This window comes from Protopterus annectens, chromosome 8.part0, assembly GCF_019279795.1.
Source record: "Protopterus annectens isolate FY-2018-M chromosome 8.part0, PAN1.0, whole genome shotgun sequence".
Taxonomy (NCBI): Eukaryota; Metazoa; Chordata; order Ceratodontiformes; family Protopteridae; genus Protopterus; species Protopterus annectens.
The window spans coordinates 582,760,386-582,832,474 of NC_056741.1; positions in this window are offsets into that span (position 1 = coordinate 582,760,386).

Sequence of the window (72,089 nt, forward strand, 5' to 3'; positions counted from 1 at the left end):
AGCTCATCCTCTTGTTTAAACAAAACCTCATCAGAAGAACATATCCTGTGAAGCCACATAAATTGGGCCTTGGGAATATTATTAATAATATGTCGAGGATGACAACTGCTGGCATGTAAGAGGGTATTAAACTGTGGGTACTTCTTATAAACCTGGCTAACCAAAGTGCCATCCTTCTGTCAATAAATCTCAACATCCAGGAAAGTGGTTTGTTTAGGATCAAAATTAACTCTAAAATGGATATCCAGTTTATTTTTATTCAGGTAGTCAAGAGATTCCCATAGATATTCTGGATCTTAATGCCAGACTAGTCAACAATCATCTAAGTATATTGGTGTATAATGCAGATTCGTCCAAAGTACACATATACCACCCAGAATCCAATTGCATATCTTTAATGATATTCAAAATTTCAGTAGTCTCTTAAATACATGATTGTATACAACCCAATAATAGTTTCAAATACTGGGTAAGGAATGCAGATAAAGGTTTCATAAGGGAGCCTATGCCAGACACTATTGGTCTACCCAAAGACTGACTCAAATTCTTATGAATTTTGGGTAGTATATAAAAATACTGTTCAGCCGGATCTTGTACAGTCAAATGAAACACCACCTCCCTAGAAATAATACCTTAATCCAACACAAGCTGTAACAACTGATCAATCTCAGATTTAAATATGGGGAATGGGATCCAAAAACTTCCTCTGATAAAACCGTTGATCTAACAACTGTTTATGGGCCTCAGCTAAATACATGGCCCAATCCCAACTACCACCCTTTATCTGCCAAATTAATCAGCAGCTGTTTGTTTTTATGAAGATTAAACATAGCCTGCCTTTGAGCTGCAGACAAATTGTTCGAATGGATATTAATATTCGAATTGTATGCAAAATGTAACTCCCTCAAAACCTGTTGCTGAAATACTGCAAATTCTTGTGAGAAGGTGGTGTGAAAGTAGACTGCCTGAAACAAGATACAGAGGAATCAGGATACTTATTAATATCCTTATCATGAGAAACCACTTCAGGATTTAACAATCTACAAAAAGAAAAAAGAAGTCACATCCTGGGCAAAACACCTCTTCATGTACTAAGTAGCTAGGTATAAAACCTGAACCTTTATTGAGCAAATCCATTTCAGAAGAAGATAAATGGGTGGATGAAATATTGTGGACATTTCTGATAAAATCTACTTGGGAACAATCAGCTGCAGTAGTATTTCCAAAGTGGATACTTCACCTATGGTGCTTTCTTCCACCCCTTCTATAATGCCTAAAGGGGGATTATCATCCTTATTCTTTGCAGTGGGAAAAACATATGGTGTTCCTATATCAGTGTCTACTGCCGAAAAAGATTCTTCAGCAGATGTTTCACAGGTACTGTCCCCTTTCTTCAAAATTGACTTTTTCCTTTTACGTTTAACTGATGATTTGGAACATTCTTTCAGCTCAAAAAATTTTACTGTTTTCTGGATATTAAACTGTTTCCCATATTTATAATCTTTACAGCACCATTGTGCATCCATTCTGTAGGCACATTGGGCATGCTATTTTCATCTTTGATTCATGAAATAATATACTGTATCGGCTTCATTACATATGCATCTATACTAGAAACTTTTTATATCTCATTTCTGCTATGGCATGCTGTGCAGAACTGCTGTGAACTGTTGGAATGGACATGTGTTTCGGAATAACTTTAGGTGCTGGTTTACAGAAATCTACAAGTCAGTTACACATACATATGCAGCAATAGGTACACAATTGGTCATTAGAGTATGATAGCATGCTCTGTGTTGGGGAGCAGGACATGACAGTGAAGAAGTGAAAATTCAGCTTTGCTGAAGAGGAGAATGAGGTTTTGCTTAATGCACATTGAAGATGTGCTCCATGTAGGTAGGCAAGGTAACATGGAGAAGCATGATCAAAGGTTGGAAGAGGTCATAACTAACACTAATGTCGTTGGTGGTTACCTAAGTTAGGGAGAACAGATGTCAGTGACATGAACAACAGAGATAAAAGAATGGCACCGGGTATCTGCCTAGACGATGAGAGCATTTGATTTGTATTTGCTGGATCTGATGCCATGACATTCAATGAGCAGCTGCTCATGAGCCTTGTGCCTGAGTATGCATGGGTATTTTCAGTGGTGATAATGTTGGCATGCCATGAAGGTCAAGTATGTAAGAACACCACAAACTCTATTTATTAAGCGCTTTTCATCCAGCACAGTGGCTGGACTTCTTCAGATAAAAGAATCAACTTCATAGACACTCTTAAATGTTTCAACAATCCAGTCATGTGACCAATGTCTCAATTAAACCTCTTAACAATGTTTAATTAACACATCACTTGATAAAAGTTCTACCATAGTTAAAAATACAGAGTTAAAAGCCCTGACTAAAGAACAATATAATACATTCTCTGCCTAAATAAAAAACCTTCATCCTTCGCTGCTCAATCAACAGTAAATGTATTTATATCTGGTGTATTAAAAATAAAAAAATATAAAGCATGTTAAAATAAAACCATGGTTAATATATAACCATTGTAAAAAATTAAATGCTTTAGGTGTGGGACTAACCCTTAAACTCATCACTTGATTTAAGTAAATTATCTCCACATACTTTTTAATTTTAAGTATGGGAGAATAGTGCATGTTTCATTTATTCCTGGGAACTGATTAACATTTAATCGAAGTTGCCATAGCAACTCAAGTTTTTCTAAAAGTAGTGACGCTGGTCCTTCATGTACAGTTTCACTAATCTGGTCTATAACCTTAAACTTGAATTTATGGTTAGGTGAATTTTCTATGTGCCTAGCTAGTGCATTCTCTGTTTTCCCCCTCCTAATAGCATACAGGTGTTCGTAGATTCTTTCTTTTAACTTTCTATCTGTTTTCCCTATATAGAAAACAGGACAGAGAATGCACTGAGCTAGGTATACCACCAATTTAGTGTTACAGTTGTACCTACCTGTGATGGAATACTTGTGGATACCTATAGAAAAATGTTGTCCAGTTGCAATGGATCCACAGTAGTTACAGCTTTCACATTTGAACATCCCGGGGTCCTTGCAACCTTCACTATAGGGGTTTCTATTAAGTTTTTCAAGTTTTTACCCTTCCTGTAAGTGACAATAGGTCTGTGGCCTATCTTGTTAACTAATTCAATCTCATGTTTTAACAGGTTCCAGTTTTTGTTGATAATTTTTTTTATTTCAACCGTGTCAGTACTAAAAGTTACAGTGAAACTACTATTGTATTGACCACCTTCCCTTGAAAATATGTTTGTATGGGTGGTAGATGTTACTACCCTCTCCTCCATAATTACATCATTTTCTGTATTTGTGGTGCTAGTTCCACATAGACAAAGTATTGGTTTATAAAAACCTGTCTGACGTTTATGTGACACTTCTATTACCACTTCATTAACAAAGATTCATAACTCAGAGGCTTCCCATACTCTGGAACAGAATCCCAGTTCATGTTAGGCAGAGCCCCTCACTGACTCTCTTCAAGAGAAATCTTGACGAGTGGATGGGGATCGTAGGTTTACCTCAGGGTTCATCTCTGTGCCACTACTAGACAGAGGCACAGTAAACTAATTCTGTTATGTAAGGGGGTCTTCACTGGGTCACTACTAGACAGAGGCACAGTATTCTAAATCTATTCTGTACACTTTTGTACCATTACATGGGGTGGCGAAAGCCACATCACTATGGCTAGGCTTATAAATGCCCCAGGGCAGATAGCCTAGTACTAAACTATGAAACTATGAAACTATGAAAACCTGTGGGGTAACCTCTTTGCAAGAACATTTCAGTTAAGTTCTGGCATTCAGTGCAAAAATCTTCATTTGTTGTCACCATTCTGGCTGCTCTTACGAGCTGCCCTTTTACAACTGATTTTTTTGTACTAAATGGGTGTGCACTTTTGTAATGAAAAATGCATTACAGTAAGTTGATTTTCAATATATATATGCTGTATACGCATTTAGTGTAACATCTTTTTTCAACAGTACGTCTAAGTATGCTATAGTTTCCTTACTGTAATTTGATGTAAATTTTAAGAAATTGGTACTGTTGTTCATTGCTTGTAAGATTATAGTAGCTGAAGCTTCATCACCTCTTAGCACTATAAAAATATCATCCAAGAAGCGTGTATAATGTTCTATCAAGTTCATTATACTGGGGTTGTTGAATAAATAAATGTGTTCCCAATGGGCCATCACCATGTTGGTGAAACTCGCACCACATGGTGAGCCCATTGCTACCCCTACTAGTTGTAAATAAATCGTGTCATTAAACACGATGTAGTTGTTGGATAAAATAATACCCAACAGTTCTTCAACTATTCTAAATTCATTATCTGGTGCTGCAAATCTACGCATCGTAGCCAGAACAAATTCTATCCCCTCCTCGTGTGGGATTGAACTGTAAAGATCACAAATGTCTACTGTTAGGAAGTTGTTCTCTTGAGTGAACTTGATTTTATTAATCTCTTCTAGAAAGGACCAAGAATCACAGCATATTTGTGGTTCTTGTTTCACATATTTTTTAAGGATGGAGTCAACAAATTTTGCGCTAGCATAAGTTATAGACTGACATGCATCTACCAAAGCTCGCATAGGGGGGCCTTGCATGTCCTTATGTATTTTTGCCACACCAAACATTTTAGGTATCTTAGGGTATACCATTGTTAAATAGTTTAAAGTACTCATATCTATGTGTGCTTCCAAAAACAAGTCATTTAAGTAAGTGTTTATCCTGCGCCTTGTGCCTGATTATGCATGGGTATTTTCAGTGGTGATAATGTTGGCAAGTATGCATGCTGCAGACTAGCTCTTATTTATTTATTTATTTCCAGTTTGATGACCGGGGAGCCCGTTTTCAGTGGAGGCCCGGGGAGAAAAGCTCTGCATTACATAGTTAAGTTACAAATGCAATCATAGTAAAGTAAACACATTTACAATTACAGTTACATTTCATGTTAGAGAACATGAATAATTCTTTGGTTACATAGCATTTAAATATTTAAGATGGAAATAGTGACTTCATTGAAAGAGAGCGTTGAAGTAGAGAGGAAAGATGGAATGAGCTATTTACAATATGTATATATATGTTAAATTAGCTGCATTCAGAGTTAGTCAGGAGTTTAATAATTCAGGATGGAGACATGGAGTAGGATGATTAGTAGGCTAGGTGGGGAGAGTGCAGTTGCATTTCCAATTAGAGGAAAGGTAAGAATGTAGCTGAGTTTTAAAGTTATCAAAGTTTTCACAAGTCTTTAGTGAGGAAGGAAGAGAATTCCATTTTTGGCTAAGGAAAAGGATAATAGAAGCTCTTGTATGGATGGAGTTGTAATACATTGTTTCCTACTAAATATTTCAATATATCTTTTGCTGGGCAGAGCTGCAGTTGCTGCTCGTGGTATTGGACTGCAGGACTGCAGCCCCTCCAGCTAAATGTAAAGGAAAAATAATAAAAAAAAATATATATATATATATATATATATATATTTAAAAAAATTCTGACTGGCTTAGTGGCTTCACTGGCTTGGCTACAGGGTACCCAGATGCATGCGAGTCCAACTGACTCGCTAAGTCCCAGAGCTCAAACTGCACATGTGTGCTCGGCGAGTTCCGGATTTTAAAAAAAAGAATAGTTTCTCTCAATCCAGACTGCAGTTAAACCGGTCCAGATTAATAAATGTTTTCTGTACACGTGCCCATAAGTCTATGTGGTTTTTAACTGCAGTGAATGGAAGGGGCTCGGACTGCCATGTCCACAGTCACGTATGTGACGAGGCTGGCTGGATGAGTACTGATTGGTTCTCGTTTCTCTTCCCATGCTTTGCATGCTGGGAAAAAGAGAGTGAGCCAAGAAACAGCAACAGTATACTTTTGTTTTTTTGGAGGCCTGAGTGGAGTTCATTTAATTGGAGGAGTGAGGAGTCTCGGAGGACACAGGCAACAGAGCAGTGCACCTTGACCTGACTGGTGTAGAAGAAAGAAGAGGCCAGCACTTAAAAGAACAAAAGGAGGAAAGGAACTGAAATAGCAGGTTAGTGAAGGGGGATGTAACATGTAATTTGTAGAATAAGAATTTTTTTTTTTGGCTTTATTATTTCTTTGTTGTTGTAAAGTATTTGGTAAATAGCAGGTTAATGAAGGTGAAGGGGATACAAAAAAAGTTGTAACTTGTAGAATAAGCTTTTTTTTTTGGCTTTATTAATTCTTAGTAGTTGTACTTAGTAAATAGCAGGTTAGTGAAGGTGAAGGGGGATACAAAAAAGTAACTTGTAGAATAAGCTTTTTTTTATTATTGCTGGCTTTATTAATTCTTAGTTGTTGTACTTGGTAAATAGCAGCTTAATAAAGGTGAAGAGGGATACAAAAAAGTTGTAACGTAGAATAAGATTTTGTTTTATTGTTAGCTTTATTAATTCTTAGTTCTTGTACTTGTTAAATAGCAGGTTAATGAAGATAAAGGGGATACAAAAGCTGTAGAATATTTTTTTTTATTGTTGGCTTTGTTGCAATAATTATTAGTTGTACTTGGTAAATACCTGGTTAGTGATGGTGAAGGGGGATACAAAAAAGTTGTATAATAAGATTTTTTTTATTGTTGGCTTTGTTGCAATAATATAATTCTTAGTTGTACTTGGTGGCTTGCTTACATTATTATAGAAATTAATAGATTAAAACTGTCTTGAGTCTTAAGATGGCAAAGCAAAGTTCTAAATTAGTGATGTTCAGACTTCTCTCTCTGTGTGAGTGCATATGCGTGCATGTGTGTGTGCGCACATGAGTGTGCATGTGCATGTGTGTGTGTGTGTGTGTGTGTGTGTGTGTGTGTGTGTGTGTGTGTGTGTATGTGTGTGCGTGTGTGTAAATATTGGTTCACAAAAAACAGAAAACCTGTAGTTCAGTTCTATCAGACGTTGTAACCGTAACTCAGCAAAAGAAACAAATGAGTAGAAAATGCTCACTTAATTAATAGAAATAATAAAGCTTTTGGGAGATAACCCTTCTTCAGTATTCAAACATTACACTAAAATCCACCATTTTTTATATAAAATATCACATGACACAGCCACCAATGAAATTACAAAAATAATTAACATTAAAATATTAAAATTCAGGTTTATATACATTGCTGTTTAGTTTCATAAAACATTTAAATGTTCATCATAAGCTTACAAATCATCACTTATACTGTTTTTGTCTGGCAATTAAAACAGGTTTAATAGTTATCATATTGTTTAGTCCAGGTGCCCTATCCACTTCATGTCTAACAATCCATTTATACTCAGACATCTCTAACTTATTATTTATATCACCCTGTCTTAAACTTTTATATACTACCTCTAAAACCTTGAATTTAAAGTTATGGGACATCCCTTTGTCAAATTTATGTTTAGTTAAGGCATTAGACATGGCACCTCTCCTTATCTCAGACTTGTGTTTAATTATACAATCTTTAAGTTGCCTTGAACACTTTCCCACATAAAATCCATCCCATTGGGTACATGTTGCTAAATATACAACTGTTGTTGTGTTACATGTAGCTTGATATTTCATCTCATATTTTATTTTATTTACTGGATGTTTAAAAAACTGCTTGTCACAAACAACATTACAACAGCTATAGTTGAAACAAGGAGTAGTACCAGAATTAAACATCACTGGATTCATTAAGTTCAATTCAAAACCTTTATAGCACAATTGTCTTTTAAGATTATTTTTATTTTTATAGGCAAATCGTGGTGCCCTACCCAATATTATACCTAATTTGGGCACTGATGTTAGTATTCGCCAATTCTTTTGAATTATTGTCTCCACATATTTCATCATATAACTTTAAGTTGTAATATATCTCAGGGTAGAGGTGGAATCAGTCGCCACATCCTCATCCAAAGAAATTTCACCAAAATATGGGGGTGCCATAAAGTTTCTATCCCTTAATATTATTCTTAATCCTTAGGACATATTCCACATCATAACCTCTATTTTCAAAATCCTTACATAAAACCTCCATCTGTTCTTCACATTTTATCAAATCAGTGTTGAGTCTGCTCACCCTTAATAGTTGACTTTTAACAATTCCACTGAACACATTTAGCATGCATGCCTTTTGCATGTGTATATGTATTTACCTGTACATCCTTTCTATGTACACAGGCAAGGTTTAAGTCTTTAGAATAGGTAATTCTGGTGCTGTTTGTTTTGCAGATATGCAGAAGTTACATCAGGGTGGGGTCTGACAGTGCCTTGTATGGGAGGCATAGATTTTCTCACAACAGCCAGTAGAAGTCAGAAGACAGGGATAGGGCCTTGAGGTGGTCTGCATAGGATGTGTTACTTATGTCCTGTATTATTTTAGTAAGGAACCTGTATGGACATGTCAATTGTTGGATGTGTCTTGTACTCAATAATAGGTCTGTTGAATGCCAAATCCAGTGGAACAATGAACTGCTTAGACCTAGATGCCATACATTTGTTTATAAGTTGTAGAACATAGAACAATTTCCTCACTACTATAGACATGTGATGGTCAAAGGCTAGATTACTGTCTATGTGTTTCCTCAAGTCCCTAACTACTAGGTCAACTCTTAGAGGTGTGTTATCAATATGAAAGTTGCTGGGGCTGCATGACTTCTCAACAGATACTATTATGCATTTCTTGGCATTTGGTTTTAGCCCATGACACTGACACCAGTTATTTGTCTATGTCAGCCCTTGCTGGAAAACATTTTGTCTGCTGGGGATTCTATGACTGCTCCTAAGTTGAAATCATATGCAAATTTAGTCAGCCAGAGGCCATTGGCATTGATTTTAACTTCAGAAAAGTAAATACCAAAAAGGACCAGTCCCAGGACCGATTCCTGAAGGATTCCACTTGTGACTGGCCTCTTTGTAGATGTGGACTCCCAAATTCTAACTTCCTGGGTCCTGTCTGTGAGCTAGCTAGCTATATATCAAGTGACATAAGGGTTTATATCTAACATCTTGAGTTTGTCAACAATACCTGAGTGGGGTATTGTGTCAAATGCCTTGGTCAAGTCAAGGTAGGAAATGTAAACCATTTTGACCTCATCCATGGCTTTAGTGACCTTCTCAAAGAGGTCCACCAGTTTGAGTAAGCATGACCTGCCCTTGACGAAACCAGACTGGTTTGGGTTCGATGTCTTGATGTTTCTTATGTCATTATTGATCTTTTCCATGATAATTATTTCCATGGCTTTGCATATGAGACTAGTAAGTCTTATGGCTCTGTAGTTCCCATAGTCTGTAGATGGCCCACCTTTGTGCAGAGGGATTAATGTTGCTGTTCTCAATTCATGAGGCATGAAGACTGTTTGTAGGCTACAGTTAAATAGCAATATCAGAGGGCCTGCTAGGTCATATTTCTTGCTATTTAGAAAGTATCTTGGGGTATTGTCTGGGCCAACTGATGCATTGTTCTTGCCCTTAGAGAGAGCATTAAGGACCTGTTCCCTAATGATAGTTTCAGGAGTTATATTTGATGGTATTTCTTGAGGGGAGATAGAGGGAGAGAGAGGGGTAAAGTTGGAGCTGAATTTGTTGGCCAGTAGGTTTGCTATATCTTCTGGCTCAGTATAGGTGGCTCCACTAACAATGAGTTCCGCACGCAATAATGCATTTCCTTTGAGGTTGCAGACATAGCTAACAATTGCATTGTGATTGTCCTCGGCCTAGGAGGCCAAACACCTCACAATTGTCTTTAGTAGACTTTATTCATGTTCTGAATTGTTTGTTTAGTTTGATAAAAGTGCTTTTATCCTGCTGGGTACGGCACCTAATTTTTGCCATGATTTTCTTCCTTCTGTTATACAGCCTATTGATGTTGTGATTCCACCAGGGTGTCTTGTTTTTTGAGTTACTTTTGCACTTCTTTTTGGCTCTGTGCAGCTATTGACATGCTTGTATAGGTTTTCTGTGAACAGGTCTACATAGGCAGCAGAGTTCTCAGAGGTTATGGGAGCTTGAAATTTTGCCAGGTTACACTTAATAATAGGAAGTTAGCCTTAAAATATTTCCTGAATATTCCAAGGTTAGCTATGGTTCCAGGTTTTATTTTTACTTCAAACGAGATTGTTGTTGTGGTCTGGCCTTACCAGAGAAGACATTACACTAGGGAGCATGCAGCACTCTTCCACATTAGTGTGTTTGCACCCCTGGTCAGTGCATTGACAATCTGGTCCAGGGAATTTGTGTTTACAAAATCCAGGAATCTTTGTGCCTGCACGTCTGGTGTCATATGATTCCTAGTTAATAGTAGGGTAATTAAAGTTGCCCATAAATATGGTATTGGGTTGGATGATGAGTGTTTCCAACAAAATTAAAAACATGTTATGGGTGTCCTAGGACATACAGAGTGACTTGTAGCTTGCAAGGAAGATGTATTGGATTTTGCCTATGGTAATTTGAACATGGAGAAGCTCAAGTGCATTGCCCTGCTTGACCAGCCTTGATGTATATTTATTTTTGATGTAAGTCAAGACACCTCCTCCTTTAGCCCCTGTCTGTGTAGTAGCTGGTCTAATGTATGGAATGCATATAGCCTTGCACTGCCAATGTGCTCTCTGCAGCTTTAAACCATGTCTGAGTGACTGTACAAATGTCAGCATTCTCTACAGTAAGGAGAGCTTGTAGGGATTGACATTTTTTGTTTAGACTCTTAACATTGAGCAGTAATACCTTTATTTTTTCTTGGTTTGTATTTGCTATGTCAGAAGTGCTTTCAATTTGGCATTGCCTAAAAAGGCACTATGGGGGAGGACAATGCTTTGGATAATATTTGAAAGCCTAAAGGAGAGAGGTGCAAACCATCCCTGCAAAACACCATGATCTGTTGACCATCTTATTCCATGCTGACAATATTGCACCCCCCTAAAATGACACTAGAAGTTTAGCCAGTTGTTAAAGTCAGTCATCTTCTGTTCATATTGTGGCATCATCCTTGGAGAAGATAAAATGCTCATCGCTAGGTTCATATCAGTCTGGGATACATATTCCAAGAGCTCCATAATATTATCTGAATGAGTGAGTGATGTAGCAAATCCTGGCCCCTGATAAGCAACTGACTGTGACTTTTTGCTTAAGTAGCCTGGTGAGAGGGACATCAGTGTGTCTCACCTCACAATAGATTCCAATATTGCAATGAGTGGAATATTGGATTTTGTGGTGGCTTGCCTTATGGGCTTAGAAGTAGTGGCATCATGAGGTGTGGCTGTGTGTGTTGATGTAGGTGTTGTTTTGAAAAAGTGCATATGGGCCTCCTGATGGTATTTGTTAATGTGAATTTCATCTAGGAGTTCTTTAAGGTTTAGAAAATTACATTTAAGTGAGTATATGTGTCTGCTTTGAACTGTATTGGTGCATCATGTGTACTACTGACAAACTGATTGACATTAGGAGTGCTTTTATGTGAGACCTTTGCCTCCAGTGACATTGTGTAAATATATCTCTGACATACCATACCGATTTGTTTGAGAATTGCATAGATGGTTGTCAGTAAACATGAGATGATTTCTACATTGCCTCAGAATGCCCATAGCCACATTGGTGGTAACAGAAATAGAGGGAAAGTTCATATCCATGGCGACAGGCAACATGATCTCCAACTGTTGTCTGATTACCAGGATTTGTGACTGTTTCAACTACAGTCTACTGTTGCCTAGCAATTGTAGAAGCACAATGTACATATATTCTATACTTGTGCCAAAACGAATGTGAACACTCTGATGCCATTTGGGAGCTGATGCAGCAGCAGGCAGACAAATTTGCATTACAACAGCTACTGTAATGTAGCCTACAACATGTTGTCTGTGCACTGGTGCCATGTGGGTTAGCACAAAACAGCATCCTAATCAGAAGTCGCATATCTTTACCACTGTCCCACATGTGGGTTAGCCATCTCAGTGAATCCTGATAGTCACTACTGGGACATTACTCCTGCAGATTATTCACTGCATGATAAGTTTGTGGCATCTTCTTCGGTACATTTGGGGATGTTTCATGGTCATGGCCATGGTGATGGGTCTGGTGTTGAGCAGGAGTCAATATTATATGGATTACTGCCACATGCCGTGGTGAGGGCACATGGTAATAGACCATCCCTATTGTATGTTTTCCTTTGCTGTGGTCAGTTTTGAACTTGTCACCTGCTCCTTAATTTGAGACAGATGACAACCATAGCCATCGGGAAACCTTTTATTTGTTTACAAGAAAATAAGCACAACTTTGACAGACACTTGACTGATATGGTACAGAAAGTAGGGCTACTATCATTTCACCAATGGTCAGTAATATAACACTGAAAATAAAATATGTTATGTGGGAGAGGTACTAGAGCTCAGATCTAGTCTGTTTAAGTTTCATTTAGTAATGGAGAAAAGATTGTTGATCACAAACATGCTGTTGTAGGAACTGAAGAGGCAATACATCCTTGGAGACAAGATGTTCACTTTTCCCTGAGGGTAGATAATATATAAATAAACAGGGTATTGGAGAAGAGAAACCCCTACATAGGGATGTAAGGGACGTGTCTACTGCAAAAAATGTTTTTAAGTTTTTTTAGGTTACAGCTTCACAACTGGTAACCTTTCCTCTGTATCTGTATGAAACACAGTATATGAGTATTGAACTTTAAAACCAGATTTTATTTGACTTCAAGTTTTTGAACATTTGCAGTGAGTCAGCCTGAATGTTGTGAGTACGTGTGTGTATGTGAGTATATGTAATATATTTTTGTATATACACTATCCTGGAACTGTTATGTTTTGCTAACATTTTCCTAATCAGATTTAATTTTGATTTTAACATTTTATTTAGGGGCATTGTCTAACTTGAGAGTTATGAATAAACTAGTCTTCCTGGTTATTTCCTTAAATATCTGGAACAGAACATTAAGAAACTCCAGCATGACTCACTGTTTTCGAATAATATAGATGACAAATTACCAGGCTGCTTCTTAATATGCACTATATGACAGCTTTCTTCTGATCTTTTACCCTGTTAGTTTGTGCAACATTTTAAGAGATGAATTCTTCAGAGAAATGTCCTGCCTCAGCCTGTCAAAAGTAAATAATTCCTCTGTTGCATTTATGATCATATGATAAAATTAACATGAATGATTGAAATAAAAACATATTTTTATTACTGCAAACAACAGTTTTAATGTCCTTGAATCTGATGAAAAAAACATGAATAATAGATCTCAGCAGAGCAGGACATAGCATATGTGTGCAGAATTGGTACATTCCCAGCTTTCCTTATTTGTGTAATGTTTGTAGTGAAATTAATTTTTGTTTTATTTGTTTGTTTGTTTGTTTTTGTATTGTTAAACTACATCAATCTGTGAGCTGCAATTGTTTTTGTCACAGATGACTTAGCAGTGTTGTAGAATGAGAAACGTGCATTTGTGACTGAAAAATGTATAAGATTTGTGCTTATTTTCTAGTACAATTTATAAAAAGTATATAAGGTTTGCAACTCTGCTTGCAGCTGTGTTCATCTGGGAAGTACAGCAACTATACATAAAAAATATAAAATATACAGCAGGCATGTAAAACTGATATGTCTAACAATCTTCTCATAATGATAGCTCCAAAATCTGTTAGCCTTTGGCTCCATTGTTATAAGATTCCAGATCCCCTCCCCCACCTCCTTCAGCTTAACCCCTTATCCTCCTGTACCTTTGGTCCCATCTAGCCCCATTTTTGGGCTTGTTTACAATATTCGGACCTCCTGACACTTTCCTAGTAGCTAAAAGCTAAACTCAATAATGAAAAAAGAGTCTATTTCCAGCCAAGTGATTTATTTTTATTTTTATTGCTATTTTTATTTTATTTTTTTAATACAAGATAAATCGAGCTGTGTTACCCCCCCCCCCCCCATCCTGACGGACACTCCAAGCTCGGTGGTGTACACACCATGATACCCTTTAACTTTGCTTAACCTTCATACCAAAGGTCCTTTTCTACCTAAGTAATAGCAGTTATATTTTTAACACCCATCATCTTGTGACTGAGAATTGATTAAAATTACTAGTGTTGCATTTTTTATTCTGAGCATGTAACAACACCAAGCTTAACTCTCCTTTTACCTATGCCCACATCACGGGCAAACCAGGTCATTCTTTTAAAAAGGTTTACACACAGACTACAAGCTTTACCACTTTATAGGCACCCAATTTTTAGTATTTGTGGCTGTATCCTCTTTATCAGATAACCTTACTTAAGATCCCCAGTGCCATTCTCTCGTTTTTACAGGACAAAGGTTCAATGTTTATTTCAGCGCAGAGCTGGTCATTAGCCACTCTTACAGCCCCTTCTCCCTCTTCCATTCAGCCAGACTTTAGTTAAACCAGTCACAGATTATAATAGCTAAATGGGTAAAATCATGCCTTTGCACACTCACATCTTAGGCAGATCTGACGAAGCTACTTTACAAAAGCACTTGTGGAAAATTTATCTTTTTTATTTTGTTTTTTGTTACTTCATATTAGCATAACAAATAATAAGGCTTATTCGCATTGGCATAACAGATAATAAGGTTTTTAAGCATGTTTTTCTTCGACACATGGAGATTTTGAAAGGTGGCATTAACCTTGTTTTCTTTCTTTCTTTCTTTTTTTCCTTTCTTTCTTTTTATTTTGGTGCCAAATTGAATTTAAGTGGGTTGCTACAGAAATCAAAGATAAGTTGAGTAATTTTTCAAGAGGGGGGGGGTTTGTCAAAAATCAACCCCCTCAGGCCATTGTACCGTATGGACATGCCTATGGGCCTGGGTCTTTATTCACACATGTCCCCCTCCTGACTATAATAAATAACCACCACTGTGAGAATGGTATTTAGATAGCACTCATCTGCCTTTACTTGAGGAACAATAAAGGAACAGAACTTCTCAAGATCAGCCTCCTGTGTTTTATTGAAACTTTAACCCCCTACATGCAAGGGGGGTACTCGGCACACAAATATCGCCTCAGCCATGGGACTTCATGGAGAATAAAAAAATTAACTTGATCTACAGCCAACTCCAACTGTTCAACTACAACAGGAGTATGACATGCTCAGGGCGAATGTTAGACTCATCACTACAGACGTTAGTGAACCCTTCCAAACCTCCCATTAAATGTAGGGACTTTTACTTGTGGTTTGATATGAAAGAAGACATACATATGTTGATACACTTAGTTACAGGGATTAAACTGAAAAAAACTTTCTGAGTTTCTGTTTGGGGAAGGCCAGCTAGGCTGATAGGCAATTGCTTGCTCTGAATTTGTAAGTAAATGTATCATTTGCTGTTTTATGGGCTTGTTAGCCAGAAGGAGAAAAACAATCCCACTAACTCGAACAGGACTTATTTGGCTTCTTTAAGATATTGCTTCATGGAAAGTTTCTATACAGTACAATAAACTGTGGTTTACTTATTGAAGAGGGATTGAAATAATGATGATCATGGCTTGCCTCCCACTGTGGATGCATTATAAAGCATCCCTCCAAGAGTCAGATGGAGTAATCCTCTCTTCAGAAACTGTTGAACAGACAACTATCATTCTCCTGTTTGCAATGAGTGTTTCACAGGACTTTGCTGCATATGGACTGGCTTCCTACTCTGTAGCAGTTAATTTATTTCTGCTTTCTGTCTCTGCCCATTATTGAATGAAAATTCAGGCAGAGTAAATATGGTCCTGTCATGCTTCTAGCTAGATACAGCTAAGAAATATTTAACTGGTTATGCAACCTATTATTTTAAGTATCCATCTGCTGAAACTGGCTATTCTTCTGTTTTCCCCATGCAACTATTTGTTTCTCTACATATCTAAATTTTAATTGAACAGTTCAACTTCTTTTTTTAAGTACTTTTATTTATTTATCTTAAAAGCTTGTGGCTGATTTATTTACTTATTAATTGGCGGGGTAAAGGGGGGCTTACTTTGAACAGTGACTAGTTGCTGGTATTTGATTCTGATTGGGATACTGCTCTGCTGTGCATTATTATTTGTGTTTATATTTATTTGGTTTAATTCTCAAGAATGTAACAGTAACTGAAGTTCTCCAGTCAGGTAATCTAGAAGTACTGTAGTACTGCAAAATATTACCACCCCTCCCTGAAAAGTGCTGTGTGTGTGTGTGTGTGTGTGTGTGTGTGTGTGTGTGTGTGTGTGTGTGTGTGTGTGTGTGTGTGTGTGTTTTATGCGTAATAGTTTATTAAAAGTACAGTTACAGTAGGAAAGAAAGTAGTGAAAGGTATTGCATCCTGGGGGAAGTGGGAAAGTAGCCTGTTTAACAAGGCCCAAAACCCTGATGAGTGGATGGTCTGTTTAAAGCCTATGTATTGTGTTACCCATAGCCCAGGGCAACACTTCATACTTCCCAAACACTCTTGAAACCAAGTTTTACTTAGTGATTTGTTTAGTGATTAATTTGTGTGCTTATATTTTATTTCAATCTGCTTGGTGCCATTGGTGTGAATTGTGAAATCATTTCCCCTGGTGACCATAAGATTATGTGAATGAGTTGACATATGGATGTCTTGTTGCATAAGGTACTTTGAAAGGGAACATATAGTCTATTAAAATGCCAGCTGTAAAACATCTCTATCCCCACGAAAATTAACAAAACATAGTTAAAGCAATTACATGTCTAAGCTGACAGCAAGCTGTGGTATCTGCCTTAAGATCTAGTTCCATGTTAACTCCAGCACAGAAGAGGTGTAGTAGTTATTTATAGTTATTTACATGTAACATTGTATTGCTGTGGAATCCCATTTCCTGTGAGGTGCTTTATAATGGCAAATTATGCAAGGTTCGAAGTTATTCAGAAAACTGCATGAGTCCTATATGTTTTCATATATTACATGGTAATCAACAGCTGTAAGTTAATATTTTGCTAGTTTTGCTTTCAATATTAATAAAATGAATTAATATACATTTGGTGTTCATGTTACCAAGTTTGTAAGACTGTATGTTTTGGAGTAATAGGATGAAAGTGTTTATACGAATGTTCTTAGTCACCTTTTCACTAACATAGGTAAAATCTTTTGAAGCAAAGGAAGCAGTGATGATGAGGTGTGAATAGCTCATACTGCTTTATCTAGTGAGTCTCTACCTATACCAAGCATGACCTTTACATATAACAGGCCTAAAAATATGGCAAGAGTTCCCTTAAGTATTATGACACATAACTAATGTCAGGGAGTGGTCCTAGAGCTTGTGCATGATCTAGTTGTGCTTCATGTGGTCACAGAGAAAATGTCAGCAGTCACAAACATGCTCTCTCGGCAAATGGCAATGGCACAGCTTTAAGAATGGGGTGTTTACTTCTTCCCTTAGATGTGCTATCTCAGACTTAATATATATATATATATATATATATATATATATATATATATATATATATATATATATATATATATATATATGTGTGTGTGTGTCTGTGTGTCTGTGTGTGTATGTGTATGTCTGTGTATATGAAAGCATTACAGAAGTACTCAAGCCCAAAATCCTGAAAATACACAGGATACCAACACTTACTTTATTCCAGCACAAGTACATACAGAAACAAATAAAACACAAACCATATTACTCTTCTCCAATTATTAGCAGGGGGCATGTGTGTTTGAGACACACACACACACACACACACACACACACACACACACACACACACACACACACACACACACATATATATATATATATATATATATATATATATATATATGTATATGTATGGTTTCATGTCATAATCTCGAAATGCTGAAATCTCGATTTTCAGCATATCGAGACCATTAAGCCGAAACTGTACAAAACCGAAACTTCACAAACCCGAAACCATAAACCCGAACCCACAGCATACACTACACCACACACAAACCACAACACCAACACCACAAAACAAATAAACACAAAAAAGCAAAACACCAAACATGTAAATGCCTACACTACACAAAAGCAGGGGTGCAAGCCCCCTGCACCCGCCACACCCCCTAATTATACATACTAACTCTGAGATCACACAAACAGTAACAGACAGAACACTCACACCCAAACATTCCACAGTCCCTCGCGCACACACACACACACACACACACACACACACACACACACACGCGCGCGTGCGCGCATACGCATGCGCACACACACACACACACACATCACACAAACACCAACACATCCAACAATTACACACTCATACGTTAACCTACCTACCCTAACCCACACATACAACTTAAAAACAATCTAACACACACTCAAACTCCCACCCAAAACCCTTAAAAAACAGTCACTTACCTTACACTGCATGCAAATCCATACACCACATCAAACTACATCCACCGTAAACACCGCATGTAACGTAAAGCCTTAACCGCAAATTAGAGATATTCAAATTCGTGATTATGCACCTTCCACATTTTAAAATTCGGCTTTATAGTCTCAAAATGCTGAAATTCGAGATTTCAGCATTTCAAGGTTATGAAGTGAAACTATATATGTATATATATATATATATATATATATATATATATATATATATATATATATATATATATATTTACTCCATAGTTGAAAATCTGATGTGTATAGATTTAATGGGGCATGAGTGGAGACCAATTAGTTTTCTTCAGTAGGCAGAAGTACTTTCTTTGTGCCTTCGCTTTAACAGCTGAGGCACAAGTTTGTGATCCCAGCACAGGGCACTAGATAACCTAGCTACACCTGTGCCATGTAGTATATACATAGCCTAATTGTAGAGAAAAATATCTTTCACTTTTAAGTCATTGACTTTTCATGTGCTCATTTAATTTTCCCAACATCTCTCTCTCTCTCTCTCTCTCTCTCTTTCTGTCTATCTATTTGTCTTTCTGTCTCTCTGTCATTCTTTGTCTCTCTCCCTGTTTAAGTTTCTCCATCTCGTTCTGTGTCTGTACATCTCTCTCATTTTCTGATTATGGAAGCAAGCCCATTCACTTTATTCATTTTTCTTCTGCTTTTCCCAATGAGGGTTGCAAGAGGAAGCAAAGGTAAAATATTTTTGTTTGCCACTCTGTGTTTGCCTACAAAGGGCACACAGTTACAGATGAATACATTTTAACAAGAATGATGTGGGGTTATGTGAATTAGCATTTTTACTCTCCCCACCCCATTCTTGTTCTCTGAAGTAGTTTTTTTAACAGAGCAGTTAAGGTTTCATTTTCTTTTTCCCCCACCTCCCTCTGCCACTGTACCACTTTTTTATCTTCCCTCTTCGCCCAAACCCTCTGAATCATATTATTGATTAAAAAATGGCAAAGATATTAATAAAAAACATGAAAGTAAAGATGTATACTATAATTTAAAAATGTGATTCCATAGAAGTAGCAACGGCGCATCCTTAACATTTTTGGTATTTTGTTCCTCATCTTATGCTGCACAGGTAGTTGAGGGGTTTAGGATATATAGAACAGTATATAGAACAGTGGAAAGCCCTAAAAGGAGCAGAGCAAGTGTGACATCATGGGCGTCACTATGCATGATGCTGGCTCTCTCATACCATCCCACTGCCAGAGCTACTGAACAAATGATAGCCTGCCTACAAACAAGGACACATGGTCAAGCCTCCATCCAGGTATATCCCATTTGCATGCAGAATCACAGAGTTTCTGCCCTGGGATGCATGAGCAGATGCAAAGTATTCATTCATTCTCAGGCCTCCAGCTCCGCCAGTAATGAAGCTATTTATCGAACTTGGGTTGTCTGAGATGCACTTAGGGTTCCATCTGGGCTGCAACCCACTAGTCCATAGTGCATGGCTATCTTGGAAAATTTTTTGTTTTTTTTTAGTTCCTTATATTTTATTAATTGATACATCCAAAAATGACAAGCCAAATGTATAGATGAGATGCAAAATCACATGACATGCAGCAGCTGAAAAATGTCTCCATATTTATTTACAGGCATGTTCATAGAAGGCTAGATTGAAAATTTGATGTATAGATACTGGAAAGTTATGCATTTATGAAGGAACCTTACAGCCGCTCAAGCCTCAGCTGCTCAAAATCCAGGCACTCACAGCCAAGGGCTTGAGAAGCTGTTTTCCAGTCTGCCCACCTGGCCATGCAGCTGCTTGAACTTGAATATGAGTCCAGGGGCATAGCTGCCCCAATACTCACTGGCAATGAGGGTCTTGTTGTGGAACTGGTAAGTGGGGAAGAGAAATAGGGAGGGGGCCTTTAGATTTAGGGTAGGGAGATTTTGAGTTTAGGAAGCAATAGGGAGTTGGCTCAGTTAGGGTTAGGGAAGAGGAGGGGATTTTAGGTTTAGAGAGTGATCAGGAGTTGGTTCAGAATTAGGGTTAGGGAGGAGAGGGGGATTTTAGGTTTAGGAAGGAAAAGGGAGTTGACACAGAGTTAAAATTAGGGAGATGAGGGGGATTTTAGGTTTAGGGAGTGATTGGGGGTTGTTTTTAGGATTAGGCTCAGGGTGCTGGGAGGGTTGGTTAGATTAGAGTTAATGCACAAGAAATTGGGTTAGTGAGAATTAGGACACTTGCCAACATGAGTAAGTGGTAACAGTGAAGTCTGTCCCATGCTAATGGTAAGTGAGCACTTGTAGTAGAACTCATTTGTGACACATACATGACTATTTGCATATGCAGGGTCACAATGTTAACAGTGTTAACATTGCGTTAACATTTATCCACAGTAGTTCAAAAGTATATCAACTGTCAAGCTTATTTCCATCTTAATTTTTTCAAGTTCCAAATAAAATGCCAGCACAGTGAGTGAAACATCTTTGATCAACTTCTGAATATTTTACCAACTTTTGCTTCACAGAGGATCAAATAAAGGCATGGTGCAAATCTGTAGGACATATACTGGGAAATAAATCTGGGTACATCAAAAGACGTGAGAACACTTTCTACATTTTAAGCCTTTTTAGGTGTTTGATCATCTAAAGAGGAGTGAGAAATTAGGCATAGCACAACATTTAATAAAAGAGAAAACTCTTTATTCAAACAGAAGTATATCTAGACATCTTAACTTCAGGCAGCTAGTAAAGGCAGAATCAGACCACCTCAAAGTACCTACTGAAATATGGGTATTTTGAAGCAACTCAAGCCCAGTGAAAGGAGAAAACACTGCCTTAAACAAACCTCATTTTGTTTCCATATTATATATTACTATCTATTTCTTCTCTTTTCAGACTATAACACTAAACTTATATATGGGAATAATACCTCTAAGCATGAAAATGTAGTATCTATATATCTATTTGTGTATATGTGTGTATACATACATATATATATATATATATATATATATATATATATATATATATATATATATATATATAGGTCCCCTATGAAATCCCAAACGCACAGAATCCCGATGCCCAAAATACCGAGACGAAAAGCCCGAAACCCCACATTACCGAAAGACCAGAAGCGCGAAATTCAAAATCCCGATGTTAAGGGATTTTGAGTTAGCGCTTCTGATGTTGTGGTTCAGGTAAGTATGTGTGTGTAAGTGTGTTTGTGAGTAGCTTTAGTGTGTGTAAGTGTGTATTGTGACTGTGGTGTGTGTGTGTGTGTGTGTGTGTGTGTGTGTGTGTGTGTGTGTGTGTGTGTGTGTGTGTGTGTGTGTGTGTGTGTGTGAGGGACTGTAATGTGTGGGTGTGAGTTTGCCTTGTGTATATGTTTGTGCAATCTCGGAGTTAGAATAATAAAGTGGGGGGTGGGGGGGCACAGCCCCCCACATGGGGGGTGCAAAGGGGCAAAGCCCCCCTGCTTATGTTTAGTGTAGGTTGGTTTGTTTGGTTATGGGGGGAGGGTGTGTGTATGTTTGTGTGTGTGCTGTATGTATGTATTAGTTTCACGATTTTGAATTTCGTGCTTTCAATGTTTCGGTAATGTGGGGTTTCGGGCTTTTCGTCTCGGTATTTTGGGTGTTGGGATTCTGTGCGTTCAGGATTTTGTAGGGACCCATATATATATATATATATATATCTATATATATATATATATATATATATATATATATATATATATATATATATATACACACACACACACACACACACACACACACACACACACACACACACGCACACACACACATATATATATATATATATATATATATATATATATATATATATATATATATATATGGGTCCCCTTTATATGATCGAACGTTCAAAAGTTCGAAATTCATATGGCATTCAAGACCATATGATTGAACTTTTAAAGTTTGAACATTCTTAACGGAGATCTCCATACAGCACGGAAAGGGAAGATTTCCCTTTTCTGCACTGTAGTGCGATCTCAGAGTTGGTATATTTAAATAGCAGGGGGTGTGGGGGGTGCTAAAAACATTCAGTTAATTTTTTTCTTTTCTTTTACTTTTTTTATAAGCTGTTCGAACTTTTAAATGTTCAATCATATGGTCTCAGTAGAACATTTGAAAGTTTGATCATCGGAAGTAGACCCATGTGTATATATATATATATATATATATATATATATATATATATATATATATATATATATATCAATCTTTTTTAATCTCTCCAAATATTTTGCGTTTCTAATACCATGATGGGAATGGACCCCATTCCTAAGTTAAAGTATGATTAAAGTTCATGAAATTAGTATTGTTTCAGTCTTTGATGTCAGCCAAAAGTGCTCTTAACAGCACCCGCAATGTGCCCAGTAATGACTCCTTCTGCAATTTGTATGGGGTTACATGTATTGGTAACATATGTAAATATGACTGTAGATTCTTTTTTATAAGATCTGTTGCTCCTACTACTATTGGAACTGTCTGGGCATCTTTCTTCCACATTCCTCTGGTTTCTGCCTGCAAATCCTGATATTTTATGACTTTGTGTCTCTCTGTATGTAAGACACTGTAGCCACTGGGTGTGGCAATTTTAATGATCAATGCTACTCTTGTTTTCTTTTCTTGGGCCACTATATCCGTTTTTCTAGTATCTATCTTTTGAACTGTTGGTAATGGGTGATCCCATGTGATGTAGACTTCTTAATTTTCTATGATGCTTTGTGGCTCATGTTTCCAGTATTTTTCAGCCATGTCAGTAACATAATGTTTGGACAATCCCCAGTGCAACAGTCTTCCAACATTATTATATCTTTCAGTATACAGTCCTTCTGCCATTAGTATGTCGCAACCAGCAACGAGGTATGAGACTGTTTCCAGTTCAGTTTTACAAAACCTTCATTTGTCTGTTTCTCCCACATGTTCAATGGGCTTTGTAAACATCATGTGCGCAGCCCACTATCTTGGGCCCCCAGTATTAACCTTTCAACTCTTGCTTTGAATTTGCCTCTCCTTAACCATTCCTGCATTTGTTCCTGATCATCATGAGGTTCTTCCAGAAATTTTCTATACTTGCAACTATGTTTATGCTTTTTCCACATTTCCTGCCTTCTCCTCTTGTCCTTCACATTATATCCTTTCTTTTGTTTTTTGGCACATTCAGTTGCTGCCTGATTTTTATCTACTTCTGGTTTAATTTCCATTTCTGCTTGACGCCAATATGCTTCTGCTAAATTATGCAGAGAAGTCATCTTAGATTTATTCTCCTCATGTTTCAAAACTTTCACTACATCTGGTTCTTGTGAGGTCAGCAGATATGTGTGGAGTCCCATGATTGCAGATCTATAGATGTAATCAGTTTCAAGGAGGCCCATCCCTCCTTCAGAATGAGGAATATATAATCATCCTTTTTGTTTTCCTATCTAATCTATCCAACACATTTTGAAGCCAGTCATTCACTCCAAAACTGTAAGTTAGGACAGGAAGAGCAAAGTGGTTTATAGCTTGGAGTTTGTTCCTAGATGTCAACACTGTTTTCAGAATTAATTTGTCTTCTAAAGTATTCTTTACTAAGTTCATTCGCATTTGTTCATGTTTTATTGTTCATCCTTCATCAATTCCCAGATACTTATACACTCCCTCTTGCTCACATTCTTTTATATCACATTCTTGTCCCAAACTGATGCTTTCATGGTGCTGCAGTTTTCCTGCTTTAAAGCTTGCTTTTGTACAATCAAGACCAAATTGCATTCTTATATCCCCTGAAAAAGTTTTGACAACCTGCATCTGTGCTTTCTGTTCCTCATCTGATGACCTATACAGTTGTAAATCAACACAGAGAAGATAAGTCTTTACACTTTGTTCTTTTTAGGAGCCAAATTGTAGCCATGGCCTAAGCTGTTAAGTAAACAGCTTAATGGGTTAATGGCAAGGCAGAATTACAATGGTGACAGAGAGTCACCCTGGAATATCCCCCTTTGAATTTTTATCCCTGGAATAATAACCTGTCCTTTATCATGGTTTAATTCCAAAGTGGTCTGCCACTGTTTCATGGTCAATGTAATGTATTCAATCAGTGTATGGTGTATCTTATACATTTTAAGTACTCTTTTATCCATGAATGTGGAATACTATCAAATGCTATTTTATAGTCCATCTATGCCATACTTAAATTCCACCCCTTTTTATAGTTCTTCATTATGACACTATTTAACAAAAAATGATCCTTTGTTCCATATGACTTTCCTTTTTGCCCTTTTGTTCTCCTGCCGTAATTGAGTTTGCTTCTAAATGGCTATAAACCCTGTCAGCATCAATTCCCATGTATAGTTTATACGTCATCAGAAGGCAAGTTATTGGTCTGTAATTTTTAGGATAGCTATATAGAGATGTAGATGTAGACATAGATATAGATATATAATAGAGCAAAACTATAGGCAAAATTCTGGAAAGTTGAGAGGTAAAGTGGGAACTTTCTTATTCATGTTGAACCTATGTGGTCTCTTAGATATGGGGTTCTGAATGTGTGAGGTTGCAAACTGATGATGCATTAAAAGTAGGTTAAGGGGACTGTAAGGACTAACTACTCCCTTGCTCGCCAAAACAATTTTTTCAGGGTGGCTGTAAATCCATTGAATGGCTATCAGAATGGGTGGTAGAAAAGGCATCCAGAGAGGCATGCAAGAGTTCGTAGGACAGGTAGAAGAAGGTTAAGTTGGAAGGCAAGGATGACAGGTAGGTAAAATGCTAAATGGACACAAAAAGATAGGCTTGATAGGCTTATTGTGGCCCTTTGCCATTAAGCAAATGTGATATAATATAAAGGGACACCCAAGCTGTGAGCTACAAAATAGCTTTGTGGGTTATTTGGCCACCACAAATCAGTAACTTTAAAATCATGTAACTGGAACACACTGAAATGCCTACAAATCAGATGAAGCAACATATCTTTCTAAATATACTCAACAAAATGGCCCCATATGAAAAAAAGAGAATAAAGGTACATCCTGCCCCATGGTTAACACAAAAAAACAAACAGCCAAATAACTAATTCATAGAAATAAAAAGCCTGGACATCTGTAACTTCTCTAAAAGTAAAGTCACTATAGACAAAAATAAATAATGCCTTCCAGTTCAAAACTCAGAAACAGTCCAAATGTTTTTTGGGCCTCTGTGAATAAACTCCTACAGCCTGGCAGAGCAAAACAACCAACCCCTTCCCTTAACCTACCCGTAAAATCTTTTACCACCAACTTCAACACTCATTCACCCAAAACTGTTAGCAAACTCATTAAAAACCAGCAGAGATCCCCTGGCTATCTACACAGTGTTATCCACAATAACCAAACCCCATCTCCACAATCAAAAATGTCCTTCTCAAATGAAAACCCACAACCCTAGCTGTAGATAACCATACAGAAGAACACCTTAAAATCACTGCAGATGTAGTAACCCACCTGGTATCCATTTTAATAAACAGATCAAATACATGAAAACTGGAAAAAAATCTTACACCTGCCCTTACACAAAGGTAGAAATTCTGAAGAGCTGTCAAACTTCAGACCAATTGCTATCCTTCATCCTTTCCCAAAAATCTTATAAAAATGTGTTCAAACCCAACTGTTCTAACACCTCATAGATAATGATATTCTCACTCCTACCTGGGATGGCTTTAGACTGAGTCACAGCACAACAACTTCCCTCCTGCACTTTGTGAATTATTGGATTTGTCAAAAGCTTTTGACACAGCCTCACATTACATGCTGCTCCAGAAATTAAGGTATATAGGCCTTTTTATTCCACCTTCCTGTTGTTTAACAACTTTATACCCAACAGACACCAAGCTGTAAAGTACCAACCAGGATTGTATTCCTTTCTTCCTGTCACTGCTAGGGTACCTCAATCATTTTCTTTAGGATCTCTACTATTTAATATCTTCAAAAATGGCTTCCACAAAGCTTCCATTCATGCAACCCTCATTCAGTCCACAGATGACTCTACTCTCATCTGCCCAGTTAATGACCTGTCTAACATTCAATTACCCAAGAGTCCTTTTCTGCCACTGACGTATAACTAGTCAGCTCTCAACTTCTATTAAATCTAAAAATAACCTGCTTTATCACATAAATCTCTCTTAGGCACAATATGGACATTACAATTAATTCCTTAAACAAAACTTCAAGGGGTTATATACACTAGGTTAAGGGTCACCATAAATGACGACTTAAAATTTGATTTGCATATAAAAGAAGTAGAGAAAAAGACATATCAAAAGCTTGAGATGTTATACCAAATAAGTCTGTAATTCACAGAATATACACAGCATCTTCTTATCTATTACTAACCTACTATATGCTTCTCCTACATTCACAAATCTTCATACTAACTGAACATCCAAGTTACAGTAATGCTACAATAAATTATTTTAGGTTTGCCTATAACTTTCCTTTTAGTGTTCATCATTGCACTGCCTTCAACTACTCACAAACAGTTGTAGTCCACAACCTTGTACACAAACCCAACAAGTGCCCCAGCTTAAAAAAGTATCCTCCAACCCTAACTATCTCACCAGAACCCAAGGCTCAACAAACAAATAATTGTTCTACACTTAGAACACCAATAGCAATGCTAGGGAAGCCCTATAGTCTATTCACATCCTCAAAATATAGAACTTACTACATCTAACACTAAGGCTGTCCACTTTCAGAGGTCAGTTAAAAGATGACCTCAATGACTTATTTCTATGCTCTTGCTCCTTACCAAGCTAACTCCAACACATGCTAGCCTTTTCTTAACCATGAATGTCCTACATTTTCTCTCTCTTTCTCTCGCTCTCTCTCCCAAAAAAAAAGACTCACTTGTAAATAAAAATGTATATATTGTAAATCTACTGTAAATACTGTAGCACCTCTACTCTTTAACTAACACATACTGATACTGTTACTTAGAACTAACATTGTTTTACCTGTACATTTTTACTTATGAGTCTGTTCTTTGTGCGGTATATTACTTTGAAGTAATCTGAATAACTTGTATATCTTTCACTTTAAGATATAAGTTTTACTTCTCTACCAAAACAACATGAATCACTATTATCTCTAAAAAAACACCATGGCAGAGTAAGTAAAGAATACAAAATTAGTGTCTCATCATAGATGACCAGTGGAAATTTGACCACTGTGTATCACATGTGATTAAAAAAATCATCAAAAACCAGGTGTATTATACAGAGTAAAAAACCTATCTCACTAATATAGCTAGAATACATCTAGAATCTACTTTCTTACTGCCATTTCTCCTCTATGCTGTCCCAGTCTTCACTAAACTTAAAGTCTCCCAAATGTCCAAGCTTAAACAGTGCTATAACAAAAGAGCAAATTTTGAGGTAAAATATAACAGTAGAACATATCACTTCCCAGTCCTCAAAGAATTAAACTGATTAGAGCTGCCTATCATTTTTCATCTAACTACAATACATAGACTCCTTATAAGGCAGGGAATTGCATAGCTATTAGCAACTTAATACAATACTATTCCTCAATAGAATTTTATGCTGTAGTGAAACCTCACTAATCACTATGACCAAATCATCTAATACTGCAGGTAAATGTATTCAAATAGTGTACCCAAGCTATGGAACCCCATGCCACTACAACCAAAATATATTCAGAATGCAAATTCATTTAAAACTCAAAAGAAAACTTCTCCTATCAAGTCAATGTATCTGCTCCTATATATCTCCAGGATAAATACCACAGTTATCGTCAGCTTGCCATATCATCAAACCATTTCACATCATTCAAAATCCTATGCCCTAAAACCAGTCTTCACCAATACCTGAATAGTTTTACTTTAATTTCCCAGCCATATACATAGTTTTGTGACAATGCTGCCCCCGCTCTATATTCTAATATAATTCCTATAATATCCATATATCTAATTGTTTCTGAATCTGCTTTATATCCCAACTCCTAACTACAATATTAACATTTCTTGTCTTCACTAGTTCCTTTACTCACCTCATTTTGTCTGAATTTCTAAGCACTAATCACATGATCTATTATCCATTTGACAAGCCCACTAATACACCTCTTCAAATGCTCAGCTTTCAACAGCTACTAATGCTTAAGTATCTTTTATGCTGTAATAATTACCTTTATTTCACATGAATGTTATCTAATTAGCAAATGTAATTGTAATTGTTAATGTATATTACTTAATGTTTGATCATGTTTATTACTGAATGTCTGTTTTAAAATGTTTATAATACCTTGGAGCTTTTCTCCCCAGGGCTGCCAGAAAACAGGCTTTTGACTAATAGGTTCATAGGTTCATAGGTAGGTACTAGGCTATCGGCCCAAGGGCCTACGTAAGCCTAGCCAACAAGGTTCCTTGGCTTATGCCACCCAAGAAAGTTATTTTCCTGTGCCCCTGTCAAGCAGAGACACAGAAGTGATCCCTGGGGTGTATTTCCTATTTCCCATCCACTCATCAAGATTTTTCTTGAAGAGTGCTAATGAAGAACTTTGCTTGACATAGATGGGTAGCCTGTTCCAGAGTATGGGAAGTCTCTGGGACAGGAATCTATCCCTCCAGCATGTCCTGTTTATTGTGGTGACAACGTTTAGGTCCATAGAGCGTGCAGCTCGGAGGGATTGGGATTTCTTTCGGTGTAGCATGTCCAACAGCTCTGGTTTTGATATAGCTTTATATGTTAGGCAGAGATCACCTTGGAGTAGGCGATATGCTACGGAGTAAAGCTGGAGTTTTTTGAGGCGGTCAGTGTGGGGCATTTGTTTGAGGCCAGTAATCCTCTTTGTGGGGTACTTCTGTGGCCTTTCCAGCTGCTGCAGATGTCTTGTGAGGTACATTCCAAAAGCGGCATTGTACACTGTAATGAGTCTAATCAGTGTCCAGTAGAGGTGAACAATGACCTCTTTTTTCCTGGATGAGAACCCTTTTATGATGAGGTGTGCCAGGTAGAAGGACTTCCTGACTACTGTGGCAATGTGACTATCAAAGGAGAGACTACTGTCCACCTGGTTCTCAAGGTCTCTTATCACACATTTGGTGTTAAGTAGATTGCTGCCTATGTGGTAGTTCATGGGTACAGAGTTTTCACCAAAGGGGATGACACTGCACTTTTTGGCATTGAGCTTGAGGCCATGGCTCTGACATCAGGCATCTGTCTCAGCGAGGCCCTTCTGTAGGATGTCCACATCATTTGGGGAATTGACTATGGCTCCTAGTTTGCAGTCATCAGCAAACTTCGTTAGCCAGAGGCCTTCTGTGTTAGCCTATACTTCAGAGAAGTAAATACCAAACAGGAAAGGTCCCAGGACGGAACCCTTTGGTACTCCACTTGTCACTGCTTTGAGGTCAGATTTGGAGTCTGCAACTTTTACAGTGTGGGTTCTGTCAGGGAGCCAGTTGGAAATGAGAAGTGCATAATCTACTGAAGAATAAGAGGAATAAGTTTTGGTTCATAGGTTCATAGGTTAGTACTAGGCTATCAGCCCTAGGGCCTATACAAGCCTAGCCATAACAATTCCCTGGCTATTTCTTCCCACACTATTTACTTCCCTGGACCCTTGTCTAGCAGGGTGACTGACGTGATCCCTGGGGTGAATTTCCTTTCTCCCATCCAATTGTCAAGGTTCCTTTTGAAGAGGGCCAAAGAGGCACTCTGCTTGACATGTATGGGCAATCTATTCCAGAGTCTGGGGAGTCTCTGGGTCAGGAACCTATCCCTCCAGCATGTTTTGTTTATTGTGATGACAAGGTTTAGATCCCTGGATCGTGTGGCTCTGAGGGATTGGGATTTCTTTAAGTGTAGCATGTCCAACAGCTCTGGGTTTGACATGGCCTTGTATGTTAAGCAGAGATCGTCTCCCAGATGGCAAGCCTGGTAAATAAAAGCAAAATAAAACGAAAAATAAAAATAAGAAGTATGAATGTGTATATTTGTTTCACTAAATAAGCTTCTAAAATGTGATCTGTTTCAACATAATATTGTGAATGTGTGATTTTATTCAATATGCATCTTTGTAACATGATCAAATTTAATATGATGTTGTGGTGCAATCTCCAGTACTGCTTTGACAAAGATGATACTAATGTTTAATTTAACTGTTTGAAACTGCAGTATGTCATATTGTACTATATTGTTGGACTTTTTCTCCCTGAACCTTCACTAGAAAAGGGTTCAGTGCCCAGTTCGTCTTCCCGTCAATAAATGTAAATAAATAACTAAATAAATGTTAATTGTTAAAGTACAGACTATTCATGTTTTTGGGTGTTGCTAAATAAATAAAGCTAGCAAAATCAGCACAACTTCAGCAATCTAGTTCAAAGGTTTCACTAACTTGCAGAGAATGCAAGTAAACATACATCATGCTGCAGAAAATCAGACCAGGATATCTGTACACTCCAGCCCAAGTAACTCAGTATCCCCCTCCACCTTATTGGTAAGTTTACCTAAAGTAACCCCTGCATCTTAAAATAAACCTAACTCAAGGTAGTTATGGTCATCCCAGTCCAACTGAATTTTACCTGTTCAAGCCATAGACCAGCATTTCCCTGCAATTTCTACAGCCAACCTGATTGAGATGGGTATCTTGAGATAATAGAGGAATTGCTCATGCTGTCTGACGATCACCTATTACTCAAACAACACAACTCAGTATGGGAGAGACGTTCATATATAATCTCATTGGAAGCAAACGCCTCACACACAGACAACTCCAATATCAGGACTGTCAGTACAAAACACAAAACACCTCACTGAGACCAACATAATATGCATACTACACATAATCCTTCATATGCTGAGGTTCTAAAGATTAACTTGTATAAGCTTCAAAGACCTCCAGGAAGCAACTCAGGCACTAAGCATCTTCAGCAACACTCTTCACATGCAAAACCTACCACTGCACATAGTGCAAAAAACCCCAGTGTCATGGATGCTGAGCCCATGAGGCAGACATATACCCAACCAAACATTCTAGTTAGTGTGGATTCCATTGAAAGATGTACCTCTTACCAGGCTGAGCAAGGAAAAAGTGCCAGTTAGTTGCTTGTCTGCTGCCAGGGTCTACCAGATCACATACACAATCAAGTTCTTGAAAACAGGTACAGGTATGACTCTGTCATACCACATGTGCATGTCAATGATGTCAGGCATACCTCCTTAGATTATATGAAAAGAATATGATGGAGTTCTCGGACTATGTGTTTCAGCCAGGTATGAGCCTGACATTGAGCAGCATTCTACTTCTCCAAGATTGATGCTGCAATATGAGCAAAAAATAATTGACTTTAATAATTGGCTTAATTTTTAGTGTCATTCCAAGGGGGTCCAATATCTGTCAGTCTGGGAGGATATGATTAATAGACCACGCCGTTTTACCAGGAATGGCCTGCACTTGTCCCCTCTAGGTTTTTGAATATTAGTAAAAACATTCTCCCCCCTACAGTGCCTTTTTTAGGCAATGCCAACCAAATAAACCTACCAACTTAACAAAACAAGCAAAGGAAAATATGAATGTGTCAGTAACCAGTGCTAAGAGTCTAAACAAAAAACTCCACTCCCTACAAGCCATTCTCACTTTGGAGGACATAAACATTTGTGTAGCAACTGAGATATGGTTTAAAATGTTAGAGATTACCATAACTATTCAGGACTATAATATCTTCCACACTTTTAAACCAGCTATTGCACAAGAGAGGGGAAAAAAGGTGGAAATGTCTTCAATCAGGAAAGACTCACATCAAGGCTCACAAAGCAGCATGATTAACTGGGGCATTTGCATGTCCAAATCGCTACCAGAAAGGTCCTGCACCATATTTGCTAGCAATGCAACTTTCTCTATGACCCAAGAAAGTCAAAGTGCCTATCTACAAGAACTTAAGTTCTCTATGACCCAAGAAAGTCAAAGTGCATATCTACAAGAACTTAAGTCGCTCAGTATTAAACCAAATACTATTTTCTTAGGTGATTTAAACTACCGGATTATAGACTGGGAAACTTACACCATCACTAGTGCACGAGTATAGAGATTTCTGGACTTTGTTAATACAAATATCCTGGAACAATTAGTTGGAGTATCCAAAAGGGGAAACAACATCTTAGACCTTGTAGTTGCTAATATAGGGGCATCTTGCAACATTGTTTGTATATCACTGTCCCTTGTAAGGTCTGATCATAAAGCCATCTTCTTTGAAATAAAATTGAAACCAAATGTCCCTTTCATCCATGGTTCCTTGAGGAATTTCTATAAGACAAGATATTTACTCTTGAGTGATACTTTGATAAGCTTCATATCACCACCAAAACCAGATAACTCTGTTGAATATGTGCAAATGTACATCATCAGGCTGTCACAGCATTTCAAACAGCTGCATAGATGCAGCTGTCCCCTGCAGAAACTTGTGCGTGGCAAACTCAGAAATAAATCCTCCTGGTGGAAATATAATATCAACAAACTATATGATAAAAGGAAGAGAATTTTAGCCAAAAGTAAGATGAGTAATACCCAAAATGATAAAGCTCTCATCATTAAACAGCTCACATGCCTAATTAAATCCACCAAAGCCAAGTCTGAGGTAAAAAGAGCCACCCAAGCCAAAAGCAATCACATTGCCTTTTTTATTTATGTTCATAATCTAAGGAGCACAATGCAGCAATGCAATGAGCTGGTTGTAAACAAAGCCAAAGATATAGTTATCCTACAGGCCAGTAAATTCAGCTTTATCCTTTTCTACCCTATACTAAAAACCTAACTAACCTATACTTAAAACCAACACTCCCCCAACTGTCACACAAGGCAAAGTCCTAAAAGCATGATCAAAAGAAAAGCAAAACTTACTGCATCAGTGGATCCTGACTATACCCCTGGATGCATCCTAAATAGCATGAAGTACAATTTAGCTACACCCCTAACAACACTGTTCATCCTCAGCCTCCATAAAGGTTTTTTACCAAGTGAATGGAGAACAGCAACAGTCATCTCTTGCACAAGGAAAGACCTTCCACAGATGCAGGCAATTACAGAACCATAAGTCTGACCATCCTCATATGCAAAGCCATAGAAAGACCTATCATGGCATTAATCAATACAAACCTATCATGGAATTAATCAGTAAGGATATAAGGAATCCCCAAACACTGGACCTATCTCAGTTCAGAATCATCAAGGGCAGGTCATGCTTATTCAACCTAACAGACATTTTGACATCACCAAAGCAATGGATGAAGGTAAAACAGTACACACCAACTATCCTGACCTAGTCACAATTTTTGACACAATCCCCCACTCAGGCATAGTAGAAAAGCTAAACAAGCTAGAAATAAACCCCTAAATCACCTGATGGATCACCAGTTGGCTCACAGATAGAATATAGGAGATCAAATAGGTAAAACTACCTTCACAAAATGACCAGTCACCAGTGGAGTCCCACAGGGCTCATGCTGGGACCTCTGCTGTTTGGCATCTACTTTTCTGAAGTAAAAGATAATACCAAAGGGCTTTGGCTGACTAAGTTTGGAAAAGACTACGAGCTAAGAGAAGTTATTGAATTCCCCAAAAAGTTAGCCGTCCTGCAAGAAGGCTTATCCAAAGCAAATAACTGTTGCTAGAATCATGGACTAAAGTTAAATGCCAAAAAATGCATTATTGTATCCTTTGGGAAGTCTTCTACCCCTGGGAACTACAACATTGAAAATACACCCCTAACAATAGACCTACTTGTTCAGAATTTCAGAGCTGATGTAGACAATGTCCTAACCTTCAACTAACATGTATCCACTGTGGTAAAGAAATCCTTCTATATTGCGCAGCTCATAAACAAAGAGTTTTCTTCTAGGTCAAGGGATGTTATTGTACCTCTTTACTCAGCCATCATAAGGCCAGTCATTGAGTATAACTTCCCCCCTTTGGCATGCATTTATCCAGACACATTCAATAAATGGAACACCCACAGAGGTATCTTACAAAAAGGATACAAGGCTTAAACAATGCCCTACACTGACCACCTAAAAGTCTTGTCACCATAAGCAATCTCTTATGGACTATAATAGGTGATCTGTATGTCTTACAAGGCATCCTCTGACATACAATCAGCAAGTCAAATGGCATCAGAAATACTCAGTTCAGGGATATAAACCTTTTCTGCAACATTAACAGCATGATTTAGGGGGACACGTATGTCTTGCAGAAGATACCACTGCTCTAGAACAAACTACCCATCCACATAAAACAAAGCTCATTCCTGTCCATATTCAAGTACAAATTAGATCTATAGATAGAAAATAGGAAATTTAACCCATGTCTTCCCCTGAACTACTAATGGTCACAGGCAACTCCTAAATGCGTTTATCCAGTGCTTAGGCCCCTCTAAAAATCTGTGGTGTGATCCCAGGTATTATCACTAGTTGTAGTATAAATCTAGACCTTGGAAAGGGTAAGGTTAATATAAACACTAAACAGGATAGATTAATCCAAACACCAAAAGGGAAAATTGGCTAAGGTTAAAATGGCCCACAAGGGCAGTTAGCCTTATACTAATCTAAGAGTCTACAAAACTATGAATTATATTATGTAAAAAGTTTGAGAAAGAAGCAGCAAATCCATACTGAAATTCTTCTCAGGGCTTCTTAACAATAGCATCTTAACATAGATTCAACATATGATTTCATGTTGCTGAAAGGAATGTTCTTTTTTTTTTTACAGAACTTATTGCACACAGTCAAGAGACAAAATCATTCAGCAGGAAACTAATATTTTAATTCTGTCCTTTAAGGTTTCAGAAGAATATTCTAGTGTTTTTAATTTTAGATTAATTTGGGTCACCAGGAGTCAGAGGAACTCAGAACAGAAACACAGCACACCGGAAATGGAGTAAAACTAATGTAAATTTAATGAAAGCTTTCATCGTGTAGATATTCTCAAATGCTTAGAATTTAGCACCACAATCTGGTGTCTTCTTATCTATATTAGTTGAACAGAATATGACTAGATCTGCATCTCAGATATGTTTTTTCTCCAAACATGTTTCTGAAATGCAGATCTAGCCACATTCTATTCAACACAGCACACCGGTAGAAACTTAAACTGATTACTTAGGAATAGAGTAAAACTAATGTAAATTTAATGAAAGCTTTCATCGTGGAGATATTCTCAAATGCTTAGAATTTAGCACCACAATCCGGTGTCTTCTTATCTATATTAGTTGAACAGAATATGACTAGATCTGCATCTCAGATATGTTTTTTCTCCATACATGTTTCTGAAATGCAGATCTAGCCACATTCTATTCAACTAGTTAAAATAAAATCACACAGTAAGTGTTTTAAGTATTTATGAATACCCCACTCTGTTGTCTATCTTGTTGTGTAAGAAACTGATAAAAAACTTTAAGGAATTCTAGGAACAAAAGCTATGAGAGCAGTGATGTCCCTTAGAGATGATTAAGAATGTGATACATTGTGTACAACAGTAACCAGGAAACACTACAGCTTTTGTAGCTTGGGAGGCAGAAACAAGATGAGGTGATGGCTATATATTTACAACAACAGTCCTGTTTTTTGTTGTTGCTGCTACTGTCATTTAGTCAGTCAGGTCTGACTGTTTGAGTCCTCAAGGACTGTCAACAATTTATTCTTTAAGTTTTTACAAATTAATATTCTTTACTTGGCGATATTGTAGTTGAGGGCCTCACCAGTTCGTTTCGCGCAGAAGTGGGCATGTTGCAAATTGAGTGACAACCCGGTCTGCATATTACTTGGGGTTTTCGACAACTGGCAATAAATTCTATATTAACATTTTAGGTCAATTAAACTTGCCATCCTGGTAACCGCACCTGGTAATTTCTGTGTTTCTCACAGCATGAGTGCTTAAAGGAGATTTTGTTCTGTGATTCACTATATCCTATGAACATTGTGTTATGCTGCGATTGTCAAGTTTGCGTTGTTGTGCATAAATCACATCTCCTTAAAGGGCTGCATTTATTAGATATTATTACCAAAGATGTAACTGAATCTGCCTTATCAAATGTTTATCATAACATAATGGTTTTTACTATTTCTGGCTCGCACTTTCTGCGACGCTGGTTTATTACCTGGATTAGAGCAGCGTCTTTGCAGTATGCACGTTTCTTTTCCAAAAGGTAATTTCCACCTTGGCGCTATAACAACTACCTTTCTGGCAAATTTTTGACACTTTATTATTAGCATTTGTATAAGTATGTCTCAAGATCTGTGATTTATGTTTTCTACAGAGCTGTATGTTGCTGTGACAGATATTACTTGTCAGATCTAAGGCAAACATATTTCAGATGAGTACTCCGTTGAAAACAGTCACTTTCTGGTCTCCTCCAGACCAGTTGGACCATTCCGGTAAAGAAATACCAAATAAATAATGAGATTTTGGTGACTGTTTGACTATTAAAAGCACTGTGACAACGGAACCACTTTAGTTTAAATAAGAAGCTATTACGTTGTATCAAATCCATAATTTAGCAGTTGGCAGTCTTCTAAGAAACTGAAATACCCAAGGTCGAGAAATTGTTTAAATGTCGTTCACGCATACCGGTAATTTACTTCAGTTTACTGTTATATTTACTGTCATGTTACAATGTCAGTGCACTTTTTCTTCAGTTGTGCATTTGGAGGGAATGCATATTCATGAATGACATATCACGGGGGTGGGTTTTGGGCGTGGCTTGCTACTGCGCATCTGGTGAGGCCCTCAACTACAATATCGCCCATTACTTCAGTCTTAGCCTCTACCAGCCCCTTCTTCTATTGCCTGTTATCTGTCAGCATCAATGTCTTCTACACTAAACCCTGACTTTGCATTATAGAGTCAAAGCATTTCATTTTTTTTGTTTGTTTTACTGTCAGATGTTCCAGAGAACTGTGTAGGTTTTCTTCCTTACATATTTAATGACTTGATTTTGGAGACACAAAATTCTAAAAAAAAATATTTTCTAAACATACACTTCAAAAGCATTGATTTTTTCCATTTCACAGCTATATTTATAACCCAGTTCTTACAGCCATGTTACTACTGGGAAGCACAAAAACTATGTTGACAACGTGATGAATTTGGTCTTTAAAAATATTATCCAGATTTGCCATAGCTTCCAAGAGGCAATCACACTTTAATTTCATGTCTGCAATTATCATCTGCAAAAATCTTTGAACGTAGGAAAATAATACTTCGAATACTTCCTGTTTGTCTCCATCTCTTTGCAAGGATCTGTTAGGGTAAAATATTTTATGTTTTCTTTTGAATTACTTCATGGAACTCCAAAGATTCTCATGAAAATTCCAAAGCTCCGGGTACTATATGGCAAGTCTTCAGTTCTGACTATATTATGCATTTACAGTCCTTATGTCTTAGTAGAAAATCTATCAACAGTATAGACTTTTTGGTATATGGGTATTCTGAATGTCAGAATCCACCTCACTTCAAGCTGAAAAGCAAAACCAGGGTGCAACTAGTTTAATCTTTATTTCCCTCAGTCTTGTTCAAAATGTTGTGCTCAGAGAAGTGCAAAACACAGTATAGCCTTTATTGATATATTGGCATTCTGAATATAATGATCCACTTCACTTCTGGCTGAAAAGCAAAACGTGGGTGCAGTTGGCTTAAGCTTTGTTTTTCTTACAGGCTTGCTCAAAATGTTGTTTTCAGAAGAGTGCAAAATATAATAACATATGAATGCTTGTCAGAAAGCTTTGTAAACAAGAGATCCTGTGTATGAGCTACTACTCTATGAGGTTTTTAATCAAACTGCTTCTAGAAGGAATGGGTATCACAGGACACACAACTCCCTCTATCAAGCGATTAGTATATTTAAAGCTTTGAACACCATATTCTACAAACATTACTGGGGCATCATACCTTTTCTTGGTAGTAATCCCCTCAGTCACAGGCATATCCACAGTCACACACAGAACACTGGCTCCATATGGGAAGCACATCCTTGGTACTGCCAGTGTAGGGACTGTATCCTCACATCAGTGTTACTTTTAGATACTAACTCTAATGGCTCTGCTATACTTCAGAGTAGGGAGAATACTTTAAGGTACTGTGGCCTAGGACTTAGCATATATTCCCTTTTCTCAACTATGCAGTCTCACTGTCCAAAGAATAACAGCTACAGTCCTGGGAATTACAGAAATAATTAAAATATATCCCCCCTCTCTGCAGTCATGGTTACATGGGCTCACCTGGTATAGTGTCACACTAGCCTTCTGTGGATGTAAATACTCACTGTTTTCTTTCCAAAATACGATCAACTGATCTACAATTTCTTTGTAAGGTCTAGCAGTACTAGACAGAAGACCTGGTACATGCATTATTCTTTCAGGTATTCATTTTTGTCCTAAACCTGAATCTTTCGTGGTAGACAAAAGGGCATAAGTATCACAGCAGATCCTTATAGGACCCAGCCAGAGAGATAGACATTAAGAAAGCACAGAAGAATATTGTACAAAGAAACATCTCATCATTACCAAGGCATCGTGGAAGATATGCAATATTCCTCTGAAAAAATAAAAGACTTTCAGCACAATGGCTGTTGAAAGCAGAATATTTGTATAGACATTTTAGTGCTTTGCCAGGATCTCACACCTGCTTTTGAATTTTAGCTCTTCTGTTTACCTTATTTGATGCCTACTCCTATAGAAAATACCTAGCAGGCTTTTAATAAACTGAGTACTTAAGCCCATAACTAGACTTCCTATTGATACTATACTGATGATCCAAAACTTTAAACATGTCTATAGCTACCAAAGTATGGCTTTTTGCCCTATGTGTCATTGTACATTTAAGGGTTTTTATGCTGAAAACGTTATTATTATTTTTTTTGAAGAAATTTACATATCTCACATTTGCCAGGTCAATGTCTCAAAAGCTTGTCATTTCACCATATTATCAGCTATTACATGATGGGTTTTCCACTGACTTTTCCTACAAAATCAAAATTAATCAATCTCAGAGTACATGTATTTTCTGCCCATTAACATCATGTCAAGAAATGAATCCCATTGTTGACTGCAGCATAATTTTGAATAATTTACTAATTAAACAAAGCTCTAGTTATTTTCTTTTTCAGAACTATATCACTCAATTGTCTTATATTGTTTGTCTACACTACTCTTTCTACTAATCTATGCATTAAAGAAGAAGGAGCTGAAGTATTATGATTAATTCGATTTCTCCTAAAAAAATCTGTATAGCTCTCACTTATAAAAGCTGCCACATTCTCCAATACAACCATGTCTGGTACTGCATGGGTTCTGAAACTTGTCCTGAAGTTTTCAGTAGCCCTACATGAATATGATGGCTCACTACTTTTCAGATAAATAATCATAATGACCAGAAGCATTTTCCCAAGAAACAGATCAGCATATGTTCACTTCATCTACTATGTTCTTCATGTAACATTTATTTGCTTCTGATGTTTGTTTATATATATATATATATATATATATATATATATATATATATATATATATTATTTTTTTTACAAATTCACAGATAATGTACTCTCAGGATAAGACTGAAAATAGCCTAACTGCCTCATTGCTCTACCACACTTAACAAAGGATAAATAAAAATTATGACAGGAGGTACTGCCAGCCATGCCAGGAGAAGTAGAGCAGTGGATGTAAAACTTATGCCATCACAGCTAACTGGAATTTTGTAAATAATTATATGTCATTTGTATATCAAACTGGTTTGTACAGATGTTTGTGTTGAAAATGTATTTGTGAAGTTTGCTTGTATTAAAATGTATCAATAGTGTGCCCTGCTGGCAGGAAAAGAAATGTGCATGTATTATTGTAAGTGAATTAAATGTATCTATTGTAACAGCATATACTGGAAGGAAAGAGGTTAATCCACCTGACTTTAAAATATATCCGAAATTAAATTACTTTATGGGTTAAGCCATAAAGATGTTATTCCACAGTTTTGAATGGAGCCAGAGATGCAATGTCTGTGCTAAAGAATAAGCTGTAGCTGCTGTAGGAAGAGTGGAATGGTTTTATGGTTTTATGACTTCCAGCAGCTGCACCACATCGGAGCAATGCTCTTGTGTGTGTGTGTATTATTGACATGTAGGTGCTAATATCCTAGCAGCTTCTAGTGTTGGTGATCACATGGGAAACAGAGTCAGATGACCAGATGCATGTGATGTCATTCTGGACAGAAATAATGTTGTAATATTAGAGGAGACTGAAGTCTCAGCAGCATTCTGTATTCTGTCTTGGATCTGACAAGAAAGGCCACTCATCATCCATCTTACCTTGCTCTATTCAGTGAGTAGAAACAGTAATTATTTTAGTCAGTCAGAAATAGATAGTGAGGCTAGCTAAATACTGTTTTACTATAACTGTGTAAAACTTTTCATCAGTGTTATTTTAATACTTCCCGTGACTGATACTCTGTTTTTACTGTAAACATATATTTAGTATTTCCTTGCTCTTTTATTATTTATTATTAAATATATTTAAACTTTTCATTGTGGATGGTCCTTTTATAAAATATTTAAGCTTTGAGAGTATTTGCATGTATTTATTTGTTGATAACTCTGACCACTCCGGGTGTGTGTGTGTGTGTGTGTGTGTGTGTGTGTGTGTGTGTGTGTGTGTGTAAATTAAACCTCAAAGAGTGTGTGTGTGTGTGTGTGTGTGTGTGTGTGTGTGTGTGTGTGTGTGTGTGTGTGTGTGTGTGTGTGTGTCAGATACTTGGGGCAGGGACATGAAGTACTGGTTTCACAGAGAGGATGCTGGAGGACTTGGCATGGATACTCTGCTGAGGACCTAACCCTACAGCTGTACCAGTTATAGGGGACCTGGAGGGAGACAGGTAGAGAAATCCAGACCCTGGACTGAGTGTGTTCCCTGTGTGCTCTTCAGGGAAATTATGCTTGATGCAGAAGTCTGCATCTGGAAATACTGAGTGGATCCATTTGCATTCCAAGTGAAAGTCCCTCTCCAGTGTCAGTGGTAAGGATTCACTCTCCTTGATTACTGGCCCAGAGTGGGGATGTCACATATTAGTGAGCAGTGGTTTGGATATTGAACTTCTGTAGCCTGTAAGCAGTTGTTACTAAAGGTGGGTATTTTCTCAGCAGCCACATGATGAACATTCAGAGTTTCATATCACAACAGTTTTTATTTATTTTTTCTTAGTTTAGTATAGTCAGGGAGAGCAGGCAAAAATGTTAGGAGAAGATTATGGCAAGCTGACAAAGAACCAGTTGGTCCAAAAAATAAGAATAAGTGAGTCAAACCACCATGGTACAGCCAGATAAATGTCCAGAAGATATGTAAAATAGGCAAACAGTTTAGTAGAAAAGGTTAGCGCTTTTGCAGGGTTACCGCTTCATCAGACCAGATAGAAAATTAAAGTAAAATCACATATTTAAAAAAATACTCAACCAATCAGTAAGAAACAATTAAAACTAAACCAATTAAAAAACAAAATGATCTTACATCATCTTCTGCTTAATAAGGCAGGCTTAAGGGAAGTGCCACTATTGAGGCCTGGAGGTTCATAAGCTCTCATAGAGATAATCCATTTTAGTTCACATAATTCAACAGTGTTATTAAAATCACCTCTTCTTCTGCTGGGATGCAGCACTTGCAGAACCCTAAACAACAAGGTACTATGGCCTGGATAAGATAAGGCATGATTAGTTATAGCATTAGATATAACCTGATTGTGTATGTTCCCAAAATGCTCAAGAATCCTTTCCTTCAGCTGGCGTGTGGTCTTACTAATGTAAAAACCACTACAGGAACAGCATGTAGCAAGATAAACTAAGTTCCTACTCTTACATGTTGCTACAAATCAAGGTGTAAAACCATGTCCAGTGACAGGGTGTGTAAAGCAGGGATCTGGAGAAATAGCAGAGCAAGCTTTACAATTATAACAGGGAAGGGTACCAACCTTCCCTGAGGGTGTGGGACATACAGATCTTGGGCCATAACATAAAGGCCTTTTAAGTGACATGTTATTCCTAAATGTAAAGGAAGGGTATTCCCCCACCACCTGTCTTACATTATCATCTGCTAAAAGAACAGGCCAATTTTTTCTAATAACATTACAGTAATATTGTATATTATTAGAATATTTAAAAAATATACTAGGAGAACAACCCATATTACCAACCTGTCTTTTATTCGTAGTGTAATTATTTGAAGAAAAATAAGGAGCACCACTAGTGCATCGATTCGATAACACAATCATCCTAGAGTTATTTATTGAGGTTTGTGAGTACCCTCTATCATTAAAGCCTTCACCCATTCTATATATAACCTCTTCAAAAGCCACATCATTGGTAAATAGTTTAGAGGTTCTTAGACATTAGCCATTAAGAATGTTAGAAAAAATATGTGAAGGATGCATGCTAGACCGATGGAGTAAACTGTTTCTCCAACAGGGTTTCCTGTAGAGCTGTATCTCAAGGGTGCCTTCAGTATTTCTTAATGCAGTAACATCTAAGAAGTCAATAGATGTGGAAGAGTAATTTAGACTAAACCTTAAATAGTCTGTGGTACTTTCAAGATACCTGACAAAATTCAAAAGTTCTTCCTCACTACCTCCTCACAAGAGAAAAATATCATCAACAAATCTAGCATAGGTTGTAGCTCCTGTCTAATGAATGTAATGGAATGGTTTTATGGTATTATGACTTCAAACAGTTGCACCACATCTGAGCAATGTTCCTGTGTGTATATTATTGATATGTAAGTGCTAAAAATCCTAGCAGCTTCTAGTGTTGGTGATAGCATGGGAAAAAGAGTCAGATGACCAGATGTAAGTGATGTCATTCTGGACAGAAATAATGTTTTAGTATTAGAGAAGACTGAAGTCTTAGCAGCATTCTGTATTCTGTCTTTGATCTGACAGCAAGGTCTGCTCACTCTTCTTGCCTTGTTCTATTCAGTAAGTAGGAACTGTAATTATTTTAGTCACTCAGGAGTAGATAGTGAGACTAGTTAAATACTGTTTATCTATAAATGTGTGAAACTTTCCATCGGTGTTATTTTTAATACTTCCTATGACTGAAACTCTGGTGTTTACTGTAAACAGGTATTTAGCATTTCTTGTTCTTTTATTATTTATTATTAAATATATTTAAACTGTTCATTGTAGCTGGTCCTTTTAGAAAATATTTAAGCTTTGTGAGTATTTGCATATATTTATTTCATGATAACTCTGGGCACTCCTGAAAACCTGGCTGTTTGGTCAACATTACCATAGTATTAATAATAGTTTCACTCAGTATGATTAGATACTCTTTTAAGAGCCTTATAGTAACTGACTGGTGGCAGTGAAAATACCTTATAGGCTGGCAGAAAGTGGAATTTGTAATAAATATGTGCCAGCCTTTCCCAGGTGTGTGTGTGTGTGTGTGTGTGTGTGTGTGTGTGTGTGTGTGTGTGTGTGTGTGTGTGTGTGTGTGTGTGTGTGTAAGTCAAATCTCAAAGAATATGTGTGTGTGTGTCAGCTACTTGGGGCAGGGACATGATGCACTGGTTTCACAGAAAAGGTGCTGGAGGATTTGGCTCGGACACTCGGCTGTAGACCTAACCCTACAGCTCTACCAATATGGAGTCTTACTAGGGACCTGGAGGGAGTCAGATAGAGAAATTCAAACTCCAGACTGAGTTTGTTCCCTGTGTGCTCTTAATGAAAATCGTGCTTGATTCAGAGAGGTCTGAATCTGGAAATACTGAGTGTATCCATTTGCATTCCAAGTGAATGTCCCTCTAAAGTGTCAGTGGTGATGATTCAGGCTCCTTGATTACTGGCCCAGAGTGGGGACATCGCACATGGTTCCTCCAAATATTCCCAGAAATGCAATAAAGCTGTAACAGGAAATTTAATTGTAAACATGTAGTGCAATTGCCTTCTGCATTTCTCAATGTCAGAATCTCTGATTTGCATATCACATACAACTGTTTGCCAAATCTTTCACATAAAGATAAGGATAAGGATATGAGAATAACACATAATTGTGACAATATCATTTGTGCAGCTTGTATTGGGATTACATCTCTTGAGTCTCCCTAAACTACAAACACATTACACAGTGAGTTCATTTTTATTCTAGATGTTACAATACTGTCACAGAGAAAAGGGCTCTAAAGTCCAGTAATCTGTGTTAAATGTTTCATTGGCCTGACCTTTTCATTCATGTTTTTTGTGACGTGTTCTTTATTGTGCTGTTTACTTTGTCTTTGACAATATACATAGCCCTAGAGTCCCATGTGGGATATGCTGTCTAATTCTGTTATGCCTTTTACAAAAGGTTGCCAGATTAATCTCACTAGTGGCAATTATGTCTGCATATACACACCTTCCTGCCATGTTCATAATAAAAGCATTCCCATTCTGTAAAGTGGATACACGCGTTGTTTGTTTTGGAGAGAAGGTTGACAGTTTTTATGCTTTGTTCAGTGTAAGCTGGCTTGCATCCACTGTCACCCCACCTATACTGAACTATTCACAGTACAACTTGTGGAAGTTGTTTATTTACATTGTGATGCATTCCACCCTGATTAAAATTACTTTTTAACACACTGCTTTAACCGAAGAAAGACAGTAGAGATGTCAGCTAATCTTAGACAAGACAAAAAAATCTGTGGGGCAAAACATTACTGGTTCTGTTGCAGTCTACTATATATATGTACTTATCTAGGAACATTGATGTAAATGACATGCTTAACTCATAGAATATGGTGTTATATAACAATTAATCTGAAAAGTTGTTCTGAACGCAATTCTGATTTGCACCTATGTAATAAAGCATGAATACATCACTGCACTTCACCTGTCTGTTATCGCACATTACAATTTTTTGTGCAGGAACTGCAAAAGTAAACTATGCTCATTCATTCTTTCTGCAATAACTCACTTAATCCAATTCAGACTCATAGGGGAGCAGGAACATATCCCAACACTGAGTGGGCACACAACAGTGAAACTAACCTTAAACAAGTTACTATCGCACTGTAAGATGTGGATACACACTCACACATGGCATGCACATCCACAGCAAGATTGGAGGATTATGAGTTCATCTACAATGTGTCTTTGGGACATATTTAAAAAATATATATATAATGTTCCAACTTCCTTTTTGTAGATTATGTCTTTTGTCCTTACAAAAAGAAATGAATGTCATAAAGTGGAAAAATGTGAAGGTAGATGCTATAAGGTAATAGAATGTATACCTTTAAACTATCCCACTTGTTTGTGTAATACTTAACATGCTGTGTACCACTCTACAACCTATGTAGTATTATCTGCGACATACTTAGATGTTCCTCTCTCCAATACTGCTTTCATGCATTTCTAAATAAAAGTAGCAGAACATTATGTTTGTTCTTTAATGACATATCCTGACTACATAATAGCAGTATGCTATTTATAAGCAGTTGAGTGGTTGTGCACTGTTAAGGAAGCATTGCTCTGTAGTACTCATTTATTTATATATATATATATATATATATATATATATATATATATATATATATATATTGATCACTTTTTGGGGAAGACATCGACAAGTCTGATTTTGATGCAAAGATACCTGTACAAACTAAAGCCGTATTATGTAGACTTACTGTCACATACTGATGATCCACATGTGCTGTACAACTAATATGAAAGGCATGTTGTGAGCATCACATGACCATTATTTATAGCATTTCCAGGTTTTGTAATGGAAGGGATGGAAAAAGTTGTGTATAGACAGGAAATTATAAAGCTTCCTGTTTCAGTAAATATATATCCTAATGTTTCATTTTCTCATTTGAAGTACTGGAGATGAATAAGATAAAGGATGTTGTCCAGAGACAGAAAGGTATACTGAGATATGCCTCTTAGTCTACCTAGAATCTGTCTCAAAACAACAATCATCTTTAACTTACTGTCCATATTACTGGGCAGTTTTTTAATGTAACTCATTGCTGCTGTGTGACAAAGTTGTGCTGGACTGTGCTAGCCAACCTACATTATTTATCCAGGATGCTTGTGTAACTACATTATATAGTCATGTTACTGGTATAACTATTTTTAATGATACTGATGACTTGCAATGTTCGTTAGGAATTATGTAATATCACAATAATTTCATAATCTACAGTAATGCATTACTGCTGAGACACTGAACAAAGCAAGGATAGTTCCTTGTTCTTATCAGTGGTGGTCTAGACACTTTACTGTTTTATACATGCTTAAAGATAACATACTAAACTTCTTGAATATTCCATAGCAAAAAATAAATAAATGGGTACACCACGGTATACATTATGTATGCCTGGCTACACCCTTGACTGTTAAATTTCTTTAAATGTTTTGTTTTTATCGTGCATTTTGGCCCTTAAAGGAATAGTGGGGACTGAATCTTTTTTCTTGTTCTGGTTTTGTACTGTAGATATGAAAATACACGCCAAGGAAAATATAGCAAATAAGAATTCTATAACAATGGTATACATCATAAAATATGCTCTCATAAACCAAGAAATGGCAAAATAATTTAAATAGAGAATTTAAAAAATTTTATTTGTTACTTGTTTCTATGCCAAAATAGGAATAGACTAGTTTTAAAGCTTTTGATTACTTTATTATATCACTAGAATCCTTGTTAAGGCAATTTAAGTTATATCCATTGTTTCCACACATCCACAGGTTCTTTCTCAAATAAAGAGGCAAACAGACTTTAACATGCATCAGATTATCTAAATTAACAGGGCACCTGCAGGTTAATTTATCATATTTAAAATCTAATTGCAGTATATCGTAAACATCATACTTCTTTCTGATGTAGTTATTTCTAACCTTTTATTGCTGTTCATGCCATTCATATAAGACTGATAATACCACTTAACCATGAATTTAACATATACTTAAAAGAATCATCTATACGTCAGACCCCAGATATCAATGCCAGTCCAAAGAGTATTCATTTCCTTCTCAATGTATGCCATTCAGTGAAGACCAACTGTAATCCCTCCAGTGTGGCCTTAGCTTAAAATGTCATGTACCTATAAAGTAGTTTCACAGTCCTAGAAAAGTCACTGTTTTGCTAAATGTATTATGCAAAACCCTACTGCATCAAGGCTTGATAAGCAAAACAACCTTTATTGTGCCCGATTAAATTCTTCCAAAAATTCAGAGCTTTAATATTAAAGATTGATCCACCATGAATTAGATACATTTACAGATGCAATATGCAAATATACATTTGGAAATGAATAAGACTAGAAATGGTCTAGTATGCTTATAAACTATCTTGGCAGGGATCGCTAGGCAAGATATTTGAAGAAATATCAAGATGCAAGGTAGCACTTATTTTATAATAGCTATACAGTTGGCAATTACAAGCAGTATAATGACATATTAGTGCAAAAACATCAGTATTAAACAGTGTGCAAATGAAAAAGGGAGTGAAGAGGCCAGGCATAAAATCATGAAACAACACCAAATTAAAAAAAATAAAATGTGGTGCAAGTGAATAGCACATAGCACCTTGGAAAATATTCAAAATGTAGTGATATGGTAGTAAAACAAGAGTGCCACAAACAGAATACACACATGCAAGCGAAATGCCCAAAATGTGTAAGCCAAATGTTCAAATACCATAATACATAAGGCTGCAGAAACAGCCCAATCAGAATCAACAGAATGGTAGAAGAGCAAAAGGTATTGAAGAAAAATCAGGTTTTCAAAAAAGGAACAGAAAGGGAACCAATGGAGAACTTGGGCAAAAGTCACATAAAGTTGTAAACCATGGAGGATCCTGGACAATGGCTCACAGCACAAAGGAAAGAAGAGGTTGAACAATTTGGAAAGACAGAGTATATTTTAGAGCATTTATTATAAATGTAATTGCCTTAATATTGCTACAACTCAAGTGCTCTAGGTTGCACTGCATCTGAATTGTTTTAGCTACTTTTCTGTATGTATAGACTTCTCTGTATATGTAGACTAGATACTTATTCTGCTGTATTACTGCCTCTTAAATCGTTTTTCAGTTGTGCACTTGCCTTGCTTCATTTAAAAAGTTTTAAATTGCTAATTTTGTAGAGTTTTAATTGCATTTACTGTTTAGGACTACACACTCAAGTGTGTTAGCCTTTTCTGTGTTTATTTACTGTATTATTGCATTGTTTAGCCTGTGTTAACAAAAAAAAAATACTATCTTATTTGCTCGTTTCCCACCTTTCCTAGCCAGTCCATATCCCAGGCTTTCAGGACTTTATTTTCTGTGTTCAGAGCTATCCAGACCATGCTGTGGTAGAGGGAAGTCCTACTGCTTACCAGTGGGAGTGGTGAGCATTGTACTGCCTATCTAATGCTAGAGGATTGGTTTCCAGCTCTGAAATTGTAATTTTATTAGCCTTTTTGGGCTGATTTCTATCCCTTTCAACTTTCTGGCTTAAATGCGTCTGTTTGCACATTTTTCGCATTGTGCAGCACTGCAAGGCAACAGTTAAATTATTCCAGGTGCCAGAAAGTCTTCAAATTTTCCCTTAGAACTAGCTGGTTTCTCAGTAGTAGCACTAAAATCTGAACCCCTGTGACTAGCACTTGCTCTAGAACCTGCTGGAAAGCACTAGGAAGCCTGAAACTGATACAAGCACTCAACTCTCCTTGTCAATAAGGAGAAATTAATCGTAGGCACTAAACAGCCTATAATTGCAAAGTACCTTGCAAAGGTAAGGAAAAACAGCTCTTAAACTTTACAAAAAAAGCACATAAACAGGCATGTCCAAGGGTCAGCTTCCGGTGATTTCTCCAGTCCACCTGCTGAATCTGGGCATACTAGGGCAATGCGGCAACTGCCTCATGTACACAGACAATCCTCTCCTCCTACCACCCAACACTACAACCTGTGAGAGATGCACTTACATAGCCAAACTGGAAGCAAAGCTCTCTCCGGCCAAGATTGTGCTAGACAGTCAAGAGGAGAATGTTAACACCTGCACTACACCTCAAACAACTCATAGCCCTTCAAAACCCACACCATCAACACCCACACATAGCAACACTAAACCCACATATGCGGAGGCCCTTAACATTAACCTGCCCAAGCAACAAGGACCTCTGAAGCTGAAATGCAAACACCAGTCACAACCAAAGTGACACATAGCTCACAACACCAGTGTGCCACCCAACAACAGCCCCTAAGGCAAGACAATGTGCCCAACACTTTAGTCATAGGTGACTCTATAGTCAGGCACACTGATGTCCCACTCACCAGGCTGAACAAGGAGAAAATTACAGTCAGCTGCCTGTTGGGTGCCAGGATCCACCACATAACGTATGCACTCAAGTCACTCCACAACAGGTACAAATACGACTCTGTCATTGTCCATGTTGGAGTGAATGACTCGAGACGTACATCCCTGGACTACATGAAAAGAGACATGGAAGAGCTCTCAGATCATGTGGCCCTGGCAGGTATGCCCTAGCCCTGAGTAGCATCCTGCCTTCGCCCAGAATGATACCACAGTATAAGGACAAAATGATTGACTTCAACAATTGGCTAAGCTTCTGGTGTCATTCAAAGGGGATCCAGTATCTGTCTGCCTGGGAAGACATGCTCAACAAACCATGATGCTTCGCCAGAGATGGTTTGCACCTGTCACCCCTGGGATTCAGGTTACTGGCTAAAGCTCTTGCCACCCCTATAGTGCTTTTTTTAGGCGAGGTTCAAAACATAAAACCACCACCGTAACAACTACAAGCATGCAAAATCTGAAGGTAATGCTACTCAATGCTAGAAGTCTAAACCTCAAAATGCACTCTCTCGAGGCACTCCTAAATATGGAGAACATCAATATCTGTGCAGTAACTGAGACCTGGTTCAAGGCTCCAGAGAGCACCCTGCAATACCAGGCTATAACTCTTACCACACTTTTCGGCCACAAAACCAAGACCGAAACACTAAAGGTGGTGGTGTGTCCATTATTCACCAAGGATATTCACACCTACAGGCTAGTTGTCCAACACAATGCATCTGAAATTCTCCAGGTGCAACTAACACTAGGTAAGACTGCAATCCAAATTGTAGTTTGCTACAGATCCCCCACTATGCCCCAAGATTCTCACTACATATTTCTAAACATACTGGAAAATATTAAGATACAACCAAACACCCTAATACTGGGTGATTTCAACTACCCTGCCATTAACTGGGAAAACTACTCATGTACCAACTCCTTTTCCCAACGGTTCTTGGAATTCATAAATTCCAATGCCCTGGATCAACTAATCCATTGTCCTATCAGGGGCTCCAATATCCTAGACCTGGTCATTACCAACATGGGAGATAGATGCTCCACACCAATGGCCACCCCCTCATTGGTCAGGTCTGACCATAAGCAAATCACCCTTGACATCCACATCCCACCCCCACCCCCCAGTAAGGAAACCTCCTTAAAAAAACTTCTCCAAAGCCAACTTCATGCTACTGAAGTCAGACGTGACAAACATCATGACACCCATGCAGACGGGATCTGAAAGTTCGACTGCAGAATCCTACACTAAGGCACTGTACGAGCACATCCACTTGTGCATGAATCATGCCATCCCAAATAGAACCAAGATGCTCTTCTCCAAAAAAAGGAAGCCAATCTGGTGGTCCCCTGCTATAAACAAATTATACAACAGAAGGAAGAAACTGTTGCAGAAAAGAGGAAAATACCAGGATGCAAAAAACTCCCTCACAAGCCTCAGTAAGAAGCTGAGATCCCTCATAAAATCCTCAAAAGCTAGTTACGAAAATAAAAATTGCCAAAGATTCCAAAGACAACAACAAGGCATTTTATAGTTATGTCAAGAATCTAAATGGCAATGCTCAGATCTGCTCTGAGCTACAACAGAATGGCATTAAATATACTGATCCCAAGGATATTGCCAATATCCTGGCAGATAGATTTAGTGCCAACTTCACCCCCCTCTCACCCCCTAAAGGGCCCATCTCAATACCAAAAGATTGCCAAATTCCGGTAATCACAGCCACACAGGTAGAAACCACACTCTCCAAAGCTAAGAATACAGCATCCATGGGACCAGATGACATCCCAGGCTGTGTACAACATAGGTTCATAGGTTCATAGGCTGGTACTAGGCTATCAGCCCTAGGCCCTATACAAGCCTAGCCATAACAATTCCCTGGCTATTTCTTCCCACATTATTTACTTTCCTGGACCCCTGTCTAGCAGGGCAACTGACGAGATCCCTGGGGTGAATTTCCTTTCTCCCATCCAATCGTCAAGGTTCCTCTTGAAGAGGTCCAAAGAGGCACTCTGCTTGACATGTATGGGCAATCTATTCTAGAGTCTGGGGAGTCTCTGGGTCAGGAACCTATCCCTCCAGCATGTTTTGTTTATTGTGATGACAAGGTTTAGATCCCTGGAGCATGTAGCTCTGAGGGATTGGGATTTCTTTAAGTGTAGCATGTCCAACAGCTCTGGGTTTGACATGGCCTTGTATGTTAAGCAGAGATCGCCTCTGAGTAGACGATATGCGACAGAGTATAGCTGGAGTGTTTTAAGGTGGTCAGCGTGGGGCATCTGCTTTAGGCCTGTGATTCTTTTAGTGAGGTATTTCTGAGGCCTTTCCAGTTGTTGCAGATGTCTTGAGAGGTACATACCAAATGGGGCATTGTATTCTATAATGGGTCTAATGAGGGATGAGTACAGTGGGACAATGACCTCCTTTTTTCTGGATGAAAAGCCCTTCGTGATGAGGTGTGCCACATAGAAGGATTTCCTGACTGTTGTGGCTATGTGGTTATCGAAGGTGAGACCACTGTCCACCTGTGTCCCTAAGTCTCTTATCACACTTTCTGTGTTTAGTGTACTGCCACCTATATGGTAATTCATGGATACATGTTTTTTCCCAAAGGGGATAACAATACATTTCTTGGCATTGAGCTTGAGCCCATGGCTCTGGCACCAAGCATCTGTTTCTGTAAGGCCCTTTTGTAGAGTAGCAACAGAGGTGCTCAAAAAAAACAAAGAACTGATAAAATCCACCAAAGGGAAGCAGCAGGTAATATATAAAAGAAAAGGCTATCAAATACAACCAAATGGCGTATTCAGAATTTATTCTCCGCTTTCTTCACAGACTTCTTCAGAATGATGAAACATTACACAAATCACATGACTTAAATACTGAAAAATGTATAAACTAATTATCCAATTAGACAATTAAAAGGTTATTAAAAACACAAAAATGCCACATAAAATCAATTCACAAAGTGGGCTATATAAAATGTAAAAGAAAAGCATCGCTATTTTTGTTTTTATTTATATGTAATTTACGATGCTTTAAATAACATTTAACATTAATTAGGTCATTCAGACCAGGAGGGGAATCAGATTTTAATCTGATCTGCCAATCAGTTTCACGTTGTTGTAAGTGATTCTTAAAATCCCCATCCCTCATATCTTTGTTACAAACTTCTAAAACGGAGAACAAAAATTTTTTAAAATTTAAACAAACTAAAGAATGCTTAAACAAAGCATTAGTGTCATCCCTTTTCTTGATACTATAAAGATGTTCTCTGATGCGTGTTTTTAGGTGCCTGGTAGTCATGCCGACGTAAAAGGCTGGACATGTAGAACATAGGGCGATGTAAATGACCCCCTGAGAACAACAATCTACATAACCAGGCACCGCAATGGTCCTATCAAAGGAACATACAGAGATATAAGGACCTACAGAAATAAAACGACACATATTACAATTGTAACAACAAAACATGCCTTTCCTGTCACTAAACCCCTTGGAATGACCATTGTTATAATTTTCCAGAATTCTTTTTAAACTATAGTTGTTCCTATGGGTAAAAAACGGTCTATCCCCCAAAATTTCAAACATATCACAATTCCCCTTGATGACCCTCCAATTCCTCTCCATCATATTCTTAATACGTTGAGAATCAGAATTCATATCTAAACAACACACTAAGGAATGTTTGACATCGTTGATATCTCTCTTTTTTTTTTTTTTGTGTCTGTGACGAAAGCGGAGAATAAATTCTGAATACGCTATTTGGTTGTATTTGATTGCCTTTTCTTTTATATATTACCTGCTGCTTCCCTTTGGTGGATTTTATCAGCCCTTTTGTAGAGTATCCACATCATTTGGGGATTCAATAATGGCTCCCAGTTTGCAGTCATCTGCAAACTTTGTTAGCCAGAGTCCCTTAGTGTTGACCTGTACTTCAGAGAAGTAGATGCCAAACAAGAGCGGCCCCAGGACTGAACCCTGAGGTACTCCACTTGTCACTTGTCTGGAGCTGGATTTGGAGTCGGCTACTTTTACAGTGTGGGTTCTATCAGTAAGCCATTTAGCAACCCATTGGGTGACATAGGGATTAATGCTCAACTTAGTAAGTTTATCTATGATTCCAGAGTGGGGGATGGTGTCAAAGGCCTTGGCAAGGTCTAGATAGGCTCTGTGGACCACCTTACCCTTATCCATGGCTCTGGAGACTGATTCAAAGAAGTCAATCAGGTTCAGGAGACAAGATCGGCCCTTCACAAACCCAAACTGGGTGGGGTCCAGTGTTTGAAGGTTGCCAATGTCTTTGTTTATAAGTTCCATGATAATACACTCCATGGCCTTGCAGATAAGGCTTGTCAGACTGATGGGACGGTAGTTTCCGGGATCCAAGGTGGATCCCCTTGTGGATTGGGATAACTGTAGCTCTGCGCCACTCAGTGGGCACGAAACCTGAGGTGAGGCTATGATTAAACATGACACTTAGGTGAGGTGCCAGTTCATATTGTAGTTCATGTAGTACACAGCCCGGGATGTCATCTGGTCCCATGGATGCTGTATTCTTGGCTTTAGAGAGTGCGTTTTGTACCTGTGTGGCTGTTATTACTGGAATTTGGCAATCTTCCGGTATTGAGATGGCCCATTTAGGTGCTGAGAGGGGTGAAGTTGGCACTGAATCGATCTGCCAGGATATTGGCAATATCCTTCGGATCAGTATATTTAATGCCATTCTGTTTTAGCTCAGAGCAGATCTGAGTATTGCCATTTAGATTCTTGACATAGTTATAGAATGCTTTGTGGTTGTCTTTGGAATCTTTGGCAATTTTATTTTCGTAACTAGCTTTGGAGGATTTTATGAGGCATCTCAGTTTCTTACTGAGGCTAGTAAGGGAGTTTTTTGCATCCTGGGATTTTCCTCTTTTCTGCAAAAGTTTCTTCCTTTTGTTGTAAAGTTTGTTTATGGCAGGGGACCACCAGATTGGCTTCCTTTTTGGATGAGAGCATTTTGGTTCTATTTGGGATGGCACGATTCATGCATGAGTGGATGTGCTCGTACAGTGCCTTAGTGTAGGATTCAGCAGTTGAACTTTCAGTTCCCGTCTGCATGGGTGTCATGAAGTTTGTCACTTCTGACTTGAGTAGCATGAAGTTGGCTTTGGAGAAGTTTTTTATGGTGGTTTCTTTACTGGGGGGTGGGGGGTGGGATGTGGATGTTAAGGGTGATTAGCTTATGGTCAGACCTGACGAACTACAAAATGAACTGGCACCTCACCTAAGTGTCATGTTTAATCATAGCCTCACCTCAGGCTTTGCTCCCACTGAGTGGCACACAGCTACAGTTATCCCACTCCACAAAAGGGGGATCTGCCTTTGAACCCGGGAACTACCGTCCCATCAGCCTGACAAGCCTGATCTGCAAGGGCATGGAACGCATTATCATGGAACTTATAAACAAAGACATTGGCAACCTTCGAACACTAGACCCCACCCAGTTTGAGTTTGTGAAGGGCCGATCTTGTCTCCTGAATCTGATTGACATCTTCGAAACAGTCTCCAGAGCTGTGGACGAGGGTAAGGCAGTCCACACAGCCTATCTAGACCTTGCCAAGGCCTTCAACACCATCTCCCACTCTGGATTCATAGATAAACATACCAAGCTGGGCATAAATCCCTACGTCACTCAATGGGTTGCCAACTGGCTTACTGACAGAACGCAGACTGTAAAAGTAGCCAACTCCAAATCCAGCTCCAGGCAAGTGAAAAGTGGAGTACCTCAGGGTTCAGTCCTGGGACCACTCTTGTTTGGCATCTACTTCTCTGAAGTACAGGCCAAAACTAAGGGACTCTGGCTAACAAAATTCACAGATGACTGCAAACTGGGAGCCATTATTGAATCCCCAAATGATGTGGATATTCTACAAAAGGGCCTTACAGAAACAGATACCTGGTGTCAGAGCCATGGGCTCAAGCTTAATGCCAAGAAATGTATCACAAGACATCTGCAACAGCTGGAAAGGCCACAGAAATACCTCACTAAAAGAATCACAGGCCTAAAGCAGATGCCATATGCTGATTGTCTAAAAAAACTCCAACTATACTCTGGCATATCTTCTACTCAGAGGCGATCTCTGCTTAACATACAAGGCCATGTCAAACCCTGAGCTGTTGGACATGCTCCACTTAAAGAAATCCCAATCCCTCAGAGCCACACACTCCAGGGATCTAAGCCTTGTCATCACAATGAAGAAAACATGCTGGAGGGATAGGTTCCTGACCCAGAAACTCCCCATACTCTGGAATAGACTGCCCATACATGTCAAGCAGAGCACCTCCTTGGCCCTCTTCAAAAGGAACCTTGATGATTGAATGGGAGATAGGAAATTCACCCCGGGGATCATGTCAGTCACCCTGCTAGACAGAGGTCCAGAGAAGTAAATATTGTGAGAAGAAATATCCAGGGAATTGTTATGGCTAGGCTTATATAGGCCCTAGGGCCGATAGCCTAGTACCAACCTATGAACGTATGAACCTATGAACAAAAAGACACTGGATAAAAAAAATTATTTAATTCTTTAATTTCTGCTGAAAAATGCTGGCTTTTGGCTAGAGGGTTAACTTTTAGTCCCTTTTGTAGAGCCAGCATTGTTACAAATATTATCAACCTGAACACTTTTACATATGATGTACATTTTAAGCTTAAATAAATAATAAATCAGTAGTGTTTCAGTTAGTTTAAACGCTAATAGCTCTTTTTATCTCCATTTTCCCAATGGTAGCATGTAGCCTAGTACCAACCTATGAACGTATGAACCTATGAACAAAAAGACACTGGATAAAAAAAATTCTTTAATTCTTTAATTTCTGCTGAAAAATGCTGGCTTTTGGCTAGAGGGTTAACTTTTAGTCCCTTTTGTAGAGCCAGCATTGTTACAAATATTATCAACCTGAACACTTTTACATATGATGTACATTTTAAGCTTAAATAAATAATAAATCAGTAGTGTTTCAGTTAGTTTAAAAGCTAATAGCTCTTTTTATCTCCATTTTCCCAATGGTAGCAGTGTTTGAAAAAGTATATGAGAAATGACATTAGGGTGATTTTAAGTTAAAAAAGAATACAACAAAATTCCTATAATGTAAGCAGAAAAGAAAGGAAATAATTGTTTAAATTAAATCATATAAAATATTGGAATTGTGAACAATAACAAGAGGAGTACTTTAGTCATCATGAATACTGAATACTATAACTGTAAAATGGTTGATACATTAAATAATAATGAGTTTTATAAAATGGTAAGAAGATCTGAAATTGAAAGAACTTATAGGTGTTATGATGGTTGGCTGAATGATTTATTTTTAGGGAAGAATTACATAGGATTTATGCATTACCCTACAATTCCCTGTCTAAGGTTATGGGTTATTTTTGGTATATCAAAGTTCTATTCTGAAACATAGACTTGACCTGCAAAACCAGTGCTGGCCTCAGCAGGTTCTAAATATGAAACAGCAGCAATTTATTGCTGAAAACAAAATTAGGAAAAGTCAAGAATGGCAAAAATGTTGCCAAAATTGATAGATGTGGATCAATGAGGTTTTGTGGAAAGAAGGCAAACATTTTCATCATTAATAAAACAATAATGATTCAGGGGGAAACAGAATGTAAGAAAATACCACTGTTGTTGATGTGTCTAGATGCAGAGAAAGCAGTCAACAGTGTAAGCTGAGATTCTCTAAGTAAGGCTGTGATGCCCCACCACTGGACCAGTAATCAAGGAGCCTCCATCCACACCACTAGCTCCAGTGGGGGACCTGCACTTGGAGGATGACAAGTACACACACAGTATTTCCAGATGCAGCTTTCTGCACCAAGTGCAATTTCCCTTAAGAGCACACAGACACCACAGTCAGTTTGGGGCTGGTTTCTCCCTCTTTCTCCAGATCCTCAAAAAGACTCCCCATTGGCACACCTATAGAGTTGAGATCTCAGCTGAGTGACCAAGCCAAGACCTCAAGTACCCTCTCTGTCCATACAGTGCTTCATGTCCCTATCCAAGTAACTGATACCCACACTCTTTGAGGTTTGATTTATACAGAAACACACACCTGGGAAAGGCTGGCACAAGTTTACGAGCTATGCCCCCTTCTGCCCAGACTATAAGGTAGTTTCCCCTGCCACCAGTCACTCCTTATCAGATACTTTAAGGCCCTCAACAAAGGGTATCCAATCTTGCTGTGTAATGCTACAGTTAATACAAATAGTAGTTTGACCAAGAGTAAGGCTGTTAGGAGTGGCCTACAGAGTGTCACCAAATAAATATGCAAGTACTCTCAGAACTTAAATATTTCTAGACAGATCAGCCACAATGAAAGGTTTAAATATATTTAATAATAAATAATAAAAGAACAAGAAAATACTCAGTATATATTCACAGTTACATCAGAGTTCAAAATTACAGGAAATATTTAAAACAACATTGCAGGGCAGTCTCAAATAAATAAAGAAAAACATCTAAATTATGCTTTGCTTTGCTTTCCTGACTATATCTAAGATAATTACTATACCCTCGTTAACATAATTACAGAGCAAGGCAAATGTACGCTGAATGGATCTTGTCAGGTCCAAGACAGAATACAGAATGCAGAGTCTCTCTCAGAGAGTTCTTAAATTAATATTTAAAATATTACTGTTGGAATAGCTTGCAGAATTACATAATTTCTTGTCATCTGACTCTAGCCCAGATAAAACCCCTACTGTTGAAAGATAGCAGTATTTAGAATCCACCTGTGAAAATATATATACAAGGGCTTTTCCTCAGATCTTTGTAGATCCTGGAGGTCATAAAACAATAAAACACTTCTAAGACAATGCAGAAAGTTCCCTAGTTCTCAACATTGTGTCTGTTACTGCACTGAAACTGAATGATAACATCTTTTTACGGCATAGCCATAAAGTAATTTAATTTCAGCTATTTTTCTGAAGTTAACCTCCTGTTTCCCAGTTACCACTGTTAAAATATACACATTTAAACAGTTACAATAGGGTAAGTACATTTCTGTTATCTTCCAGCAGGGCACACTGTGGATACATCTTTAAGATCAGTATTTTATAAAATATCATCTGATGTTGTAAATCTTTGTTCTTTCATTACAGCTAGGACCTTGTTTCCATCCTCGGAACTGATACGGCCATTTCCCAGCTCACGCAAGCCAAAAACTCTCAGCTAAGACCTACCCATAATGCCCCTCTCCTAGTTACTCCAGATCTCATTTGCCGTGTTCCCAGTCAGATGTGATAGCCATCTCTCTCAAAGCTAAGTAGAAAATTGTTAATTTTAAGACAGTTTATCTTCAAAATTATTTAATTTTTAGTCAAGTTAGCCTTTCTTTACTGTCGCCTATAACCTAAGCCTATTTTCTACCCTTTTCCTTGGCAATTTAATTTTTTACCCTTATTGGTACTGTCCCTATCTCCTGTCTTTGACAGGCCTTTCCTTTCTACTAGTGTTATTTTTTAAAAAATAACATCACTGGCATTTTCTCCCTTATTTTTTTATAGGATAGCCTTGTTGCCTTACTATGTCAGACAAAGCTAAGTTGGAATTTAAACAGTATGACAAGTGTGGACGTAAGATGCCTAACTCAGATGCACAATTTCGTTGTGCCTACTGTTTGGGCATGGATCTTATTAGAGCTGACTGTGACATTTGTGCTAGTTTTAGAAATTGTACACTAGCAGAACATAATAATAAACTTATCTTAAAAGGTTTACTCAAGACACCTTTTTGGAGGCTCTATCTGGGTCAGAGGTCTCTCCCCCTCCAAAGACCAAAAAACATAAGGAAAATGGATTACTCATGGCACCTTTTTTGGAGGCACTAGCTGGGTCAGAGGTCTCACCCCCTCCAAAGACCAAAAATCATAAGAAAAAATGGATTACTCTAGGCACCTTTTTTTTGAGGCACTATCTGAGTCAGAGGTCTCACCTCCTCCAAAGACCAAAAAAACATAAGGACAAATGGATTACTCAAGACACCTTTTTCGGAGGCTCTATCTGGGTCAGAGGTCTCACCCCCTCCAAAGACCAAAAATCATAAGAAAAAAATGGATTACTCAAGGCACCCTTTTCAGAGGCTCTATCTGGGTTGGAGGTCTCCCCCCTCCAAAGACCAAAAAACAAAAGGACAAATGGAGTCACTCGGTTCCTGCATCTCCATCAGTTATGGAACCGAGTCATCTCCGTGCTTCCTCAGTGCAGACCTCTTCGGCACCAGGCTTTGTGTCTTCTCCCTTGGTGCCATCCATGATATTCAACCCTATTTTGGCTCTGACCTTGGCACCACTGACTTTGGTACCATCCTTGGATCCAACATTGACTCCAATGACTGTACCTGTTTCGGCACCATCCCCAGCCATGGTGCCGACAATTTCTTTGGCTCCATCAGCTCCAAAACTCAAATACCTGCCAAGGACAAGATACCTCTGGTGCATACTGTCTCGGTTCTGACAGCAATGTTTTCCCTGTGGGCACCATCCACCCTTGCTGCATCGGCTCCAGTGGAACTGATGCTCTCCCAAAGCAGTGCTTGCACTGTCTGTACCTTGGTACCTAGCCCAGTGCCTATTTTCTCACTGGCGCCATCTATGTCCACAGCTCCGATGGCTTCCAGTTCTCTCAGAGCTCCTCACCTGGAGGTGGGACCCTCACGGCGAGATGTGACCCTGGTTCCAAGGTTCTCCCTCCTGGTTCTGGACTCCCATCCCTCCTCAGATGGGCCTGCTAGACAGGTAGTGGACTTGCCATCAGCACCAATGAAATCAGTATCAGAACCCTGCTCTAGTATGCTCCTCTCCCAACCCTCTATTTTGAGACCCCGGGCATGGGAGTCACAAGAACCCTCTTTAAAGGGAACCCCTTCTCCGGAGATCTCCTCAGAAGATCCCACTGGGGAGCCACCCCAAAAGAAACAGTGCAAGAGGAAGGACCTTGATTCACTGGAGGAATCTATCACCAAAGACACTGATTGTGATGGGGAGAAGGGTCCCCACAGTCTCCCCCAGATGACATCTCATTCAGAGACATTCTCAAAATCATCAAGCAGCAGGGAGACTGGAAGTCCTATAACCCTTCTTCTGAGGAATCAGTGTTCCTGCAGGCTTTCCGTGCCTGGCCATCTACTTCCTTGGTGACCCCACTGGTGGATGACCTTGTTAAACTCATTGTGCAGTGTGCCTGGAAGGCCCCAGACAACATAGAACCTGTCCCTTGGAGGTCAGACAAAAACTTTATCTACACCTGAAGATAGCCCTACTGGTCCTAGCAGTTGACAGTTGATTCTATGGTCGTGGTGGCAGCCACCAAGAGGGAACTGGCAGAAGATAGTTCCACCATCCATCCTCCAAACAGAGAGTCCTGTACCATGCTTCAGTGACATTTGCCATTCTGTCGCTGAACTATCTGGCACACTTTACTCGTCTTCAAAGAGACGTAATTTCCAAAATGTCTTCCTCTTTGGTGGGGTACTGTCTGATGAGGTGCATGATACTGTCACCTTGCAGCTAGCTACCCTTGAATCCATCTCGAACCCCTCAATGCATTTGATACCTCACTCCACCGAGGGGGCAGCTCAAGCTGCCATATCAGGCGATGTCATGAGACATAATGCTTGGATGCGGTTGTGTGACTTCGCAGACCCCTTTAAATCTTCCTTCATCAATGCACCTGTCGATGAATCTGCACTTTTTGGACCCAAAGTACAAGACACACTTACATGTAATGAGAAAGACGGAAATACCTTATATACTGTGGGCATACGCCTTTCCAACCCCCAGAGGTGCTACTCCAAGAACCAAAAGGGAGGAAAAATGTGGTTCAACAAATCCCAAGGACCTTTTCATGACACTCATGGTGAACAATCCCCTCGGGGCAGAGGGGGGCAACTTATATGGAAGATGTCCCTTTTGGGGTTGAGGGGGTCTGCGTAACCAGGGCTCTAGAGATTCTTTCTACGGCAGACCCTACCAGTGCTCCTGAGCAGCGGCCCAATTGCTTCCCTCTGGAAGCTGTCGGGGGTCTTTTTTTTCTGCATCTACCAGCCTGACATCTTAATACTACCGATGTTTGGGTGCAGAGAATAATATCCAGAGGCTACCAAATACCTTTTGACTTAACTGCCAGACCAGTCAAATGAATCCCTGATATACCACCCAATCAGAGGGAATTAGCAGCCTTACAGATAGAAAAGCTGCTAAGGAAAAGAGTCATCCAACCAGTCCCACCTGACCAGACAGGATCTGGGTTTTAATCAAGGTTCTTTTTAGTGCCAAAAATGACAGGGAACTAGAGACTAATCCTGGATCTCAGTCTATTGAACAAATGTATCAAACCTCAAAAATTCTGGATGGTCACCATACAGTCCATTTTTCCCTTCTTAGGGAGGGATAACTGGATGTGCTCTATAGACCTCCAGGATGTGTACTACCTCATAAAGATGGATCACAACTCCCGGAGGTTTCTCCACTTATGGCTGAGAGCCAATCGCTACCAGTTCAGGGCACTGCCATTCGGTCTCTCGACAGCCTCCCAAGTGTTCACCAAATGTATGGAAGTTGTGGTAGCTCATCTTCAACTACAAGGATTCCAGGTGTTTCCCTATCTAGATGATTAACTCCTTACCACTCCAACCAGGAATCTTCTAGTCCACAGCCTCTCTTACACTCAAGTTCTCGCTCTCTGCTTGGGGATTACAACCATCAAATACAAATCTCGAATGTCCCTAATGAAGACACTGGAATTTATTGGAGCAGTCTTCGACACAACATCCTGTCAAGCTACTCTCCCCCATCACAGGCTTTTGAAAATAAGGCATCAAATCCAAGACCTTCTTCCTCAGACCTATGTAACAGCACGTCTTGTACTGCAACTCTTGGGCTCCATGGCAATTGCCATTACATTAGTACCACTAGTGAGACTGTACATGAGAATCCTGCAATGACTCCTTTCCGTACAATGGTCATTGCTAACTCACCCACTTAACCACATGATACACCTTACAAACCATTGTAAGGAAAAAATGCTATTGTGGATGAAGCCACAAACGAATCTTTGGTGTTGACCTTTCTGTTTTCTCCAGCCCACGGTCATGGTGACCACGGACACTTCACTTTTAGTGTGGGGGGGCATTTCCAGGGAAAGACTGTCCAAGGAACCTGGTCACCCATGGAGGCCAGCTTGCACATAAATGTCCTGGAACTGAGGGCAGTTCTCTTAGCGTTGCAAGTGTTCCATGCATCTCTTCCCTCAGGGACCATTGCAATTCAGTCTGACAACATGTCAGTCGTCTGGTATATCAACAAGCAAGGCAGAACCAGGTCTTACCCCCTGTGTTGGGAAGCCATGAGGATTTGGCACTAGCCGATAGTTTCCAACCGCTTTCTTATAGCAAAGCACATTCCTAAGAGTTCCAACCTTATTGCGGACAATCTGAGCAAGAACATCCTGATGCCTCATGAGTGGTCCCTCAACCCTGTAACAGCAGATCGGATCTTCCAGTGCTGGGGCAAGCCTTGCTGTGACCTATTTGCTTCCCCTCTAAACTACAAATGCAGAAGCTTTTTTGCCCTGATCCCCCCTCAGGGGGAACCACCAATGGACGCTCTAATGCACGATTACCCCCCAGATCTTCTGTATACCTTTCCCCCATTTCCCTTCATCCCAAAATTTCTCCAGGAAGCTCAGAGGTTGAGAAGTGAAGTGATCCTCATTGCCCCCTACTGGCCACATCAAGTCTGGTTCCCATTTCTATGGCCTCATCTGATTCACAGCCCGTGGATCCCGGATCATTCCCAGGACCTGTTATCTCATCCTCAGGGACTGATTCATCCAAACCTGCAAAGCCTTAAGCTCACAGCTTGGTTCCTCCACTTCCAATGATTGCCAAGCTGCTTGACATCCCATCTCCTGTTCTTGAAATTCTTGTGGCCTCACACAAACCTTCCACCAGGAAAGGTTATTCTAGTAAATGGACTAGGTTCTCTATTTGGGCCAAAGACCAGAACTTAGACCCTTTCTCTATGCCTATTCAAAAGATCCTACAATACCTGACTACTCTTTTACATGCAGGAGCCTCAGCTTCAATGGTCACTGTACATTTAGCAGCTATCGACAATTTTCATAATGGTCTTGATAATTCTTCAGTTATGTCACACTGCCTATTGAAGACCTTTTTGAAGGTAGTATTACTTGTTAAACCTACAGTCAAGCCTCCCTTAGAACCCTGGGACTTGACTCTGGTGCTTCAGTCTCTCACAGGTTCTCCCTTCAAACCCTTTTGTCATGGAAAACCATACTTCTAGTAGCACTTACCTCAGCAAGAAGAGTATCTGAGCTGCAGGCCCTGAGTGTCAAGAGTCCTTACTTGATCTTCCACACGGATAGGGTGTCCCTTCGTACTGACCCTTCTTTCTTGCCCAAGGCCATTTCTGGCTTTTCCATTAACCAATCTATTGACCTGCCGGTTTTCTTCCCTCGGCATTCTAAATGAGGGGAGTGGGAGTACCTTTTGGACATTCTTGATGTGCTTCAGCAGCTTTGTTGTTATTTGGACAGGACTAAATCTTTCAGGAAAACAGATCAATTGTTTGTGGCCTTTGCAGGACCCAGATTGGGTAAACCTGTTTCCAAAGTGACTTTATCCTCTTGGCTTAGAAATGTCATTACCTTTATCTACCAGCAGAATAAGCTATCCTTACCTTCCAGAATAAAGGCTCATTCTACCAGATCTATGGCTACTTCTATAGCATTTCATTCCAGAGCCTCTATGGATGATATATGCACAGCAGCCACTTGGGCAAGACCTCATACCTTTATATCTCATTACAAATTGGATTTGACCTCCAGGGAACGAGCATCTTTTGGTTCTATGGTGCTCAGGAATATCCTTCCTTAGGGCCACCCAGGACTCAAGTAGCTGGGGACTCAGTCCTAGCTGTAATGAAAGAACAAAGATTTACAACATCAGATAAAGAAGTAATGTCTTACCATAACATTCCATCTGTGTTGTAGATCTTTGTTCATTCATTACTTCCCTCCCTCCTTCCCCCTACCTGGACTCCTGGTGCACTTTACGAACTCCTGGTTAGGATATTTGCTCAGACAGAGCCTCCTACTATTTTTTCTATTACTACATCTTTTATGTAGAGTGGGCAAATTTGATCTGGAGTAACTAGGAAAGGGGTATTATGGGTAGGTCTTAGCTGAGAGTTTTTGGCTTGCGTGAGCTGGGAAACAGCCATATCAGTTCCGAGGACGGAACCGAGGTCCTAGCTATAATGAATGAACAAAGATCTACAACACAGATGGAACGTTATGGTAAGGCATAACTTCTTTTTTTCAACATACGTCTCTACAAACCTAGTTTGATATATACATGACATACAGTTCTAATACATTTGTAACACAAGCATATGAATCATGTTGATATTCACAAATGACATATAATTATTTACAAAATTCGAGATAGCTGTGCTAACAGTATCTCCTTTTGTTACACTTCTATATAAACCATGTTAATATTCACAAATGACGTATAATTATTTACAAAATTCCAGCTAGTTGTGCCGGCAGTGCCTTCTCTGTTACATTTCTTCCCCCTTGAAGACTCAAGCAAGTTTTTCAAGTGACTCTTGAGAAAGTTGCATGAGAAGGATGAGCCTACCTGGGAATACATTACCCCATTTCCTGTCTTAAGATCCCAGCTGCCTTTGCATTGCTGACCCCATTACAGTGCACTGTCATATCATATTCCTGTAGCCCTAAACTCCACCATAATAATTTTGGATTTTGTTGGCTGGCTCCCTCTAGCCATAGATCTCCCTCAGACTCCTCCTACCTCCTACTGCAAATGCTTAACACCAGGGCCTCCCTATCATGGCAAGGTTTCATCATTTTCACATGGTACAGTTTGTGCCCCTGCCTCCTGCCTAGCAGTTCTATCATGTAGTTAACATCACTGATCTTCCTTACCACTTTGAAAGATCCTTCCCAAACTGCCCGCAGCTTGTTGTGTCTGACAGGAATTGGAAACATAACCTGCTGCCCCACAGCATACTGTCTAGCTTGAGCATTCCTGTTATACCAGACCTTTTTCTGCTGTAGCTTGAGCATTCCTGTTATACCAGACCTTTTTCTGCTGTAGGTCTTCTGCCAGGTTCTCCTGAGTCAAGCCCATGAATTCCCTAAGTTGTGTCCTGAGCTTTAGGACATATGCCACAACAGACTCCTAGTGGGATTCACAAACACCCTCCCACTCATCACAAATCAAATCTAGAGGTCCCCTCGCCCTATGTCTATACAGCAACTCAAAGCGTGAAAGACATGTGGATTCTTGGGGCACCTCTCTGTAAGCAAACAACAGATTGGGCAAATATTTGTCCTACTCCCTCTTAAACTGGTCTGCAAATGCCCGTAGCATGGTCTTTTGTGTAGAGTTTAACCTGTCTACCAGACCATTAGTCTGGGGATGGTAGGGGGTGGTCTTTAGGTGCTTCACACCACATCGCTCCCATGGACAAGCCAACAGGTCTGAGGTGAAATTGGCACCTGTGTCAGTATTTATCTTGGGAAACCTACTCTGCTGAAAATCTCTGACAAAGCATTTGCCACCTTTTCTGCCTCAATGGGGGACAGGGCCACCACTTCAGGGTATCTGGTAGCATAATCTACTACCACTAGGATATACTTCTTCCCTGTGGAACTTGAGGTACTCAGAGGCCCCACAATATCCATAGCTACCCTCTGAAATGGCTCCTCAATCACAGGCAAAGGCACCAAAGGAGGTTTCACCTTCTCTCCTGCCTTGCCTAACTTTTGGCACTACTCACAGGTCCCTGGAAATCGAGGCCAATAAAAGTTCTGCGTAATACATCTCTTTGTACCCGTTATGCCCATATGACCTGCAAAGGGAATGTCATGAGCTATGGCTAGAAGTGCCAGATGGTAGTGTCTGGGCACTGCCAACTGCTGTATTTTCTCATCCTGTAGCCCTCCCACATGGGTCCACTCTCTCTGTCCAGTAACCCTTTGTCCCAGTATACAGATTCCTCCTTTCCTTGAGAATCAGGTGTCTCACTAGCTACCTCCCTCAGGCCTTGTAATGTAAGGTCTGACAGCTGAGCCTGTCTCAGCTCTCTCTTTATAACCCTTCCCAGCTCCCCTTCAACAGAAAGTCTAGTATTCTCTGACAGCGGTGCCTCACTGGGTGCCTGGGTACTACTGCTCAGCTCTGCCCTTGCAATCACTCTGTCCAACAGAACATCAGTATGCACCAGTAGCTGTGGCTCACCTTCAGTCTCACTGCTACAGAGTAACTCTCTCCCTGAAGTAACCATCTTACCAGTTCTGGCTTCAAGTATGTAGCCTGTCTTGCACACAAGGTACTGTGTTATCAAAATCATTCCCCATCAGGACATCTGCAGGAATATCCTCAAACACACCTACTTGCTTGCTTCCTTTTCTACCCTCCCAGTCAAGGTGAACTCTAGCCAAAGGTATTTGGAATGTCTTCCCTCCTAAAGCTCTGATTGGAGTAGAGTACCCAAGCAAGTAGTGCCCCTCTTTAACCATTATAGGCTTCACAATGGTTAGATAAGAGGCTGTGTCTGTCTTAGCAGTGGCCTGTTTCCCATCTACTAAGATAGGATATAACCTTTTGTGGTAGTTTGGTACCCTTGTGGTCTCCAGCCAACTTACTACTGGCATTCTGTCATTCCCACTTACTGGCTCTCTCACCTTTTGTTCCCCACCTTGCCTCCATGAACATCTATATGTTACATGTCCCCACTGCTTGCATTTAAAAAATTTAACCCTTGGTCCTGGCCATGTACCTGAACTAATTCCCCTGCTACTGGAAGAATCTGTTGGAGTGGTTCAGGCTGCCCACCATGGGTTCCCTTAGAACCATGAGCAGTTCTGGGTATCCCTTTCCTGTGCAGTGATGCCCTGCTTCCTAGGTATAGGTCTCCTTTTTTCGCCAACTTATTTTTGGTATTACATTGCCTATCTGATAACCAGATTCTCATGTCCTCAGGCAAAATGCTAAGGGTTTGTTCCCTCACCAAAAGGTCTACCAGCCCTTCAAAAGTGGTGACCTGACACCCACTCGCCCATTCATCAAAATAAGTCCTTAACTCAGCAATATATCCACACACTTTCATTTGCATTGCATCTGTGCTCACAAAACTTTTTTCTACAGGCTCCAGGTGTTAAATTAAAACACTCTAATAAACAATTTTTTTAACAGTATTACAATTTAAGCAATCAGTATCAGACAATTTAGAAATAGCAGTTACAGCTTTACCATGGAGTAAGGGGGTCAGGGACCGTACCCAGAGCCCTTGGTCAACATTATACTATTTACATATCCTTTCAAACATATGAATAAAACTATCAAAAGTATCACCCTCTGTAAATTGTGGGAGAAATTGACTGACCTCCCTTGTTTCTGGGGTTCGGTTCCTCCCTTCCCTATTATCTCCTTGACTCTGGTGAACAGTCAGCATCTCCATTTCACGTTGCCTCTGCCACTCATTTTCAGCAGCTTCCATATGTCTCAGTCTCTCTGCTGCTTCTAATTCTATTTGTTTCTCCTGCTGCCATCTCCCCTTTTCTTCAGCCTCCAAATGTCGCATTCTCTCTGCTGATTCTATTTTCAAACGTTTGGCCTCCAGTTCAAGTCTCTTTAACTCCAGATGGATTTTTAAGTCCTCTGTGGAAAGGGTGAACTGTCCATTTTCTGAGAACTGTACATCAATAAGGCCAGTCTGGTTGTCCTCCTGGTAGCTGGTCTGTGATGCAGCTGTGGCTAAGGCGGCAATCATTTCTGCTTTAGTCAGTTGGGCTTGCCCCAGTCCTTTGACTTGGCACATCTCAGCCAATTGGCTCCTTGTCAGCTTGCCATACTCCTTTGCTGACATCCTTGCCTGCTCTCCCTGACTAACTAAGCTAAGATAATACAAAAACCGAGAAACTGGAAGCTCTGTTTTATGGATATGGATAGCAACATTGAAGCAGTGAAAATGTTTTTAGTCCCTTTGTTTTTATACACAGGTCAGGCATATTTTTATCAAGCAGAAGAGAAGCTGTAGATAGTAATTAATAAGGAGTTGAAAGATTTTATCTGTGAGATGAAAAGAGCAAGTGCCAAGTGGGATAAGTTGATCATTCCAATAGAACAAGGTGGTTTGAGATTACTTGATATGAAGAGATATTTCAAAGCTACACAGTTAAGCCTCCTATAGATATCACAAGCAAAAAATATAATTCAAAATGGAAAGGGTTGATGAGGAAACAGGAGGAAAACTCATAAAAGAAGGAAAGACTGGGATTCTGGATGCGGATCCTTAAAGAGAATAACAATAGCCATACAAAATATTATATTTATAAAGCAGCAGAAAGTATTCTATGAACTAAGTCAACATGGGGATGGAGAAAGGAGATTATGCCACTGGGGATGACTGCAATTAGGGTACAGATGATAGGCAAGAGAGGATTGGAGTTTACTGGAGAAAACTGGCAAAGGAAACAATGTACTGGGAACAAATAATTAGAGAGAGAAAGATAATAGAATGAGAAGAGGCCAAGAATACATTTGGACTGCAGGCTAGAGACTGCCTTTTCTATCAAGGATTGATATCAGAGTATAGGCAAAGAGAAAGGAATAGGGTGATCCTAAGTGAAAGACCAGCTCTGGTAGAGTTTTTAGCTGAATCTAAAACAGAAGCTTCTGTTAAAAATGGTTGTTTAGTAGGGCATATAGAATATTGCATGATAACTACAGGAATCAATCAGAGGACATTAGAATTGGTTGGGAAGAAAGATTGGATAAGCAATTCACAAAGAAACAATGGTATGTCTCCCAAATTTGCAGCAAAGTCTAGAAGATTTAGGTTTTTTCCTTGAAAGTGTTTGCGTAGGTATTTTTATACCCCAAGCAAACTCCAAAGAATGTTCCTCGAGTAGATTGCAGATGTTGGAGGTGTGATGGGGAAGAAAGAGGTAAATGGGATCATATTTTTAGGAGTGTAATACATTAGCAGATTTTAAAAGTTCACTTCAGACTACTCTGCCAGAAATACTGGGTGAGCAAATCAGTGTAAATAAGGAAATTATTTTTTGAGGTGTTATACAGTATTCGAATTGCCTAGACATAGTAAGGCATTGCTGAGCTTAATTCTGGTGGCTGCCAAAAAAGTAATTACTAGAAAATGGAAGTCAAAGTCCAAACCAACAGTATTAGAAGTACTGAATATTGTAACAGAGATAAATGAACTAGAAGTGAGATCTTTAGAAAAGGGTAGGAGCAAATCACATGAAAATATGAACTGTGGGAACATTACATGCAGAATGACGTTTTAAGGTAAGGCAAGAATTGAATGACCTATATAATGTTTGATTGATAATGACTGTATAGGAGATCATATGTGATGTATAATGTTTGCAACTGAAAATATGATTTGTTTTCATTTATATAAATGTATGATTGCTATGTCATAAGTGATAATTCAATAAAGAAGTTTTTGTTTAAAAAGGAAGAAAAAATAGAATTAGAAAAAGTCATCACCATACCAAACTCCTACCTGGACGTGGTCTTAACCAACATGAGGAGCCATTGTAGCACTCCTACAGTGTCATCCTCCTTGGTAAGATCTGACCATAAAGCGATCACTTTAGAAGTCACCATCTCCCCGACCCCCTCTCCCTTGTCAGTGTCAAACTTTTCCAAAGCTGACTACAATCTACTCAGAGCAGGTATAAGCAGCTTCACAGCCACCGTCCCTTCAGTTGGAACTAGCACTATTGTCCAACCCTACATGAAAAAACTATACGAGCACCTGCATAGCTGTATGGACTCAGCAAAACCTGACAGGACCAAATCATCTTCCTCAAGGAAGAGTAAACCTGTCTGGTGGACAGCAGAAATAAACAAACTCTATAACAGAAGGTAAAAAATGCTGTCCAGGGCCAAGAAAGAGCAATTGCCAAGTTGGAAGCAATCTCTCCTTTGTTTGAACAAGCATATAAGGCCACTGGTGAAATCCTCTAAGGCTAACTTCAAGTCCAAATTGGCTACATCCACCAAGGAAAATCACAAGGCCTTCTTCACATAAGCCTGCAATCTCAAAGGCAACACCCAAATCTGCTCTGAACTGGTGGTCAATAACATCACATGCACAAATGCCATAGATATAGCCAACCTGCTGGCAGACAGGTTCAGTGAAAACTTCACCCCTTGTCCCCCCATCAGTAAACCAGGACATCCCAAGCACCTGCCCCCCACCCTTCCCTCATCACCAAGGAGCAAGTCCTTAATGCCATCTCAAAGGCAAAAAATACAGTCTCCATGGGACCCAATAACATCCCTGGCTGTATCCTACATGAACTCAGGCATGAGCTCTCAGCTCCATTAGACACCCTATTTAACCAAAGCCTGAGCACCGGCTTCATGCCAGCTGAATGGAGGACAGCCACTGTCATCCCTTTACACAGAGGTGGAGCATCTACTGACCCAGGCAATTATAGGCCCATCAGCCTAACTAGCCTCATCTGCAAGGCCATGAAATGCATTATCATGGACCTTATAAACAAGGACATTGGCAACCTCCAAATGTTTGACCCCACATAGTTTGGTTTTGTCAAAGGGAGATCATGACTGTTAAACTTGGTCAACTTCTTTGAAACAGTCACCAAAGCCATGGACGAGGGGAAGATAGTGCACACCGCCTACTTTGACCTAGCCAAAGCCTTTGACACTATTACCTACTCGGCATAATAGATAAACTCTCCCAGCTAGGCATCAACGTGTATGTTACCAGATGGGTAGCTAACTGGCTCACTGATAGAACCCACTCAGTCAAAGTAGGGGAAGCCACCTCTAGTAGTAGACCTGTAATGAGCGGTGTACCCCAAGGATCAGTCTTGGGACCTCTACTGTTTGGGATATACTTTTCTGAGGTGCAAGCCAAAAGCAGTGGTCTGTGGCTGACCAAGTATGCAGATGACTGCAAGCTGGGCGCTGTCTTAAATTTCCCTAGTGATGCGAACATCCTCCAAGAGGGCCTTACCCAAACTAATGACTGGTGCCAGAAGCATGGCCTCAAACTGAATGCCAAGAAATGCATCATTGTCTCCTTTGGAGAAAATGTCATCCCCACTAATTATCACATTAATAACAATGTACTAAGCATGCAATCAGTCATGAGAGACTTGGGCACCCAGGTTGACTTTTGACCACCACGTTGCCTCTGTTGCACAGAAGGCTTTCTATGTGCCCTACCTCATAAATAAGGGTATTTCATCCAGGAACAAGGAGGTCATAACATATCTGTACTCCTCCCTTATCAGACCCATTATCGAATA